This window comes from Dama dama, chromosome 1 (assembly GCF_033118175.1).
Source record: "Dama dama isolate Ldn47 chromosome 1, ASM3311817v1, whole genome shotgun sequence".
Taxonomy (NCBI): Eukaryota; Metazoa; Chordata; class Mammalia; order Artiodactyla; family Cervidae; genus Dama; species Dama dama.
In genome coordinates, this window is record NC_083681.1 from 2109441 (window position 1) to 2180556 (window position 71116).

Consider the following 71116-nt stretch of genomic DNA (forward strand, 5'->3'; position numbering starts at 1 on the left):
GTATTCCTCTTGAGTCGAAGCCAGGGACTAAGCTCTCATCTCAAGTTGATTTGGCATCCACGGAGCCCTTTCTTGTTGCTACAGTGACCTCAGGATCCCTCTAGACTTGAGACAGTGATCAGTTTTCTCTGGAGTGCCATCAAGGAAATCAAGGCTCCTTTCACGTTTGATGTGGAACACGGAATTGCTCTGCACACAGGGCAGGGGAATCGGGCCTCATCTCGTGGCGAGGGGGAAGTCTCATGGTTTTTCTCGAGTTGCGGCCGGAACCTGGGGTATATTCTCGAGTTACGACGGGGAGGGCAATTCCAGATATTTATTTGTTCAGCAACGTCAGGACTCCTGCCTAGGTGCGAGGGACACCTCGGGATTCTCCTCGAGTCTTGTCATGGAAATTGGGACACGTCTCCACGTGAGGCGGGAGACCCAGTGTCCCTTTCCACGTGCCACAGGGATCCTGGGACTCCTATCCATTTTCAAGAGGAGTCAGGCATCGACTCCTTTGGAAGCACTGATCTCCGCGATCCTCTCGAGTTTTCAAAGGATGTGAGGCCTCCGGTCGCAATGAGGCGGAAAATTAGGTCTTTCTCTGTGGTCTCCACAGGGCATTCAGACATCCCTTGTCTTGGGAGATGCAAGACGAGCCTGCATTCAATTCACGGCAGGGATATCCGGCCTTACTTCGAGTCACAGCATCTCGGTGTCCATTCCACTTGAGGCCACAAACTCAGGGTCCCTCTCACATACCTGTAGCTGACAGAAGCCTCCTCTTGAGGTGCTTGTGGAAAGTTGGTATTGCTCTTGAGTCGAAGCCAGGGACTAAGCTCTCATCTCGAGTTGATTTGGGGTCCACGGAGACCTTTCCTGTTGCTCCAGTGACCTCAGGATCCCTCTAGACTTGAGACAGTGATTTTGGGTTTACTCTGGAGTGCCATCAAGGAAATCAAGGCTCCTTTCACGTTTGATGTGGAACACGGAATTGCTCTGCACGCAGTGCAGGTGAATCGGGCCTCATCTTGCGGCGAGGGGGAAGTCTCATGGTTTTTCTCGAGTTGCGGCCGGAACCTGGGGTATATTCTCGAGTTACGACGGGGAGGGCCCTTCCAGACACGTGTTTGTTCAGCGACGTCAGGACTCCTGCCTAGGTTCGAGGGACACCTCGGGATTCTCCTCGAGTCTTGGCATGGCAATTGGGACGCGTCTCCACGTGAGGCGGGAGACCCATGGTCCCTTTCCACGTGCCACAGGGATCCTGGGACTCCTATGCATTTTCAAGAGCAGTCAGGCATCGTCTCCTTTGGAAGCATTGATCTCCGCGGACCTCTCGAGTTTTCAAAGGATGTGAGGCCTCCGATCGCGATGAGGCGGAGAACTAGGTCTTTCTCTGTGGTCTCCACAGGGGAATCAGACATCTCTTCGTCTTGGGAGATGCAAGACGAGCCTGCATTCAATTCACTGCAGGGATATCCGGCCTTACTTTGAGTCAGAGCATCTCGGTGTCCATTCCACTTGAAGCCACAAACTCAGGGTCCCTCTCACATACCTGGAGCTGAGAGAAGCCTCCTCTTGAGGTGCTTGTGGAATGTTGGTATTCCTCTTGAGTCGAAGCCAGGGACGAAGCTCTCATCTCGAGTTGATTTGGGGTCCACGTAGACCTTTCGTGTTGCTCCAGTGACCTCAGGATCCCTCTAGACTTGAGACAGTGATCTTGGGTTTTCTCTGGAGTGCCATCAAGGAAATCAAGGCTCCTTTCACGTTTGATGTGGAACACGGAATTGCTCTGCACGCAGTGCAAGGGAATCGGGACTCATCTCGCGGCGAAGGGGAAGTCTCATGGTTTTTCTCGAGTTGCGGCTGGAACCTGGGGTATTGTTTCGAGTTTCGACGGAGAGGGCCCTTCCAGACACGTGTTTGTTCAGCGAAGTCAAGACTCCTGCCTAGGTGCGAGGGACACCTCGGGATTCTCCTCGAGTCTTGGCATGGCAATTGGGACGCGTCTCCACGTGAGGCAGGAGACCCAGGGTCCCTTTCCACGTGCCACAGGGATCCTGGGACTCCTATCCATTTTCAAGAGGAGTCAGGCATCGTCTCCTTTGGAAGCATTGATCTCCGCGGACCTCTCGAGTTTTCAAAGGACGTGAGGCCTCCGGTCGCGATGAGGCGGAGATCTAGGTCTTTCTCTGTGGTCTCCACAGGGGATTCAGACATCCCTTTGTCTTGGGAGATGCAAGACGTGCCTGCATTCAATTCACTGCAGGGATATCCGGCCGAACTTCGAGTCAGAGCATATCGGTGTCCATTCCACTTGAGGCCACAAACTCAGGGTCCCTCTCACATACCTGTAGCTGAGAGAAGCCTCCTCTTGAGGTGCTTGTGGAAAGTTGGTATTCCTCTTGAGGTGAAGCCGGGGACTAAGCTCTCATCTCGAGTTGATTTGGGGTCCACGGAGCCCTTTCTTGTTGCTCCAGTGACCTCAGGATCCCTCTAGACTTCAGACAGTTATCATGGGTTTTCTCTGGAGTGCCATCAAGGAAATCAAGGCTCCTTTCACGTTTGATGTGGAACACGGAATTGCTCTGCACGCAGTGCAGGGGAATCAGGCCTCATCTCGCGGCGAGGGGGAAGTCTCATGCTTTTTCTCTAATTGCGGCCAGAACCTGGGGTATATTCTCGAGTTACGACGGGGAGGGCCCTTCCTGACACGTGTTTGTTCAGCGACGTCAGGACTCCTGCCTAGGTGCGAGGGACACCTCGGGATTCTCCTCGAGTCTTGGCATGGCAATTGGGACGCGTCTCCCCGTGAGGCGGGAGACCCAGGGTCCCTTTCCACGTGCCACAGGGATCCTGGGACTCCTATCCATTTTCAAGAGGAGTCAGGCATCGTCTCCTTTGGAAGCATTGATCTCCGCGGACCTCTCGAGTTTTCAAAGGATGTGAGGCCTCCGGTCGCGATGAAGCGGAGGACTAGGTCTTTCTCTGTGGTCTCCACAGGGGATTCAGACATCCCTTCGTCTTGGGAGATGCAAGATGAGCCTGCATTCAATTCACTGCAAGGATTTCCAGCCTTAGTTCGAGTCAGAGCATATCGGTGTCCATTCCACTTGAGGCCACACACTCAGGGTCCCTCTCACATACCGGTAGCTGAGAGAAGCCTCCTCTTGAGGTGCTTGTGGAAAGTTGGTATTCCTCTTGAGTCGAAGCCAAGGACTAAGCTCTCATCTCGAGTTGATTTGGGGTCCACATAGCCCTTTCGTGTTGCTCCAGTGACCTCAGGATCCCTCTAGACTAGAGCCAGTGATCTTGGGTTTTCTCTGGAGTGCCATCAAGGAAATCAAGGCTCCTTTCAGGTTTGAGGTGGAACACGGAATTGCTCTGCACGCAGTGCAGAGGAATCGGGCCTCATCTCGCTGCGAGGGGGAAGTCTCATGGCTTTTCTCGAGTTGCGGCCGGAACCTGGAATATATTCTCGAGTTACGACGGGGAGGGCCCTTCCAGACACGTGTTAGTTCAGCGACGTCAGGACTCGGGCCTAGGTGCGAGGGACACCTCGGGATTCTCCTCGAGTCTTGGCATGGCAATTGGGACGCCTCTCCACGTGAGGCGGGAGACCAAGGGTCCCTTTCTACGTGCCACAGGGATCCTGGGACTCCTATCCATTTTCAAGAGGTGTCAGGCATCATCTCCTTTGGAAGCATTGATCTCTGTGGACCTCTTGAATTTTCAAAGGATGTGAGGCCTCAGGTCGCGATGAGGGGGAGAACTAGGTCTTTCTCTGTGGTCTTCAATGTTGATTCAGACATCCCTTCATCTTGGGAGATGCAAGACGAGCCTGCATTCAATTCACTGCAGGGATATCCGGCCTAACTTCGAGTCAGAGCTTCTCGGTGTCCATTCCACTTGAGGCCACAAACTCAGGGTTCCTCTCACATACCTGTAGCTGAGAGAAGCCTCCTCTTGAGGTGCTTGTGGAAAGTTGGTATTCCTCTTGAGTCGAAGCCAGGGACTAAGCTCTCATCTCGAGTTGATTTGGGGTACACGGAGCTCTTTCGTGTTGCTACAGTGACCTCAGGATCCCTCTAGACTTGAGACTGTGATCTTGGCTTTTCTCTCGAGTGCCATCAAGGAAACAAGGCTTTTTTCTCGTTTGATGTGGAACACGGAATTGCTCTGCACACAGTGCAGGGGAATCGGGCCTCATCTCGCGGCGAGGGGGAAGTCTCATGGTTTTTCTCGAGTTGCGGCCGGAACCTGGGGTATATTCTCGAGTTACGAAGGGGAGGGACTTCCAGACACATGTTTGCTCAATGACGTCAGGACTTATGCCTACGTGCGAGGGACACTTCGGGATTCTCCTCGAGTCTTGGCATGGCAATTGGGATGCGTCTCCACGTGAAGCGGGAGACCCAGGGTCCCTTTCCACGTGCCACAGGGATCCTGGGACTCCTATCCATTTTCAAGAGGAGTCAGGCATCGTCTCCTTTGGAAGCATTGATCTCTGCGGACCTCTCGAATTTTCAAAGGATATGAGGCTTCCGGTCGCAATGAGGCGGAGAACTCGGTCTTTGTCTGTGGTCTCCACAGGGGATTCAGACATCCCTTCGTCTTGGGAGATGCAAGACGAGCCTGCATTCAATTCACTGCAGGGATATCCGGCCTAACTTCGAGTCAGAGCTTCTCCGTGTTCATTCCCCTGGAGGCCACAAACTCAGGGTCCCTCTCACATACATGTAGCTGAGAGAAGCCTCCTCTTGAGGTGCTTGTGGAAAGTTGGTATTCCTCTTGAGTCGAAGCCAGGGACTAAGCTCTCATCTCGAGTTGATTTGGGGTCCACGGAGCGCTTTCGTGTTGCTACAGTGACCTCAGGATCCCTCTAGACTTGAGACAGTGATCTTGGGTTTTCTCTGGAGTGCCATCAAGGAAATCAAGGCTTTTTTCTCGTTTGATGTGGAACACGGAATTGCTCTGCACACAGTGCAGGGGAATTGGGCCTCATCTCGCGGCGAGGGGGAAGTCTCATGGTTTTTCTCGAGTTGTGGCTGGAACCTGGGGTATATTCTCGAGTTACGACGGGGAGGGCCCTTCCAGACACGTGTTTGTTCAGCGACGTCAGGACTCCTGCCTATGTGCGAGGGACACCTCGGGATCCTCCTCGAGTCTTGGCATGGCTATTGGGACGCGTCTCCATGTGAGGCGGTAGACCCAGTGTCCCTTTCCACGTGCCACAGTGATCCTGGGACTCCTATCCATTTTCAAGAGGAGTCAGGCATCGTCTCCGTTGGAAGCATTGATCTCCGCAGACCTCTCGAGTTTTCAAAGGATGTGAGGCCTCCGGTCGCGATGAGGCGGAGATCTAGGTCTTTCTCTTTGGTCTCCACAGGGGATTCAGACATCCCTTCGTCTTGGGAGATGCAAGTCGAGCCTGCATTCAATTCACTGCAGGGATTTCCGGCCTTACTTCGAGTCAGAGCATCTCGGTGTCCATTCCACCTGAGGCCACAAACTCAGGGTCCCACTCACATACCTGTAGCTGAGAGAAGCCTCCTCTTGAGGTGCTTGTGGAAAGTTGCTATTCCTCTTGAATCGAATCCAGGGCCTAAGCTCTCATCTCCAGTTGATTTGGGGTCCACGGAGCCCTTTCGTGTTGCTCCAGTGACCTCAGGATCCCTCTAGACTTGAGACAGTGATCTTGGGTTTTCTCTGGAGTGCCATCAAGGAAATCAAGGCTCCTTTCACGTTTGATGTTGAACACGGAATTGCTCTGCACGCAGTGCAGGGGAATCGCGCCTCTTCTCTCGGCGAGTGGGAAGTGTCACGGTTTTTCTCGAGTTGCGGCCGGAACCTGGGGTATATTCTCGTGTTACGACGGGGAGTCCCCTTCCAGACTCGTGTTTGTTCAGCGACGTCAGGACTCCTGCCTAGGTGCGAGGGACACCTCGGGATTCTCCTCGAGTCTTGGCATGGCAATTGGGACGCGTCTCCACCTGAGGCGGAAGACCCAGGGTCCCTTGCCACGTGCCACAGGGATCCTGGGACTCCTATCCATTTTCAAGAGGAGTCAGGCATCGTCTCCTTTGGAAGCATTGATCTCCGCGGACCTCTCGAGTTTTCACAGGATGTGAGGCTTCCGGTCCCGATGAGGCGGAGAACTAGGTCTTTCTCTGTGGTCTCCACAGCGGATTCAGACATCCCTTCGTCTTGGGAGATGCAAGACGAGCCTGCATTAAATTCACTGCAGGGATATCCGGCCTTCCTTCGAGTTAGAGTATCTCGGTGTCCATTCCACTTGAGGCCACAAACTCAGGGTCCCTCTCCCATACCTGTAGCTGAGAGAAGCCTCGTCTTGAGGTGCTTGTGGAAAGTTGGTATTCCTCTTGAGTCGATGCCAGGGACTAAGCTCTCATCTCGAGTTAATTTGGCGTCCACTGAGCCCATTCGTGTTGCTCCAGTGACCTCAGGATCCCTCTAGACTTGAGACAGTGATCTTGGGTTTTCTCTGGAGTACCATCAAGGAAATCAAGGTTCCGTTCACATTTGATGTGGAACACGGAATTCCTCTGCAAGCAGTGGAGGGGAATCGGGCCTCATCTCGCAGCGAGGGGGCAGTCTCATGGTTTTACTCGAGTTGCGGCCGGAACCTGGGGTATATTCTCGAGTTACGACGGGGAGGGCCCTTCCAGACACGTGTTTTTTTCAGCGACGTCAGGACTCCTGCCTAGGTGCGAGGGACACCTCAGGATTCTCTTCGAGTTTTGGCCTGGCAATTAGGACGCGTCTCCACGTGAGGCCGGAGACCCAGTGTCCCTTTCCACGTGCCACAGGGATCCTGGAACTCCTTTCCATTTTCAAGTCATCGTCACCTTTGGAAGCATTGATCTCCGTGGACCTCTCGAATTTTCAAAGGACGTGAGGCCTCCGTTCGCGGTGAGGCGGAGGACTAGGTCTTTCTCTGTGGACTCCAAAGGGGATTCAGACATCCCTTCGTCTTGGGAGATGCAAGACGAGCCTGGATTCAATTCACTGCAGGGATATCCGGCGTTACTTCGAGTCAGAGCATCTCGGTGTCCATTCCACTTGAGGCCACAAACTCAGGGTCCCACTCACATACGTGTCGCTGAGAGAAGCCTCCTCTTGAGGTGCTTGTGGAAAGGTGGTGTTCCTCTTGAGTCGAAGCCAAGGACTATGCTCTCATCTCGAGTTGATTTGGGGTCCACGGAGCCCTTTCGTGTTGCTCCATGACCTCAGGATCCCTCTAGACTTGAGACAGTGATCTTGGGTTTTCTCTGGAGTGCCATTAAGGAAATCAGGCTCCTTTACGTTTGATGTGGAACACGGAATTGCTCTGCACGCAGTGCAGGGGAATCGGGCCTCATCTCGCGGGGAGGGGGAAGTCTCATGGTTTTTCTCCAGTTGCGGCCGGAACCTGGGGTATATTCTCGAGTTACGACGGGGAGGGCCCTTCCAGACACGTGTTTGTTCAGCGACGTCAGGACTCCTGCCTAGGTGCGAGGGACACCTCGGGATTCTCCTCGAGTCTTGGCATGGCAATTGGGACGCGTCTCCACGTGAGGCGGGAGACCCAGGGTCCCTTTCCACGTGCCACAGGGATCCTGGGACTCCTATCCACTTTCAAGAGGAGTCAGGCATCGTTTCCTTGGGAAGCATTCATCTCCTCGGACCTCTCGAGTTTTCAAAGAATGTGAGGTCTCTGGTCAAGTTGCGGCGGAGGACTAGGTCTTTCTCTGTGGTCTCCACAGGGGATTCAGACAACCCTTCGTCTTGGGAGATGCAAGACGAGCCTGCGTTCAATTCACTGCAGGGATATCCGGCCTTACTTCGAGTCAGAGCATCTCGGTGTCCATTCCACTTGAGGCCACAAACTCAGGGTCCCTCTCACATACCTGTTGCTTAGAGAAGCCTCCTCTTGAGGTGCTTGTGGAAAGCTGGTATTCCTCTTGAGTCGAAGCCAGGGACTAAGCTCTCATCTCGTGTTGATTTGGGTTCAACGGAGCCCTTTTGTGTTGCTACAGTGACCTCAGGATCCCTCTAGACTTGAGACAGTGATTTTGGGTTTTCTCTGGAGTGCCATCAAGGAAATCAAGGCTCCTTTCACGTTTGATGTGGAACCCGGAATTGCTCTGCACGCAGTGCAGGGGAATCGGGCCTCATCTCGCGGCGACGGGATAGGCTCATGGTTTTTCTCGAGTTGCGGCCGAAACCTGCGGTATATTCTCGAGTTACGACGGGGAGGGCCCTTCCAGACTCGTGTTTGTTCAGCGACGTCAGGATTCCTGCCTAGGTGCGAGGGACAGCTCGGGGTTCCCTTCGATTCTTGGCGTGGTAATTGGGACGCGTCTCTACGTGAGGCGGGACACCCAGGGTCCAATTCCACGTGCCACAGGGATCCTGGGACTCCTATCCATTTTCAAGTCATCGTCTCCTTTGGAAGCATTGATCTCCGCGGACCTCTCGAATTTTCAAAGGACGTGAGGCCTCCGTTCGCGGTGAGGCGGAGGACTAGGTCTTTCTCTGTGGACTCCAAAGGGGATTCAGACAACCCTTCGTCTTGGGAGATGCAAGACGAGCCTGCATTAAATTCACTGCAGGGATATCCGGCCTTACTTCGAGTCAGAGCATCTCGGTGTCCATTCCACTTGAGGCCACAAACTCAGGGTCCCTCTCACATACCTGTAGCTGAGGGAAGCCTCCTCTTGAGTTGCTTGTGGAAAGTTGGTATTCCTCTTGAGTCGAGGCCAGGGACTAAGCTCTCATTTCGAGTTGATTTGGGTTACACGGAGCCCTTTCGTGTTGCTCCAGTGACCTCAGGATCCCTCTAGACTTGAGCCAGTGATCTTGGGTTTTCTCTGCAGTGCCATCAAGGAAATCAAGGCTCCTTTCACGTTTGATGTGGAACAGGGTATTGCTCTGCACGCAATGCAGGGGAATCGGGCCTCATCTCGCGGCGAGGAGGAAGTCTCATGGTTTTTCTCGAGTTGCGGCCGGAACCTGGGGTATATTCGCGAGTTACGACGGGGAGGGCCCTTCCAGACACGTGTTTGTTCAGCGACGTCAGGACTCCTGCCAAGGTGCGAGGGACACCTCGGGATTCTCCTCGAGTCTTGGCATGGCAATTGGGACGCGTCTCCACGTGAGGCGGGAGACCTAGGTTACCTTTCCACGTGCCACAGGGATCCTGGGACTCCTATCCATTTTCAAGAGGAGTCAGGCATCGTCTCCTTTGGAAGCATTGATCTCCGCAGACCTCTCGAGTTTTCAAAGGATGTGAGGCCTCCGGTCGTGATGAGGCGGAGGACTAGCTCTTTCTCTGTGGTCTCCACAGGGGATTCAGACATCCCTTCGTCTTGGGAGATGCAAGACGAGCCTGCATTCAATTCACTTCAGGGATATCCGGTCTTACTTCGAGTCAGAGCATCTCGGTGTCCATTCCACTTGAATCCACAAACTCAGGGGCCCTCTCACATACCTGTAGCTGAGAGAAGCCTCCTCTTGAGGTGCTTGTGGAAAGTTGGTATTCCTCTTGAGGCGAAGCCAGGGACTAAGCTCTCATCTCGAGTTGATTTGGGGTCCACGGAGCCCTTTCTTGTTGCTCCAGTGACCTCAGGATCCCTCTAGACTTGAGACAGTGATCTTGGGTTTTCTCTGGAGTGCCATCAAGGAAATCAAGGCTCCTTTCACGTTTGATGTGGAACACGGAATTGCTCTGCACGCAGTGCAGGGGAATCGGGCCTCATCTCGCGGCGAGGGGATAGTCTCATGGTTTTTCTCGAGTTGCGGCCGGAACCTGGGGTATATTCTCGAGTTACGACGGGGAGGGCCCTTCCAGACTTGTGTTTGTTCAGCGACGTCATGATTCCTGCCTAGGTGCGAGGGACAGCTCGGGATTCCCTTCGATTCTTGGCGTGGTAATTGGGACGCGCCTCTATGTGAGGCGGGAGACCCAGGGTCGCTTTCCACGTGCCACAGGGATCCTGGGACTCCTATCCATTTTCAAGTCATCGTCTCCTTTGGAAGCATTGATCTCCGTGGACCTCTCGAATTTTCAAAGGACGTGAGGCCTCCGTTCGCGGTGAGGCGGAGGACTAGGTCTTTCTCTGTGGACTCCAAATGGGATTCAGACAACCCTTCGTCTTGGGAGATGCAAGACGAGCCTGCATTCAATTCACTGCAGGGATATCCGGCCTTACTTCGAGTCAGAGCATCTCGGTGTCCATTCCACTTGAGGCCACAAACTCAGGGTCCCTCTCACATACCTGTAGCTGAGAGAAGCCTCCTCTTGAGGTGCTTGTGGAAAGTTGGTATTCCTCTTGAGTCGAAGCCAGGGACTAAGCTCTCATCTCGAGTTGATTTGGGTTCCACGGAGCCCTTTCGTGTTGCTCCAGTGACCTCAGGATCCCTCTAGACTTGAGACAGTGATCTTGGGTTTTCTCTGGAGTGCCATCAAGGATATCAAGGCTCCTTTCACCTTTGATGTGGAACACGGAATTGCTCTGCACGCAGTGCAGGGGAATCAGGCCTCATCTCGGGGCGAGGGGGAAGTCTCATGGTTTTTCTCGAGTTGCGGCCGGAACCTGGGGTATATTCTCGAGTTACGACTGGGAGGGCCCTTCCAGACACGTGTTTGTTCAGCGACGTCAGGACTCCTGCCTAGGTGCGAGGGACACCTCGGGATTCACCTCGAGTCTTAGCATGGCAATGGGACACGTCTCCACGTGAGGCGGGAGACCCAGTGTCCCTTCCCACGTGCCACAGGGATCCTGGGACTCCTATCCATTTTCAAGAGGAGTCAGGCATCGTCTCCTTTGGAAGCATTGAACTCCGCGGACCTCTCGAGTTTTCAGAGGATGTGAGGCCTCCGGTCGCGATGAGGTGGAGGACTAGGTCTTTCTCTGTGGTCTCCACAGGGGATTCAGACATCCCTTCATCTTGGGAGATGCAAGACGAGCCTGCATTCAATTCACTGCAGGGATATCCAGCCTTCCTTCGAGTCAGAGCATCTCGGTGTCCATTCCACTTGAGGCCACAAACTCAGGGTCCCTCTCACATACCTGTAGCTGAGAGAAGCCTCCTCTTGAGGTGCTTGTGGAAAGGTGGTGTTCCTCTTGAGTCGAAGCCAAGGACTAAGCTCTCATCTCGAGTTGACTTGGGGACCAGAGAGCCCTTTCGTGTTGCTCCAGTGACCTCAGGATCCCTCTAGACTTGAGACAGTGATCTTGGGTTTTCTCTGGAGTGCCATCAAGGAAATCAAGGCTCCTTTCACGTTTGATGTGGAACACGGTATTGCTCTGCACGCAATGCAGGGGAATCGGGCCTCATCTCGCGGCGAGGAGGAAGTCTCATGGTTTTTCTCGAGTTGTGGCCGGAACCTGGGGTATATTCGCGAGTTACGACGGGGAGGGCCCTTCCAGACACGTGTTTGTTCAGCGACGTCAGGACTCCGGCCAAGGTGCGAGGGACACCTCGGGATTCTCCTCGAGTCTTGGCATTGCAATTGGGACGCGTCTCCACATGAGGCGGGAGACCTAGGTTACCTTTCCACGTGCCACAGGGATCCTGGGACTCCTATCCATTTTCAAGAGGAGTCAGGCATCGTCTCCTTTGGAAGCATTGATCTCCGCAGACCTCTCGAGTTTTCAAAGGATGTGAGGCCTCCGGTCGTGATGAGGCGGAGGACTAGGTCTTTCTCTGTGGTCTCCACAGGGGATTCAGACATCCCTTCGTCTTGGGAGATGCAAGACGAGCCTGCATTCAATTCACTTCAGGGACATCCGGTCTTACTTCGAGTCAGAGCATCTCGGTGTCCATTCCACTTGAATCCACAAACTCAGGGGCCCTCTCACATACCTGTAGCTGAGAGAAGCCTCCTCTTGAGGTGCTTGTGGAAAGTTGGTATTCCTCTTGAGGCGAAGCCAGGGACTAAGCTCTCATCTCGAGTTGATTTGGGGTCCACGGAGCCCTTTCGTGTTGCTCCAGTGACCTCAGGATCCCTCTAGACTTGAGACAGTGATCTTGGGTTTTCTCTGGAGTGCCATCAAGGAAATCAAGGCTCCTTTCACGTTTGATGTGGAACACGGAATTGCTCTGCACGCAGTGCAGGGGAATCGGGCCTCATCTCGCGGCGAGGGGATAGTCTCATGGTTTTTCTCGAGTTGCGGCCGGAACCTGGGGTATATTCTCGAGTTACGACGGGGAGGGCCCTTCCAGACTTGTGTTTGTTCAGCGACGTCAGGATTCCTGCCTAGGTGCGAGGGACAGCTCGGGATTCCCTTCGATTCTTGGCGTGGTAATTGGGACGCGCCTCTATGTGAGGCGGGAGACCCAGGGTCCCTTTCCACGTGCCACAGGGATCCTGGGACTCCTATCCATTTTCAAGTCATCGTCTCCTTTGGAAGCATTGATCTCCGCGGACCTCTCGAATTTTCAAAGGACGTGAGGCCTCCGTTCGCGGTGAGGCGGAGGACTAGGTCTTTCTCTGTGGACTCCAAAGGGGATTCAGACAACCCTTCGTCTTGGGAGATGCAAGACGAGCCTGCATTCAATTCACTGCAGGGATATCCGGCCTTACTTCGAGTCAGAGCATCTCGGTGTCCATTCCACTTGAGGCCACAAACTCAGGGTCCCTCTCACATACCTGTAGCTGAGAGAAGCCTCCTCTTGAGGTGCTTGTGGAAAGGTGGTGTTCCTCTTGAGTAGAAGCCAAGGACTAAGCTCTCATCTCGAGTTGACTTGGGGTCCACGGAGCCCTTTCGTGTTGCTCCAGTGACCTCAGGATCCCTCTAGACTTGAGACAGTGATCTTGGGTTTTCTCTGGAGTGCCATCAAGGAAATCAAGGCTCCTTTCACGTTTGATGTGGAACACGGAATTGCTCTGCACGCAGTGCAGGGGAATCGGGCCTCATCTCGCGGCGAGGGGGAAGTCTCATGGTTTTTCTCGAGTTGCGGGCGGAACCTGGGGTATATTCCCGAGTTACGACGGGGAGGGCCATTCCAAACACCTGTTTGTTCATCGACGTCAGGACTCCTGCCTAGGTGCGAGGGACACCTCGGGATTCTCCTCGAGTCTTGGCATGGTAATCGGGACGCGTCTCCACGTGAGGCGGGAGACCCAGGGTCCCTTTCCACGTGCCACAGGGATCCTGGGACTCCTATCCATTTTCAAGAGGAGTCAGGCTTCATCTCCTTTGGAAGCATTGATCTCCGCGGACCTCTTGAGTTTTCAAAGGATGTGAGGCCTCCGGTCGCGATGAGGCGGAGGACTAGGTCTTTCTCAGTGGTCTCCACAGGGGATTCAGACATCCCTTCGTCTTGGGAGATGCAAGACGAGCCTGCATTCAATTCACTGCAGGGATATCCGGCCTTACTTCGAGTCACAGCATCTCGGTGTCCATTTCACTTGAGGCCACAAACTCAGGGTCCCTCTCACATACATGTAGCTGAGAGAAGCCTCCTCTTGAGGTGCTTGTGGAAACTTGGTATTCCTCTTGAGTCGAAGCCAGGGACTAAGCTCTCATCTCGAGTTGATTTGGGGTCCACGGAGCCCTTTCGTGTTGCTCCAGTGACCTCAGGATCCCTCTAGAATTGAGACAGTGATCTTGGGTTTTCTCTGGAGTGGCATCAAGGAAATCAAGGCTCCTTTCACGTTTGATGTGGAACACGGAATTGCTCTGCACGCAGTGCAGGGGAATCGGGCCTCATCTCGTGGCGAGGGGGAAGTCTCATGGTTTTTCTCGAGTTGCGGCCGGAACCTGTGGTATATTCTCGAGTTACGATGGGGAGGGCCCTTCCAGACACGTGTTTGTTCAACGATGTCATTACTCCTGCCTAGGTGCGAGGGACACCTCGGGATTCTCCTCGAGTCTTGGCATGGCAATTGGGACGCGTCTCCACGTGAGGCGGGAGACCCAGGGTCCCTTTCCACGTGCCCCAGGGATCCTGGGACTCCTATCCATTTGCAAGAGGAGTCAGGCATCGTTGCCTTTGGAAGCATTGATCTCCGCGGACCTCTCGAGTTTTCAAAGGATGTGAGGCCTCCGGTCGCGATGAGGCAGAGGACTAGGTCTTTCTCTGTGGTCTCCACAGGGGATTCAGACATCCCTTCATCTTGGGAGATGCAAGACGAGCCTGCATTCAATTCACTGCAGGGATATCCGGCCGTACTTCGAGTCAGAGCATCTCGGTGTCCATTTCACTTGAGGCCACAAACTCAGGGTCCCTCTCACATACCTGTAGCTGAGAGAAGCCTCCTCTTGAGGTGGTTGTGGAAAGTTGGTATTCCTCTTGAGTCGAAGCCAGGGACTAAGCTCTCATCTCGAGTTGATTTGGGGTCCACGGAGCCTTTTCGTGTTGCTCCAGTGACCTCAGGATCCCTCTAGAATTGAGACAGTGATCTTGGGTTTTCTCTGGAGTGCCATCAAGGAAATCAAGGCTCCTTTCACGTTTGATGTGGATCACGGAATTGCTCTGCACGCAGTGCAGGGGAATCGGGCCTCATCTCGCGGCGAGGGGGAAGTCTCATGGTTTTTCTTGAGTTGCGGACCGAACCTGGGGTATATTCTCGAGTTACGACGGGGAGGGCCCTTCCAGACACGTGTTTGTTCAGCGACATGAGGACTCCTGCCTAGGTGCTAGGGACAACTCAGGATTCTCGTCCAGTCTTGGCATGGCAATTGGGACGCGTCTCCACGTGAGGCGGGAGACCCAGGGTTGCTTTCCACGTGCCACAGGGATCCTGGGACTCCTATCCATTTTCAAGAGGAGTCAGGCGTCGTCTCCTTTGGAAGCATTGATCTCTGGGGAACTCTCGAGTTTTCAAAGGATGTGAGGCCTCCGGTCGCGATGATGCAGAGAACTGGGTCTTCTCTGTTGTCTCCACAGGGGATTCAGACATCCCTTCGTCTTGGGAGATGCAAGACGAGCCTGCATTCATTTCACTTTTGGGATATCCAGCCTTACTTCGAGTCAGAGCATCTCGGTGTCCATACCACTTGAGGCCACAAATTCAGGGTCCCTCTTACATACCTGTAGCTGAGAGAAGCCTCCTCTTGAGGTGCTTGTGGAAAGTTGATATTCCTCTTGAGTCAAAGCGAGGGACTAAGCTCTCATCTCGAGTTGATTTTGGGTCCACGGATCCCTTTCGTTTTGCTCCAGTGACCTCAGGATCCCTCTAGACTTGAGACTGTGATCTTGGGTTTTCCCTGGAGTGCCATCACGGAAATCCAGTCTCCTTTCACGTTTGATGTGGAACACGGAATTGCTCTGCACGCAGTGGAGGGGAATCGGGCCTCCTCTCGCGGCGAGGGGGAAGTCTCATGGTTTTTCTCGAGTTGCGGCCAGAACCTGGGGTATATTCTCGAGTTTCGACGGGGAGGGCCCTTCCAGACACGTGTTTGTTCAGCGAAGTCAGGACTCCTGCCTAGGTGCAAGGGACTCTCGGGATTCTCCTCGTGTCTTGGCATGGCAATTGGGACGCGTCTCCACGTGAGGCGGGAGACCCAGTGTCCCTTTCCACGTGCCACAGGGATCCTGGGACTCCTATCCATTTTCAAGAGGAGTCAGGCGTCGTCTCCTTTGGAAGCATTGATCTCCGCGGACCTCCCCAGTTTTCAAATGATATGAGGCCTCCGGTCGCGATGAGGCGGAGAACTAGGTCTTTCTCTGTGGTCTCCACAGGGGATTCAGACATCCCTTCGTCTTGTGAGAGGCAAGACGAGCCTGCATTCAATTCACTGTTCGGATATCCGGCCTTACTTCGAGTCAGAGCATCTCGGTGTCCTTTCCACTTGAGGCCACAAATTCAGGGTCCCACTCACATACCTGTAGCTGAGAGAAGCCTCCTCTTGAGGTGCTTGTGGAAAGTTGGTATTCCTCTTGAGCCGATGCCAGGGGCTAAGCTCTCATCTCGAGGTGATTTGGGGTCCACGGAGCCCTTTTGTGATGCTACAGTGACCTCAGGATCCCTCGAGACTTGTGACAGTGATCTTGGGTTTTCTCTGGAGTGCCATCAAGGAAATCAAGGCTCCTTTCACGTTTGATGTGGAACACAGAATTGCTCTGCACGCAGTGCAGTGGAATTGGGCCTCATCTCGCGGCGAGGGGGAAGTCTCATGGTTTTTCTCGAGTTTTGGCCGGAACCTGGTGTGTATTCTCGACTTATGACGGGGAGGGCCCTTCCAGACTAGTGTTTGTTCAGCGACGTCAGGACTCCTGCCTAGGTGCGAGGGACACTTCTGGATTCTCCTCGAGTCTTGACATGGCAATTGGGACGTGTCTCCACGTGAGGCGGGAGACCCAGGGTCCCTTTCCACGTTCCACAGGGATGCTGGGACTCCTATCCATTTTCAAGAGGAGTCAGGCATCGTCTCCTTTGGAAGCATTGATCTCCACGGACCTCTCGAGTTTTCAAAGGATGTGAGGCCTCAGGTCGCGATGAGGCAGAGAACTAGGTCTTTCTCTGTGGTCTCCACAGGGATTCAGACATCCCTTCGTCTTGGTAGATTCAAGACGAGCCGGCATTCAATTCACTGAAGGGATATCCGGCCTTATTTCGAGTCAGAGCATCTCGGTGTCCATTCCACTTGAGGCCACACATTCAGGGTCCCTCTCACATACATGTAGCTGAGAGAAGCCTCCTCTTGAGGTGCTTGTGGAAACTTGGTATTCCTCTTGAGTCGAAGCCAGGACTAAGCTCTCATCTCGAGTTGATTTGGGGTCCACGGAGCCCTTTCGTGTTGCTCCAGTGACCTCATGATCCCTCTAGACTTGAGACAGTGATCTTGGGTTTTCTCTGCAGTGCCATCAAGGAAATCAAGGCTCCTTTCACGTTTGATGTGGAACACGGAGTTGCTCTGCATGCAGTGCAGGGGAATCGGGCCTCATCTCGCGGCGAGGGGGAAGTCTCATGGTTTTTCTCCAGTTGCGGCCGGAACCTGGGGTGTATTCTCGAGTTATGATGGGGAGGGCCATTCCAAACACCTGTTTGTTCATCGACGTCAGGACTCGTGCCTAGCTGTGAGGGACAACTCTGGATTCTCCTCGAGTCTTGACATGGCAATTGGGACGCGTCTCCACGTGAGGCGGGAGACCCAGGGTCCCTTTCCACGTGCCACAGGGATCCTGGGACTCCTATCCATTTTCAAGAGGAGTCAGGCATCGTCTCCTTTGGAAGCATTGATCTCCGCGGCCTCTCGAGTTTTCAAAGTATGTGAGGCTTCCGGTCGCGATGAGGCGGAAAACTAGGTCTTTCTCTGTGGTCTGCACAGGGGATTCAGACATCCCTTCGTCTTGGGAGATGCAAGACGAGCCTGCATTCAATTCAATGCAGGGATATCCGGCCTAACTTCGAGTCAGTGCTTCTCGGTGTCCATTCCACTTGAGGCCACAAACTCAGGGTCCCTCTCACATACCTGTAGCTGAGAGAAGCCTCCTCTTGAGGTGCTTGTGGAAAGTTGGTATTCCTCTTGAGTCGAAGCCAGGGACTAAGCTCTCATCTCGAGTTGATTTGGGGTATCGGAGCCCTTTCGTGTTGCTCCAGTGACCTCAGGATCCCTCTAGACTTGAGACTGTGATCTTGGCTTTTCTCTCAAGTGCCATCAAGGAAATCAAGGATTTTTTCTCGTTTGATGTGGAACACGGAATTGCTCTGCACGCAGTGCAGGGGAATCGGGCCTCATCTCGCGGCGAGGGGGAAGTCTCATGGTTTTTCTCGAGTTGCGGCCAGAACCTGAGGTATATTCTCGAGTTACGAAGGGGAGGGACTTCCAGACACGTGTTTGTTCAGCGACGTCAGGACTTCTGCCTAGGTGCGAGGGACACTTCGGGATTCTCCTCGAGTCTTGGCATGGCAATTGGGACGCGTCTCCACGTGAGGAGGGAGACCCAGGGTCTCTTTCAACGTGCCACAGTTATCCTGGGACTCCTATCCATTTTCAAGAGGAGTCAGGCATCGTCTCCTTTGGAAGCATTGATCTCTGCGGACCTCTCGACTTTTCAAAGGATGTGAGGCTTCCGGTCGCAATGAGGCGGAGAATTCGGTCTTTGTCTGTGGTCTCCACAGGGGATTCAGACATCCCTTCGTCTTGGGAGATGCAAGACGAGCCTACATTCAATTCACTGCAGGGATATCCGGCCTAACTTCGAGTCAGAGCTTCTCGGTGTCCATTCCACTTGAGGCCACAAACTCAGGGTCCCTCTCACATACCTGTAGCTGAGAGAAGCCTCCTTTTGAGGTGCTTGTGGAAAGTTGCTATTCCTCTTGAATCGAAGCCAGGGCCTAAGCTCTCATCTCCAGTTGATTTGGGGTCCACGGAGCCCTTTCGTGTTGCTCCAGTGACCTCAGGATCCCTCTAGACTTGAGACAGTGATCTTGGGTTTTCTCTGGAGTGCCATCAAGGAAATCAAGGCTCCTTTCACGTTTGATGTTGAACACGGAATTGCTCTGCACGCAGTGCAGGGGAATCGCGACTCTTCTCTCGGCGAGTGGGAAGTGTTACGGTTTTTCTCGAATTGCGGCCAGAACCTGGGGTATATTCTCGAGTTACGACGGGGAGTCCCCTTCCAGACTCGTGTTTGTTCAGCGACGTCAGGACTCCTGCCTAGGTGCGAGAGACACCTCGGGATTCTCCTCGAGTCTTGGCATGGCAATTGGGACGCGTCTCCACGTGAGGCGGGAGACCCAGGTTCCCTTGCCACGTGCCACAGGGATCCTGGGACTCCTATCCATTTTCAAGAGTAGTCAGGCATCGTCTCCTTTGGAAGCATTGATCTCCGCGGACCTCTCGAATTTTCAAAGGACGTGAGGCCTCCGTTCGCGGTGAGGCGGAGGACTAGGTCTTTCTCTGTGGACTCCAAAGGGGATTCAGACAACCCTTCGTCTTGGGAGATGCAAGACGAGCCTGCATTCAATTCACTGCAGGGATATCCGGCCTTACTTCGAGTCAGAGCATCTCGGTGTCCATTCCACTTGAGGCCACAAACTCAGGGTCCCTCTCACATACCTGTAGCTGAGAGAAGCCTCCTCTTGAGGTGCTTGTGGAAAGGTGGTGTTCCTCTTGAGTAGAAGCCAAGGACTAAGCTCTCATCTCGAGTTGACTTGGGGTCCACGGAGCCCTTTCGTGTTGCTCCAGTGACCTCAGGATCCCTCTAGACTTGAGACAGTGATCTTGGGTTTTCTCTGGAGTGCCATCAAGGAAATCAAGGCTCCTTTCACGTTTGATGTGGAACACGGAATTGCTCTGCACGCAGTGCAGGGGAATCGGGCCTCATCTCGCGGCGAGGGGGAAGTCTCATGGTTTTTCTCGAGTTGCGGGCGGAACCTGGGGTATATTCCCGAGTTACGACGGGGAGGGCCATTCCAAACACCTGTTTGTTCATCGACGTCAGGACTCCTGCCTAGGTGCGAGGGACACCTCGGGATTCTCCTCGAGTCTTGGCATGGTAATCGGGACGCGTCTCCACGTGAGGCGGGAGACCCAGGGTCCCTTTCCACGTGCCACAGGGATCCTGGGACTCCTATCCATTTTCAAGAGGAGTCAGGCTTCATCTCCTTTGGAAGCATTGATCTCCGCGGACCTCTTGAGTTTTCAAAGGATGTGAGGCCTCCGGTCGCGATGAGGCGGAGGACTAGGTCTTTCTCTGTGGTCTCCACAGGGGATTCAGACATCCCTTCGTCTTGGGAGATGCAAGACGAGCCTGCATTCAATTCACTGCAGGGATATCCGGCCTTACTTCGAGTCACAGCATCTCGGTGTCCATTTCACTTGAGGCCACAAACTCAGGGTCCCTCTCACATACATGTAGCTGAGAGAAGCCTCCTCTTGAGGTGCTTGTGGAAACTTGGTATTCCTCTTGAGTCGAAGCCAGGGACTAAGCTCTCATCTCGAGTTGATTTGGGGTCCACGGAGCCCTTTCGTGTTGCTCCAGTGACCTCAGGATCCCTCTAGAATTGAGACAGTGATCTTGGGTTTTCTCTGGAGTGGCATCAAGGAAATCAAGGCTCCTTTCACGTTTGATGTGGAACACGGAATTGCTCTGCACGCAGTGCAGGGGAATCGGGCCTCATCTCGTGGCGAGGGGGAAGTCTCATGGTTTTTCTCGAGTTGCGGCCGGAACCTGTGGTATATTCTCGAGTTACGATGGGGAGGGCCCTTCCAGACACGTGTTTGTTCAACGATGTCATTACTCCTGCCTAGGTGCGAGGGACACCTCGGGATTCTCCTCGAGTCTTGGCATGGCAATTGGGACGCGTCTCCACGTGAGGCGGGAGACCCAGGGTCCCTTTCCACGTGCCCCAGGGATCCTGGGACTCCTATCCATTTGCAAGAGGAGTCAGGCATCGTTGCCTTTGGAAGCATTGATCTCCGCGGACCTCTCGAGTTTTCAAAGGATGTGAGGCCTCCGGTCGCGATGAGGCAGAGGACTAGGTCTTTCTCTGTGGTCTCCACAGGGGATTCAGACATCCCTTCATCTTGGGAGATGCAAGACGAGCCTGCATTCAATTCACTGCAGGGATATCCGGCCGTACTTCGAGTCAGAGCATCTCGGTGTCCATTTCACTTGAGGCCACAAACTCAGGGTCCCTCTCACATACCTGTAGCTGAGAGAAGCCTCCTCTTGAGGTGGTTGTGGAAAGTTGGTATTCCTCTTGAGTCGAAGCCAGGGACTAAGCTCTCATCTCGAGTTGATTTGGGGTCCACGGAGCCTTTTCGTGTTGCTCCAGTGACCTCAGGATCCCTCTAGAATTGAGACAGTGATCTTGGGTTTTCTCTGGAGTGCCATCAAGGAAATCAAGGCTCCTTTCACGTTTGATGTGGATCACGGAATTGCTCTGCACGCAGTGCAGGGGAATCGGGCCTCATCTCGCGGCGAGGGGGAAGTCTCATGGTTTTTCTTGAGTTGCGGACCGAACCTGGGGTATATTCTCGAGTTACGACGGGGAGGGCCCTTCCAGACACGTGTTTGTTCAGCGACATGAGGACTCCTGCCTAGGTGCTAGGGACAACTCAGGATTCTCGTCCAGTCTTGGCATGGCAATTGGGACGCGTCTCCACGTGAGGCGGGAGACCCAGGGTTGCTTTCCACGTGCCACAGGGATCCTGGGACTCCTATCCATTTTCAAGAGGAGTCAGGCGTCGTCTCCTTTGGAAGCATTGATCTCTGGGGAACTCTCGAGTTTTCAAAGGATGTGAGGCCTCCGGTCGCGATGATGCAGAGAACTGGGTCTTCTCTGTTGTCTCCACAGGGGATTCAGACATCCCTTCGTCTTGGGAGATGCAAGACGAGCCTGCATTCATTTCACTTTTGGGATATCCAGCCTTACTTCGAGTCAGAGCATCTCGGTGTCCATACCACTTGAGGCCACAAATTCAGGGTCCCTCTTACATACCTGTAGCTGAGAGAAGCCTCCTCTTGAGGTGCTTGTGGAAAGTTGATATTCCTCTTGAGTCAAAGCGAGGGACTAAGCTCTCATCTCGAGTTGATTTTGGGTCCACGGATCCCTTTCGTTTTGCTCCAGTGACCTCAGGATCCCTCTAGACTTGAGACTGTGATCTTGGGTTTTCCCTGGAGTGCCATCACGGAAATCCAGTCTCCTTTCACGTTTGATGTGGAACACGGAATTGCTCTGCACGCAGTGGAGGGGAATCGGGCCTCCTCTCGCGGCGAGGGGGAAGTCTCATGGTTTTTCTCGAGTTGCGGCCAGAACCTGGGGTATATTCTCGAGTTTCGACGGGGAGGGCCCTTCCAGACACGTGTTTGTTCAGCGAAGTCAGGACTCCTGCCTAGGTGCAAGGGACAACTCGGGATTCTCCTCGTGTCTTGGCATGCCAATTGGGACGCGTCTCCACGTGAGGCGGGAGACCCAGTGTCCCTTTCCACGTGCCACAGGGATCCTGGGACTCCTATCCATTTTCAAGAGGAGTCAGGCGTCGTCTCCTTTGGAAGCATTGATCTCCGCGGACCTCCCCAGTTTTCAAATGATATGAGGCCTCCGGTCGCGATGAGGCGGAGAACTAGGTCTTTCTCTGTGGTCTCCACAGGGGATTCAGACATCCCTTCGTCTTGTGAGAGGCAAGACGAGCCTGCATTCAATTCACTGTTCGGATATCCGGCCTTACTTCGAGTCAGAGCATCTCGGTGTCCTTTCCACTTGAGGCCACAAATTCAGGGTCCCACTCACATACCTGTAGCTGAGAGAAGCCTCCTCTTGAGGTGCTTGTGGAAAGTTGGTATTCCTCTTGAGCCGATGCCAGGGGCTAAGCTCTCATCTCGAGGTGATTTGGGGTCCACGGAGCCCTTTTGTGATGCTACAGTGACCTCAGGATCCCTCGAGACTTGTGACAGTGATCTTGGGTTTTCTCTGGAGTGCCATCAAGGAAATCAAGGCTCCTTTCACGTTTGATGTGGAACACAGAATTGCTCTGCACGCAGTGCAGTGGAATTGGGCCTCATCTCGCGGCGAGGGGGAAGTCTCATGGTTTTTCTCGAGTTTTGGCCGGAACCTGGTGTGTATTCTCGACTTATGACGGGGAGGGCCCTTCCAGACTAGTGTTTGTTCAGCGACGTCAGGACTCCTGCCTAGGTGCGAGGGACACTTCTGGATTCTCCTCGAGTCTTGACATGGCAATTGGGACATGTCTCCACGTGAGGCGGGAGACCCAGGGTCCCTTTCCACGTTCCACAGGGATGCTGGGACTCCTATCCATTTTCAAGAGGAGTCAGGCATCGTCTCCTTTGGAAGCATTGATCTCCACGGACCTCTCGAGTTTTCAAAGGATGTGAGGCCTCAGGTCGCGATGAGGCAGAGAACTAGGTCTTTCTCTGTGGTCTCCACAGGGATTCAGACATCCCTTCGTCTTGGTAGATTCAAGACGAGCCGGCATTCAATTCACTGAAGGGATATCCGGCCTTATTTCGAGTCAGAGCATCTCGGTGTCCATTCCACTTGAGGCCACACATTCAGGGTCCCTCTCACATACATGTAGCTGAGAGAAGCCTCCTCTTGAGGTGCTTGTGGAAACTTGGTATTCCTCTTGAGTCGAAGCCAGGACTAAGCTCTCATCTCGAGTTGATTTGGGGTCCACGGAGCCCTTTCGTGTTGCTCCAGTGACCTCATGATCCCTCTAGACTTGAGACAGTGATCTTGGGTTTTCTCTGCAGTGCCATCAAGGAAATCAAGGCTCCTTTCACGTTTGATGTGGAACACGGAGTTGCTCTGCATGCAGTGCAGGGGAATCGGGCCTCATCTCGCGGCGAGGGGGAAGTCTCATGGTTTTTCTCCAGTTGCGGCCGGAACCTGGGGTGTATTCTCGAGTTATGATGGGGAGGGCCATTCCAAACACCTGTTTGTTCATCGACGTCAGGACTCGTGCCTAGCTGTGAGGGACAACTCTGGATTCTCCTCGAGTCTTGACATGGCAATTGGGACGCGTCTCCACGTGAGGCGGGAGACCCAGGGTCCCTTTCCACGTGCCACAGGGATCCTGGGACTCCTATCCATTTTCAAGAGGAGTCAGGCATCGTCTCCTTTGGAAGCATTGATCTCCGCGGCCTCTCGAGTTTTCAAAGTATGTGAGGCTTCCGGTCGCGATGAGGCGGAAAACTAGGTCTTTCTCTGTGGTCTGCACAGGGGATTCAGACATCCCTTCGTCTTGGGAGATGCAAGACGAGCCTGCATTCAATTCAATGCAGGGATATCCGGCCTAACTTCGAGTCAGTGCTTCTCGGTGTCCATTCCACTTGAGGCCACAAACTCAGGGTCCCTCTCACATACCTGTAGCTGAGAGAAGCCTCCTCTTGAGGTGCTTGTGGAAAGTTGGTATTCCTCTTGAGTCGAAGCCAGGGACTAAGCTCTCATCTCGAGTTGATTTGGGGTATCGGAGCCCTTTCGTGTTGCTCCAGTGACCTCAGGATCCCTCTAGACTTGAGACTGTGATCTTGGCTTTTCTCTCAAGTGCCATCAAGGAAATCAAGGATTTTTTCTCGTTTGATGTGGAACACGGAATTGCTCTGCACGCAGTGCAGGGGAATCGGGCCTCATCTCGCGGCGAGGGGGAAGTCTCATGGTTTTTCTCGAGTTGCGGCCAGAACCTGAGGTATATTCTCGAGTTACGAAGGGGAGGGACTTCCAGACACGTGTTTGTTCAGCGACGTCAGGACTTCTGCCTAGGTGCGAGGGACACTTCGGGATTCTCCTCGAGTCTTGGCATGGCAATTGGGACGCGTCTCCACGTGAGGAGGGAGACCCAGGGTCTCTTTCAACGTGCCACAGTTATCCTGGGACTCCTATCCATTTTCAAGAGGAGTCAGGCATCGTCTCCTTTGGAAGCATTGATCTCTGCGGACCTCTCGACTTTTCAAAGGATGTGAGGCTTCCGGTCGCAATGAGGCGGAGAATTCGGTCTTTGTCTGTGGTCTCCACAGGGGATTCAGACATCCCTTCGTCTTGGGAGATGCAAGACGAGCCTACATTCAATTCACTGCAGGGATATCCGGCCTAACTTCGAGTCAGAGCTTCTCGGTGTCCATTCCACTTGAGGCCACAAACTCAGGGTCCCTCTCACATACCTGTAGCTGAGAGAAGCCTCCTTTTGAGGTGCTTGTGGAAAGTTGCTATTCCTCTTGAATCGAAGCCAGGGCCTAAGCTCTCATCTCCAGTTGATTTGGGGTCCACGGAGCCCTTTCGTGTTGCTCCAGTGACCTCAGGATCCCTCTAGACTTGAGACAGTGATCTTGGGTTTTCTCTGGAGTGCCATCAAGGAAATCAAGGCTCCTTTCACGTTTGATGTTGAACACGGAATTGCTCTGCACGCAGTGCAGGGGAATCGCGACTCTTCTCTCGGCGAGTGGGAAGTGTTACGGTTTTTCTCGAATTGCGGCCAGAACCTGGGGTATATTCTCGAGTTACGACGGGGAGTCCCCTTCCAGACTCGTGTTTGTTCAGCGACGTCAGGACTCCTGCCTAGGTGCGAGAGACACCTCGGGATTCTCCTCGAGTCTTGGCATGGCAATTGGGACGCGTCTCCACGTGAGGCGGGAGACCCAGGTTCCCTTGCCACGTGCCACAGGGATCCTGGGACTCCTATCCATTTTCAAGAGTAGTCAGGCATCGTCTCCTTTGGAAGCATTGATCTCCGCGGACCTCTCGAGTTTTCACAGGATGTGAGGCTTCCGGGCCCGATGAGTCGGAGAACTAGGTCTTTCTCTGTGGTCTCCACAGGGGATTCAGACAACGCTTCGTCTTGGGAGATGCAAGACGAGCCTGCATTCATTTCACTGTTGGGATATCCGGCCTTACTTCGAGTCAGAGCATCTCAGTGTCCATTCCACTTGAGGGCACAAACTAAGGGTCCCTCTCACATACCTGTAGCTGAGAGAAGCCTCCTCTTGAGGTGCTTGTGGAAAGTTGGTATTCCTCTTGAGTCGATGCCAGGGACTAAGCTCTCATCTCGAGTTGATTTGGGGTCCACGGAGCCCTTTCGTGTTGCTCCAGTGACCTCAGGATCCCTCTAGACTTGAGACAGTGATCTTGTGTTTTCTCTAGAGTGCCATCAAGGAAATCAAGGATCCTTTCACGTTTGATGTGGAACACGGAATGGCTCTGCACGCAGTGCAGGGGAATCGGGCCTCATCTCGCGGCGAAGGGGAAGTCTCATGGTTTTTCTCGAGTTGAGGCCGGAACCTGGGGTATATTCTGGAGTTAAGACGGGGAGGGCCCTTCCAGACACGTGTTTGTTCAGCGACGTCAGGACTCCTGCCTAGGTGCGAGGGACACCTAGGGATTCTCCTCGAGTCTTGGCATGGCAATTGGGACGCGTCTCCACGTGAGGCGGGAGACCCAGGGTCCCTTTCCACGTTCCACAGGCCTACTGGGACTCCTATCCATTTTCAAGAGAAGTCAGGCATCGTCTTCTTTGGAAGCATTGATATCTGCGGACCTCTCGAGTTTTCAAAGGATGTGAGGCCTCCGGTCGCGATGAGGCGGAGAACTAGGTCTTTCTCTGTGGTCTCCACAGGGGATTCAGACATCCCTTTGTCTTGGGAGATGCAGAACGAGCCTGCATTCAATTCACTGCAGGGATATCCGGCCTTACTTCGAGTCAGAGCATCTCGGTGTCCATTCCACTTGAGGCCACAAACTCAGGGTCCCTCTCACATAACTGTAGCTGAGAGAAGCCTCCTTTTGTGGTGCTTGTGGAAAGTTGGTATTCTTCCTTGGTTGAAGCCAGGGACTAAGCTCTCATCTCGAGTTGATTTAGGGTCCACGGAGCATTTTCGTACTGCTCCAGTTACCTCAGGATCGCTCTAGACTTGAGACAGTGATCTTGGGTTTTCTCTGGAGTGCCATCAAGGAAATCAAGGCTCCGTTCACATTTGATGTGGAACATGGTATTGCTCTGCACCCAGTGCTAGGGAATCGGGCCTCATCTCGGGGCGAATGGGAAGTCTCATGGTTTTTCTTGAGTTGCGGACGGACCCTGGGGTATATACTCGAGTTAGAAGGGAAGGGCCCTTCCAGACACGTGTTTGTTCAGCGACGCCAGGACTCCTGCCTAGGTGCTAGGGGCACATCGGTATTCTCTTCGAGGCTTGGCATGGCAATTGGGACGCGTCTCCACGTGAGGCGGGAGACCCAGGGTCCCTTCCCACGTGCCACAGGGATCCTGGGACTCCTATCCATTTTCAAGAGGAGTCAGTCATCGTCTCCTTTGGAAGCATTGATCTCCGTGGATCTCTCGAGTTTTCAAAGGATGTGAGGACTCCGGTCGCGATGAGGCGGAGAACTAGGTCTTTCTCTGTGGTCTCCAAAGGGGATTCAGACACCCTTCGTCTTGGGAGATGCAAGACGAGCCTGCATTCAATTCACTGTTGGGATATCCGGCCTTACTTCGAGTCAGAGCATCTCAGTGTCCATTCCACTTGAGGCCACAAATTCAGGGTCCCTCTCAGATACCTGTAGCTGAGAGAAGCCTCCTATTGAGGTGCTGGTGGAAAGTTGGTATTCCTCTTTAGTTGAAGCCAGGGACTAAGCTCTCATCTCGAGTTGATTTGGGGTCCACGGAGCCTTTTCGTATTTCTACAGTGACTTCAGGATCCCTCTAGACTTGAGACAGTGATCTTGGGTTTTCTCTGGAGTGCCATCAAGGAAATCAAGGCTCCGTTCACATTTGATGTGGAACACGGAATTCCTCTGCACGCAGTGTAGGGGAATCGGGCCTCGTCTCGCAGCGAGGGGGCAGTCTCATGGTTTTTCTCGAGTTGCGGACGGACCCTGGGGTATATTCTCGAGTTACGACGGGGAGGGCCCTTCCAGACACGTGTTTGTTCAGCGACGCCAGGACTGGGGCCTAGGTGCGAGGGACACCTCGGCATTCTCCTCGAGTCTTGGCATGGCAATTTGGACGCGTCTCCATGTGAGGCGGGAGACCCAGTGTCCCTTTCCACGTGCCACAGGGAACCTGGGACTCCTATCCATTTTCAAGAGGAGTCAGGCATCGTCTCCTTTGGAAGCATTGATCTCCGCGGACCTCTCGAGTTTTCAAAGGATGTGAGTACTCCGGTCCCAATGTGGCGAGAACTAGGTCTTTCTCTGTGGTCTCCACAGGGGATTCAGACATCCCTTCGTCTTGGGAGATGGAAGACGAGCCTGCATCCAATTCACTGCAGGGATATCTGTCCTTACTTCGAGTCAGAGCATCTCGGTGTCCATTCCACTTGAGGCCAGAAACTCATGGTCCCTCTCACATACCTGTAGCTGAGAGAAGCCTCCTCTTGACGTGCTTGTTGAAAGTTGGTATTCCCCTTGAGTTGAAGCCAGGGACTAAGCTCTCATCTCGAGTTGATTTGGGGTCCACGGAGCCCTTTCGTGTTGCTCCAGTGACCTCAGGATCCCTCTAGACTTGAGACAGTGATCTTGGGTTTTCTCTGGAGTGCCATCAAGGAAATCAAGGCTCCTTTCACGTTTGATGTGGAACACGGAATTGCTCTGCACGCAGTGCAGGGCAATCGGTCCTCATCTCACGGCGAGGGGGGAGTCTTATATTTTTTCTCGAGTTGCGTCCGGAACCTGGGGTATATTCTCGAGTTACGACGGGGCGTGCCCTTCCAGACACGTGTTTGTTCAGCGACGTCAGAACCAATGCCTACGTTCGATGGACACCTCGGTATCTCCCGAGGCTTGACATGGCATTGGGACGCGTCTCCACGTGAGGCGGGAGACCCAGTGTCCCTTTCCACGTGCCACACGGATCCTGGGACTCCTATCCATTTTCAAGAGGAGTCAGGCATCGTCTCCTTTGGAAGCATTGATCTCCGCGAACCTCTCGAGTTTTCAAAGGATGTGAGGCCTCCGGTCGCGATGAGGCGGAGAATTAGGTCTTTCTTTGTGGTCTCCACAGGGGATTCAGACATCCCTTCGTCTTGGGAGATGCAAGACGAGCCTGCATTCAATTCACTGCAGGGATATCCAGCCTTAATTCGAGTCAGAGCATCTCGGTGTCCACTCCACTTGAGGCCACAAACTCAGGGTCCCTCTCACCTACCTGTAGCTGAGAGAAGCCTCCTCTTGAGGTGCTTGTGGAAACTTGGTATCCCTCTTGAGTCGAAGCCAGGGACTAAGCTCTCATCTCGAGTAGATTTGGGGTCCACGGAGCCCTTTGGTGTTGCTCCAGTGACCTCTGGATCCCTCTAGACTTGAGACAGTGATCTTGGGTTTTCTCTGGAGTGCCATTAAGGAAATCAAGGCTCCTTTCACGTTTGATGTGGAACACGGAATTGCTCTGCACGCAGTGCAGGGGAATCGGGCATCATCTCGCGGCGAGGGGGAAGTCTCATGGTTTTTCTCGAGTTGTGGCCGGAACTTGGGGTATATTCTCGAGTTACGACGGGGAGGGCCTTTCCAGACATGTGTTTGTTCAGCGACTTCAGGACTCCTCCCTAGGTGCGAGGGACAACTCGGGATTCTCCTCGAGTCTTGGCATGGCAGTTGGGATGCGTCTAAACGTGAGGCGGGAGACCCAGTATCCCTTTCCACGTGCCACAGGGATCCTGAGACTCCTATCCATTTTCAAGAGGAGTCAGGCATCGTCTCCTTTGGAAGCATTGATCCCCGTGGACCTCTCGAGTTTTCTAAGGATGTGAGGCCTCCGGTCGCGATGAGGCAGAGAACTAGGTCTATCTCTGTGGTCTCCACAGGGGATTCAGACATCCCTTAGTCTTGGGAGATGCAAGACGAGCCTGCATTAAATTCACTGCAGGGATATCCGGCCTTACTTCGAGTCAGAGCATCTCAGTGTCCATTCCACTTGAGGCCACAAACTCAGGGTCCCTCTCACATACCTGTAGCTGAGAGAAGCCTCCTCTTGAGGTGCTTGTGGAAAGTTGGTATTCCTCTTGAGTCGAAGCCAGGGACTAAGCTCTCATCTCGAGTTGATTTGGGGTCCACGGAGCCCTTTTATGTTGCTCCAGTGACCTCAGGATCCCTCTAGACTTGAGACAGTGATCTTTGGTTTTCTCTAGAGTGCCATCAAGGAAATCAAGGCTCCTTTCACGTTTGATGTGGAACACGTAATTGCTCTGCACGCAGTGCAGGGGAATCGGGCCTCATCTTGCAGCGAGGGGGAAGTCTCATGGTTTTTCTCGAGTTGCGGCCGGAACCTGGGGTATATTCTCGAGTTACGACGGCGAGGGCCCTTCCAGACACGTGTTTGTTCAGCGACGTCAGGACTCCTGCCTAGGTGCCAGGGACACCTCTGGATTCTCCTCGTGTCTTGACATGGCAATTGGGACGCGTCTCCACGTGAGGCGGGAGACCCAGGGTCCCTTTCCACGTGCCACAGGGATCCTGGGACTCCTATCCATTTTCAAGAGGAGTCAGGCATCGTCTCCTTTGGAAGCATTGATCTCCGCGGACCTCTCGAGTTTTCAAAGGATGTGAGGCTTCTGGTCGCGATGAGGCGGAGAACTAGGTCTTTCTCTATGGTCTCCACAGGGGATTCAGACATCCCTTCGTCTTGGGAGATGCAAGACGAGCCTGCATTCAATTCACTGCAGGGATATCCGGCCTTATTTCGAGTCAGAGCTTCTCAGTGTCCATTCCACTTGAGGTCACAAACTCAGGGTCCCTCTCACATACCTGTAGCTGAGAGAAGCCTCCTCTTGAGGTGCTTGTGGAAAGTTGGTATTCCTCTTGAGTCGAAGCCAGGGACTAAGCTCTCATCTCGAGTTGATTTTGAGTCCACGGAGCCCTTTCGTGTTGCTCCAGTGACCTCAGGATCCCTCTAGTCTAGAGACAGTGACTTTGGGTTTTCTCTGGAGTGCCATCAAGGAAATCAAGGCTCCTTTCACCTTTGATGTGGAACACGGAATTGCTCTGCACGCATTGCAGGGGAATCGGGCCTCTTCTCGCGGCGAGGGGGAAGTCTCATGGTTTTTCTCGAGTTGTGGCCGGAACCTGGGGTATATTCTCGAGTTACGACGGGGAGGGCCCTTCCAGACGCGTGTTTTTTCAGCAACTTCAGGACTCCTGCCTAGGTGCGAGGGACACCTCGGGATTCTCCTCGAGTCTTGGCATGGCAATTGGGACGCGTCTCCACGAGAGGCGGGAGACCCAGTGTCCCTTTCCACGTGCCACAGGGATCCTGGGACTCCTATCCATTTTCAAGAGGAGTCAGGCATCGTCTCCTTTGGAAGCATTGATCTCCGCGGACCTCTCGAGTTTTCAAAGGATGTGAGGCCTCCGGTCGCGTTGTGGCGACGGACTAGGTCTCTCTGTGGCCTCCACAGGGGATTCAGACATCCCTTCTTCTTGGGAGATGCAAGACGAGCCTGCATTCAATTCACTGCAGGGATATCCAGCCTTACTTCGAGTCAGAGCATCTCGGTGTCCTTTCCACTTCAGGCCACAAACTCAGGGTCCCTCTCACATACCTGCTGCCGAGAGAAGCCTCCTCTTGAGGTGCTTGTGGAAACTTGGTATCCCTCTTGAGTCGAAGCCAGGGACTAAGCTCTCATCTCGAGTAGATTTGGGGTCCACGGAGCCCTTTGGTGTTGCTCCAGTGACCTCTGGATCCCTCTAGACTTGAGACAGTGATCTTGGGTTTTCTCTGGAGTGCCATTAAGGAAATCAAGGCTCCTTTCACGTTTGATGTGGAACACGGAATTGCTCTGCACGCAGTGCAGGGGAATCGGGCATCATCTCGCGGCGAGGGGGAAGTCTCATGGTTTTTCTCGAGTTGTGGCCGGAACTTGGGTTATATTCTCGAGTTACGACGGGGAGGGCCTTTCCAGACATGTGTTTGTTCAGCGACTTCAGGACTCCTGCCTAGGTGCGAGGGACAACTCGGGATTCTCCTCGAGCCTTGGCATGGCAATTGGGATGCGTCTAAACGTGAGGCGGGAGACCCAGTGTCCCTTTCCACGTGCCACAGGGATCCTGAGACTCCTATCCATTTTCAAGAGGAGTCAGTCATCATCTCCTTTGGAAGCATTGATCCCCGTGGACCTCTCGAGTTTTCTAAGGATGTGAGGCCTCCGGTCGCGATGAGGCGGAGAACTAGGTCTATATCTGTGGTCTCCACAGGGGATTCAGACATCCCTTCGTCTTGGGAGATGCAAGACGAGCCTGCATTAAATTCACTGCAGGGATATCCGGCCTTACTTCGAGTCAGAGCATCTCAGTGTCCAATCCACTTGAGGCCACAAACTCAGGGTCCCTCTCACATACCTGTAGCTGAGAGAAGCCTCCTCTTGAGGTGCTTGTGGAAAGTTGGTATTCCTCTTGAGTCGAAGCCAGGGACTAAGCTCTCATCTCGAGTTGATTTGGGGTCCACGGAGTCCTTTCGTGTTGCTAAAGTGACCTCAGGATCCCTCTAGACTTGAGACACTGATCTTTGGTTTTCTCTAGAGTGCCATCAAGGAAATCAAGGCTCCTTTCACGTTTGATGTGGAACAAGGAATTGCTCTGCACGCAGTGCAGGGGAATCGGGCATCATCTCGCGGCGAGGGGGAAGTCTCATGGTTTCTCTCGAGTTGTGCCCGGAATTTGGGGTATATTCTCGAGTTACGACGGGGAGGGCCTTTCCAGACATGTGTTTGTTCAGCGACTTCAGGACTCCTCCCTAGGTGCGAGGGACAACTCGGGATTCTCCTCGAGTCTTGGCATGGCAGTTGGGATGCGTCTAAACGTGAGGCGGGAGACCCAGTATCCCTTTCCACGTGCCACAGGGATCCTGAGACTCCTATCCATTTTCAAGAGGAGTCAGGCATCGTCTCCTTTGGAAGCATTGATCCCCGTGGACCTCTCGAGTTTTCTAAGGATGTGAGGCCTCCGGTCGCGATGAGGCAGAGAACTAGGTCTATCTCTGTGGTCTCCACAGGGGATTCAGACATCCCTTAGTCTTGGGAGATGCAAGACGAGCCTGCATTAAATTCACTGCAGGGATATCCGGCCTTACTTCGAGTCAGAGCATCTCAGTGTCCATTCCACTTGAGGCCACAAACTCAGGGTCCCTCTCACATACCTGTAGCTGAGAGAAGCCTCCTCTTGAGGTGCTTGTGGAAAGTTGGTATTCCTCTTGAGTCGAAGCCAGGGACTAAGCTCTCATCTCGAGTTGATTTGGGGTCCACGGAGCCCTTTCGTGTTGGTAAAGTGACCTCAGGATCCCTCTAGACTTGAGACAGTGATCTTTGGTTTTCTCTAGAGTGCCATCAAGGAAATCAAGGCTCCTTTCACGTTTGATGTGGAACACGTAATTGCTCTGCACGCAGTGCAGGGGAATCGGGCCTCATCTTGCAGCGAGGGGGAAGTCTCATGGTTTTTCTCGAGTTGCGGCCGGAACCTGGGGTATATTCTCGAGTTACGACGGCGAGGGCCCTTCCAGACACGTGTTTGTTCAGCGACGTCAGGACTCCTGCCTAGGTGCCAGGGACACCTCTGGATTCTCCTCGTGTCTTGACATGGCAATTGGGACGCGTCTCCACGTGAGGCGGGAGACCCAGGGTCCCTTTCCACGTGCCACAGGGATCCTGGGACTCCTATCCATTTTCAAGAGGAGTCAGGCATCGTCTCCTTTGGAAGCATTGATCTCCGCGGACCTCTCGAGTTTTCAAAGGATGTGAGGCCTCCGGTCGCGATGAGGCGGAGAACTAGGTCTTTCTCTATGGTCTCCACAGGGGATTCAGACATCCCTTCGTCTTGGGAGATGCAAGACGAGCCTGCATTCAATTCACTGCAGGGATATCCGGCCTTATTTCGAGTCAGAGCTTCTCAGTGTCCATTCCACTTGAGGTCACAAACTCAGGGTCCCTCTCACATACCTGTAGCTGAGAGAAGCCTCCTCTTGAGGTGCTTGTGGAAAGTTGGTATTCCTCTTGAGTCGAAGCCAGGGACTAAGCTCTCATCTCGAGTTGATTTTGAGTCCACGGAGCCCTTTCGTGTTGCTCCAGTGACCTCAGGATCCCTCTAGTCTAGAGACAGTGACTTTGGGTTTTCTCTGGAGTGCCATCAAGGAAATCAAGGCTCCTTTCACCTTTGATGTGGAACACGGAATTGCTCTGCACGCATTGCAGGGGAATCGGGCCTCTTCTCGCGGCGAGGGGGAAGTCTCATGGTCTTTCTCGAGTTGTGGCCGGAACCTGGGGTATATTCTCGAGTTACGACGGGGAGGGCCCTTCCAGACGCGTGTTTTTTCAGCAACTTCAGGACTCCTGCCTAGGTGCGAGGGACACCTCGGGATTCTCCTCGAGTCTTGGCATGGCAATTGGGACGCGTCTCCACGAGAGGCGGGAGACCCAGTGTCCCTTTCCACGTGCCACAGGGATCCTGGGACTCCTATCCATTTTCAAGAGGAGTCAGGCATCGTCTCCTTTGGAAGCATTGATCTCCGCGGACCTCTCGAGTTTTCAAAGGATGTGAGGCCTCCGGTCGCGTTGAGGCGACGGACTAGGTCTCTCTGTGGCCTCCACAGGGCATTCAGACATCCCTTCTTCTTGGGAGATGCAAGACGAGCCTGCATTCAATTCACTGCAGGGATATCCAGCCTTACTTCGAGTCAGAGCATCTCGGTGTCCTTTCCACTTCAGGCCACAAACTCAGGGTCCCTCTCACATACCTGCTGCCGAGAGAAGCCTCCTCTTGAGGTGCTTGTGGAAACTTGGTATCCCTCTTGAGTCGAAGCCAGGGACTAAGCTCTCATCTCGAGTAGATTTGGGGTCCACGGAGCCCTTTGGTGTTGCTCCAGTGACCTCTGGATCCCTCTAGACTTGAGACAGTGATCTTGGGTTTTCTCTGGAGTGCCATTAAGGAAATCAAGGCTCCTTTCACGTTTGATGTGGAACACGGAATTGCTCTGCACGCAGTGCAGGGGAATCGGGCATCATCTCGCGGCGAGGGGGAAGTCTCATGGTTTTTCTCGAGTTGTGGCCGGAACTTGGGGTATATTCTCGAGTTACGACGGGGAGGGCCTTTCCAGACATGTGTTTGTTCAGCGACTTCAGGACTCCTGCCTAGGTGCGAGGGACAACTCGGGATTCTCCTCGAGTCTTGGCATGGCAATTGGGATGCGTCTAAACGTGAGGCGGGAGACCCAGTGTCCCTTTCCACGTGCCACAGGGATCCTGAGACTCCTATCCATTTTCAAGAGGAGTCAGTCATCATCTCCTTTGGAAGCATTGATCCCCGTGGACCTCTCGAGTTTTCTAAGGATGTGAGGCCTCCGGTCGCGATGAGGCGGAGAACTAGGTCTATATCTGTGGTCTCCACAGGGGATTCAGACATCCCTTCGTCTTGGGAGATGCAAGACGAGCCTGCATTAAATTCACTGCAGGGATATCCGGCCTTACTTCGAGTCAGAGCATCTCAGTGTCCATTCCACTTGAGGCCACAAACTCAGGGTCCCTCTCACATACCTGTAGCTGAGAGAAGCCTCCTCTTGAGGTGCTTGTGGAAAGTTGGTATTCCTCTTGAGTCGAAGCCAGGGACTAAGCTCTCATCTCGAGTTGATTTGGGGTCCACGGAGCCCTTTCGTGTTGCTAAAGTGACCTCAGGATCCCTCTAGACTTGAGACAGTGATCTTTGGTTTTCTCTAGAGTGCCATCAAGGAAATCAAGGCTCCTTTCACGTTTGATGTGGAACACGTAATTGCTCTGCACGCAGTGCAGGGGAATCGGGCCTCATCTTGCAGCGAGGGGGAAGTCTCATGGTTTTTCTCGAGTTGCGGCCGGAACCTGGGGTATATTCTCGAGTTACGACGGCGAGGGCCCTTCCAGACACGTGTTTGTTCAGCGACGTCAGGACTCCTGCCTAGGTGCCAGGGACACCTCTGGATTCTCCTCGAGTCTTGACATGGCAATTGGGACGTGTCTCCACGTGAGGCGGGAGACCCAGGGTCCCTTTCCACGTGCCACAGGGATCCTGGGACTCCTATCCATTTTCAAGAGGAGTCAGGCATCGTCTCCTTTGGAAGCATTGATCTCCGCGGACCTCTCGAGTTTTCAAAGGATGTGAGGCTTCCAGTCGCGATGAGGCGGAGAACTAGGTCTTTCTCTATGGTCTCCACAGGGGATTCAGACATCCCTTCGTCTTTGGAGATGCAAGACGAGCCTGCATTCAATTCACTGCAGGGATATCCGGCCTTATTTCGAGTCAGAGCTTCTCAGTGTCCATTCCACTTGAGGTCACAAACTCAGGGTCCCTCTCACATACCTGTAGCTGAGAGAAGCCTCCTCTTGAGGTGCTTGTGGAAAGTTGGTATTCCTCTTGAGTCGAAGCCAGGGACTAAGCTCTCATCTCGAGTTGATTTTGAGTCCACGGAGCCCTTTCCTGTTGCTCCAGTGACCTCAGGATCCCTCTAGTCTAGAGACAGTGACTTTGGGTTTTCTCTGGAGTGCCATCAAGGAAATCAAGGCTCCTTTCACCTTTGATGTGGAACACGGAATTGCTCTGCACGCAGTGCAGGGGAATCGGGCATCATCTCGCGGCGAGGGGGAAGTCTCATGGTTTTTCTCGAGTTGCGGCAGGAACCTGGGGTATATTCTCGAATTACGACGGCGAGGGCCCTTCCAGACACGTGTTTGTTCAGCGACATCAGGACTCCTGCCTAGGTGCCAGGGACAACTGTGGATTCTCCTCGAGTCTTGACATGGCAATTGGGGCGCGTCTCCACGTGAGGCGGGAGACCCAGGGTCCCTTTCCACGTGCCACAGGGATCCTGGGACTCCTATCCATTTTCAAGAGGAGTCAGGCATCGTCTCCTTTGGAAGCATTGATCTCCGCGGACCTCTCGAGTTTTCAAAGGATGTGAGGCTTCCGGTCGCGATGAGGCGGAGAACTAGGTCTTTCTCTATGGTCTCCACAGGGGATTCAGACATCCCTTCGTCTTGGGAGATGCAAGACGAGCCTGCATTCAATTCACTGCAGGGATATCCGGCCTTATTTCGAGTCAGAGCTTCTCAGTGTCCATTCCACTTGAGGTCACAAACTCAGGGTCCCTCTCACATACCTGTAGGTGAGAGAAGCCTCCTCTTGAGGTGCTTGTGGAAAGTTGGTATTCCTCTTGAGTTGAAGCCAGGGACTAAGCTCTCATCTCGAGTTGATTTTGAGTCCACGGAGCCCTTTCGTGTTGCTCCAGTGACCTCAGGATCCCTCTAGACTGGAGACAGTGACTTGGGTTTTCTCTGGAGTGCCATCAAGGAAATCAAGGCTCCTTTCACGTTTGATGTGGAACACGGAATTGCTCTGCACGCAGTGCAGGGGAATCGGGCCTCATCTCGCGGCGAGGGGGAAGTCTCATGATGTTTCTCGAATTGTGGCCGGAACCTGGGGTATATTCTCGAGTTACGACGGGGAGGGCCCTTCCAGACACGTGTTTGTTCAGCGTCGTCAGGACTCCTGCCTAGGTGCGAGGGACACCTCGGGATACTCCACGAGTCTTGGCATGGCAATTGGGACGCGTCTCCACATGAGGCGGGAGACCCAGGGTCCCTTTCCACGTGCCACAGGGATCCTGGGACTCCTATCCATTTTCAAAAGCAGTCAGGCATCGTCTCCTTTGGAAGCATTGGTCTCCGCAGACATCTCGAGTTTTCAAAGGATGTGAGGCCTCCGGTCGCGTTGAGGCGGAGGACTAGACTTTCTCTGTGGTCTCCACATGGGATTCAGACATCCCTTCGTCTTGGGAGATGCAAGACGAGTCTGCATTCAATTCACTGCAGGGATATCCGGCCTTACTTCGAGTCAGAGCATCTCAGTGTCCATTCCACTTGAGGCCACAAAATCAGGGTCCCTCTCACATACCTGTAGCTGAGAGAAGCCTCCTCTTGAGGTGCTTGTGGAAACTTGGTATTATTCTTGAGTCGAAGCCAGGGACTAAGCGCTCATCTCGAGTTGATTTGGGGTCCTCGGAGCCCTTTCGTGTTGCTCCAGTGACATCAGGATCCCTCTAGACTTGAGACAGTGATCTTGGGTTTTCTCTGGAGTGCCATCAAGGAAATCAAGGGTCCTATCATGTTTGATGTGGAACACGGAATTGCTCTGCACGCAGTGCAGTGGAATCGGGCCTCATCTCGCGGCGTGGGGGAAGTCTCATGGTTTTTCTCGAGTTGCGGCCGGAACCTGGGGTATATTCTCGAGTTACGACGGGGAGGGCCCTTCCAGACGCGTGTTTTTTCAGCAAATTCAGGACTCCTGCCTAGGTGCGAGGGACACCTCGGGATTCTCCTCGAGTCTTGGCATGGCAATTGGGACGCGTCTCCACGTGAGGCGGAAGACCAGTGTCCCTTTCCACGTGCCACAGGGATCCTGGGACTCCTATCCATTTTCAAGAGGAGTCAGGCATCGTCTCCTTTGGAAGCATTGATCTCCGCGGACCTCTCGAGTTTTCAAAGGATGTGAGGCCTCCGGTCGCGTTGAGGCGACGGACTAGGTCTCTCTGTGGTCTCCACAGGGGATTCAGACATCCCTTCGTCTTGGGAGATGCAAGACGAGCCTGCATTCAATTCACTGCAGGGATATCCAGCCTTACTTCGAGTCAGAGCATCTCGGTGTCCTTTCCACTTGAGGCCACAAACTCAGGGTCCCTCTCACATACCTGCTGCTGAGAGAAGCCTCCTCTTGAGGTGCTTGTGGAAACTTGGTATCCCTCTTGAGTCGAAGCCAGGAACTAAGCTCTCATCTCGAGTAGATTTGGGGTCCACGGAGCCGTTTGTTGTTGCTCCAGTGACCTCTGGATCCCTCTAGACTTGAGACAGTGATCTTGGGTTTTCTCTAGAGTGCCATTAAGGAAATCAAGGCTCCTTTCACGTTTGATGTGGAACACGGAATTGCTCTGCACGCAGTGCAGGGGAATCGGGCATCATCTCGTGGCGAGGGGGAAGTCTCATGGTTTTTCTCGAGTTGTGGCCGGAACTTGGGGTATATTCTCGAGTTACGACGGGGAGGGCCTTTCCAGACATGTGTTTGTTCAGCGACTTCAGGACTCCTGCCTAGGTGCGAGGGACAACTCGGGATTATCCTCGAGTCTTGGCATGGCAATTGGGATGCGTCTAAACGTGAGGCGGGAGACCCAGTGTCCCTTTCCACGTGCCACAGGGATCCTGAGACTCCTATCCATTTTCAAGAGGAGTCAGGCATCGTCTCCTTTGGAAGCATTGATCTCCGCGGACCTATCGAGTTTTCAAAGGATGTGAGGCCTCCGTTCGCGTTGAGGCGGAGGACTAGGTCTTTCTCTGTGGTCTCCACAGGGGATTCAGACAACCCTTCTTCTTGGGAGATGCAAGACGAGCCTGCATTCAGTTCACTGCAGGGATATCCGGCCTTACTTCGAGTCAGAGCATCTCGGTGTCCATTCCACTTGAGGCCACAAACGCAGGGTCCCTCTCACATACCTGTAGCTGAGAGAAGCCTCCTCTTGAGGTGCTTGTGGAAAGTTGGTATTCCTCTTGAGTCGAAGCCAGGGACTAAGCACTTATCTCGAGTTGATTTGGGGTCCATGGAGCCCTTTCGTGTTGCTCCAGTGACCTCAGAATCCCTCTAGACTTGAGACAGCGATCTTGGGTTTTCTCTGGAGTGCCATCAAGGAAATCAAGGCTCCTTTCACGTTTGATGTGGAACAGGCAATTGCTCTGCACGCAGTGCAGGGGAATCGGGCCTCATCTCGGGGCGAGGGGGAAGTCTCATGTTTTTTCTCGAGTTGCGGCCGGAACCTGGGGTATATTCTCGAGTTACGACGGGGAGGGCCCTTCCAGACACGTGTTTGTTCAGCGAAGTCAGGACTCCTGCCTAGGTGCGAGGGACACCTCGGGATTCTCCTCGAGTCTTGGCATGGCAATTGGGACGCGTCTCCACGTGAGGCGGGAGATCCAGGGTCCCTTTGACGTGCCACAGGGATCCTGGGACTCCTATCCATTTTCAAGAGGAGTCAGGCCTCGTCTCCTTTGGAAGCATTGATCTCCGCAGACCTCTCAAGTTCTCAAAGGATGTGAGGCCTCCGGTCGCGATGAGGCGGAGAACTAGGTCTTTCTCTGTGGTCTTCACAGGGGATTCAGACATCCCTTCGTCTTGGGAGATGCAAGACGAGCCTGCATTCAATTCACTGCAGGGATATCCAGCCTTACTTCGAGTCAGAGCATCTCAGTGTCCATTCCACTTGAGGCCACAAACTCAGGGTCCCTCTCACACACCTGTAGCTGAGAGAAGCCTCCACTTGAGGTGCTTGTGGAAAGTTGGTATTCCTCTTGAGTCGAAGCCAGGGACTAAGATATCATCTCGAGTTGATTTGGGGTACACGGAGCCTTTTCGTGTTGCTCCAGTGACCTCTGGATCCCTCTAGACTTGAGACAGTGATCTTGGGTTTTCTCTGGAGTGCCATCAAGGAAATCAAGGCTCCTTTCACGTTTGATGTGGAACACGGAATTGCTCTGCACGCAGTGCATGGGAATCGGGCTTCATCTCGCGGCCAGGGGGAAGTCTCATATTTTTTCTCGAGTTGCGGCCGGAACCTGGGGTATATTCTCGAGTTACGACGGCGAGGGCCCTTCCAGACACGTGTTTGTTCAGCGACTTCAGGACTCCTGCCTAGGTGCGAGGGACACCTCGGGATTCTCCTCGAGTCTTGTCATGGCAATTGGGACACGTCTCCACGTGAAGCGGGAGACCCAGTGTCCCTTTCCACGTGCCACAGGGATCCTGGGACTCCTATCCATTTTCAAGAGGAGTCAGGCGTCGTCTCCTTTGGAAGCATTGTTCTGCGCGGAACTCTCGAGTTTTCAAAGGATGTGAGGGCTCCAGTCTCGATGAGGCGGAGAACTAGGTCTTTCTCTGTGGTCTCCACAGGGGATTCAGACATCCCTTCGTCTTGGGAGATGCAAGACGAGCCTGCATTCAATTCACTGCAGGGATATCCGGCCTTACTTCGATTCAGAGCATCTCGGTGTCCATTTTACTTGAGGCCACAAACTCAGGGTCCCTCTCACATACCTGTAGCGGAGAGTAGCCTCCTCTTGAGGTGCTTGTGGAAAGATGGTATTCCTCTTGATTCGAAGCCAGGGACTAAGCTCTCATCTCGAGTTGATTTGGGGTCCACGGAGCGCTTTCGTGTTGCTCCAGTGACCTCAGGATCCCTCTAGACTTGAGACAGTGATCTTGGGTTTTCTCTGGAGTGCCATCAAGGAAATCAAGGCTCCTTTCACGTTTGATGTGGAACACGGAATTGCTCTGCACGCAGTGCAGGGGAATTGGGCCTCATCTCGCGGCGAGGGGGTAGTCTCAAGGTGTTTCTCGAGTTGCGGCCGGAACCTGCGTTATATTCTCGACTTACGACGGGGAGGGGCCTTCCAGACACGTGTTTGTTCAGCGACGTCAGGACTCCTACCTAGGTGTGAGGGACACCTCTCGATTCTCCTCGAGTCTTGACATGGCAATTGGGACTTGTCTCCACGTGAGGCGGGACACCAGGGTCCCTTTCCACGTGCCACACGGATTCTGGGACTCCTATCCATTTTCAAGAGGAGTTAGGCATCGTCTCCTTTGGAAGCATTGATCTCCGTGGACCTCTCGAATTTTCAAAGGATATGAGGCTTCCGGTCGCGATGAGGTGGAGAACTAGGTCTTTCTCTGTGGTCTCCACAGGGGATTCAGACATCCCTTTGTCTTGGTAGATGCAAGAAGAGCCTGCATTCAATTCACTGCAGGGATATCCGGCTTAACTTCGAGTCAGAGGTTCTCGGTGTCCATTCCACTTGAAGCCACAAACTCAGGGTCGCTCTCTCATACCTGTAGCTGAGAGAAGCCTCCTCTTGAGGTGCTTGTGGAAAGTTGGTATTCCTCTTGAGTCGAAGCCAGGGACTAAGCTCTAATCTCGAGTTGATTTGGGGTCCACGGAGCCCTTTCGTGTTGCTACAGTGACCTCAGGATCCCTCTAGACTTGAGACAGTGATCTTGGGTTTTCTCTGGAGTGTCATTAAGGAAATCGAGGCTCCTGTCAAGTTTGATGTGGAACACGGAATTGCTCTGCACCAAGTGCAGGGGAATCGGGCCTCATCTCGCAGCGAGGGGGAAGTCTCATGGTTTTTCTCGAGTTGCCGCCAGAACCTGGGGTATATTCTCGAGTTATGACGGGGAGGGCCCTTCAAGACACGTGTTTGTTCAGCGACGTCAGGACTCCTGCCTAGGTGCGAGGGACACCTCGGGATTCTCCTCGAGTCTTGGCATGGCAATTGGGACGCGTCTCCAAGTGAGGCGGGAGACCCAGGGTCCCTTTACACGTGCCACAGGGATCCTGGGACTCCTATCCATTTTCAAGAGGTGTCAGGCATCGTCTCCTTTGGAAGCATTGATCTCCGCGGACCTCTCGAGTTTTCAAAGGATGTGAGGTCTCCGTTCGCTTTGAGGCGGAGTACTAGGTCTTTCTCTGTGGTCTATACATGGGATTCAGGCATCCCTTCATCTTGGGAGATGCAAGACGAGCCTGCATTCAATTCACTTATGGGATATCCGGCCTTACTTCGAGTCAGAGCATCTCGGTGTCCATTCCACTTGAGGCCACAAACTCAGGGTCCCTCTCACATACCTGTAGCTGAGAGAAGCCTCCTCTTGAGGTGCTTGTGGAAAGTTGGTATTCCTCTTGAGTCGAAGCCAGGGACTAAGCTCTCATCTCGAGTTGATTTGGGGTCCACGGAGCCCTTTCGTGTTGCTCCAGTGACCTCAGGATCCCTCTAGGCTTGAGACAGTGATCTTGGGTTTTCTCTGGAGTGCCATCAAGGAAATCAAGGATCCTTTCACGTTTGATGTGGAACACGGTATTGCTCTGCACGCAGTGCAGGGGAATCGGGGCTCATCTCGTGGTGAAGGGGAAATCTCATGGTTTTTCTCGAGTTGCGGCAAGAACCTGGGGTATATTCTCGAGTTACGACGGGGAGGGCACTTCCAGACACGTGTTTTTTCAGCGACTTCAGGACTCCTGCCTAGGTTCGTGGGACACCTCGGGATTCTCCTCGAGTCTTGGCATGGCAATTGGGACGCGTCTCCACGTGAGGCGGGAGACCCAGGGTCCCTTTGACGTGCCACAGGGATCCTGGGACTCCTATCCATTTTCAAGAGGAGTCAGGCCTCGTCTCCTTTGGAAGCATTGATCTCCGCAGACCTCTCAAGTTCTCAAAGGATGTGAGGCCTCCGGTCGCGATGAGGCGGAGAACTAGGTCTTTCTCTGTGGTCTCCACAGGGGATTCAGACATCCCTTCGTCTTGGGAGATGCAAGACGAGCCTGCATTCAATTCACTGCAGGGATATCCAGCCTTACTTCGAGTCAGAGCATCTCAGTGTCCATTCCACTTGAGGTCACAAACTCAGGGTCCCTCTCACACACCTGTAGCTGAGAGAATCCTCCTCTTGAGGTTGTTTGTGGAAAGTTGGTATTCCTCTTGAGTCGAAGCCAGGGACTAAGATATCATCTCGAGTTGATTTGGGGTACACGGAGCCTTTTCGTGTTGCTCCAGTGACCTCAGGATCCCTCTAGACTTGAGACAGTGATCTTGGGTTTTCTCTGGAGTGCCATTAAGGAAATCAAGGCCTCTTTCACGTTTGATGTGGAACACGGAATTGCTCTGCACGCAGTGCAGGGGAATCGGGGCTCATCTCGTGGTGAAGGGGAAATCTCATGGTTTTTCTCGAGTTGCGGCCGGAACCTGGGGTATATTCTCGAGTTACGACGGGGAGGGCCCTTCCAGACACGTGTTTGTTCAGCGAAGTCAGGACTCCTGCCTAGGTGCGAGGGACAACTCGGGATTCTCCTCGAGTCTTGGCATGGCAATTGGGACGCGTCTCCACGTGAGGTGGGAGACCCAGGGTCCCTTTCCACGTGCCACAGGGATCCTGGGACTCCTATCCATTTTCAAGAGGAGTCAGGCATCGTCTCCTTTGGAAGCATTGATCTCCGAAGACCTCTCAAGTTCTCATAGGATGTGAGGCCTCCGGTCGCGATGAGACGGAGGACTAGTTCTTTCTCTGTCGTCTCCACAGGGGATTCAGACATCCCTTCGTCTTGGGAGATGCAAGACAAGCCTGCATTCAATTCACTGCAGGGATATCCAGGCTTACATCGAGTCAGAGCATCTCGGTGTCCATTCCACTTGAGGCCACAAACACAGGGTCCCTCTTACATACCTGTAGCTGAGAGAAGCCTCCTCTTGAGGTGCTTGTGGAAAGTTGGTATTCCTCTTGAGTCGAAGCCAGGGACTAAGCTCTCATCTCGAGTTGATTTGGGGTGCACGGAGCCCTTTCGTGTTGCTAAAGTGACCTCAGGATCCCTCTAGACCTGAGACAGTGATCTTGGGTTTTCTCTAGAGTGCCATTAAGGAAATCAAGGCTCCTTTCACGTTTGATGTGGAACACGGAACTGCTCTGCACGCAGTCCAGGGGAATCGGGCCTCATCTTGCAGCGAGGGGGAAATCTCATGGTTTTTCTCGAGTTGCGGCCGGAACCTGGGGTATATGCTCGAGTTATGACGGGGAGGGCCCTTCGAGACACGTGTTTGTTCAGCAACGTCAGGACTCCTGAATAGGTGCGAGGGACACCTCGGGATTTTCCTCGACTCTTGGCATGGCAATTGGGACGCGGCTCCACCTGAGGCGGGACCCAGGGTCCCTTCCCACGTGCCACAGGGATCCTGGGACTCCTATCCATTTTCAATAGGAGTCAGGCATCGTCTCCTTTGGAAGCATTGATCTCCGCGGACCTCTCGAGTTTTCAAAGGATGTGAGGCCTCCGGTCGCGATGAGGCAGAGAATTAGGTCTTTCTCTGTCGTCTCCTCAGGGGATTCAAACATCCCTTCGTCTTGGGAGATGCAAGACGAGCCTGCATTCAATTCACTGCAGGGATATCCGGCCTTACTTCGAGTCAGAGCATCTCGGTTTCCGTTCCACTTGAGGCCACAAACTCAGGGGCCCTCTCACATACCTGTAGATGAGAGAAGCCTCCTCTTGAGGTGCTTGTGGAAACTTGGTATTCCTCTTGAGTCGAAGCCCGGGACTAAGCTCTCATCAGAAGTTGATTTGGGGTCCACGGAGCCCTTTGGTGTTGCTCCAGTGACCTCAGGATCCCTCTAGACTTGAGACAGTGATCTTGGGTTTCCTCTGGAGTGCCATTAAAGAAATCAAGGCTCCTTTCAGGTTTAATGTGGAACACGGAATTGCTCTGCACGCAGTGCAGGGGAATCGGGCCTCATCTCGCGGCGAGGTGTAAGTCTCATGATGTTTCTCGAGTTGTGGCCGGAACCTGGGGTATATTCTCGAGTTACGACGGGGAGGGCCCTTCCAGACACGTGTTTGTTCAGCGACGTCAGGACTCCTGCCTAGGTGCGAGGGACACCTCGGGATACTCCTCGAGTCTTGGCATGGTAATTGGGACGCGTCTCCACGTGAGGTGGGAGACCCAGGGTCCCTTTCCACGTGCCACAGGGATGCTGGGACTCCTATCCATTTTCAAGAGCAGTCAGGCATCGTCTCCTTTGGAAGCATTGATCTCCGCAGACATCTCGAGTTTTCAAAGGATGTGAGGCCTGCGGTCGCGTTGAGGCGGAGGACTAGACTTTCTCTGTGGTCTCCACAGGGGATTCAGACATCCCTTCGTCTTGGGAGATGCAAGACGAGCCTGCATTCAATTAACTGCAGGGATATCAGGCCTTACTTTGAGTCAGAGCATCTCGGTGTCCACTCCACTTCAGGCCACAAACTCAGGGTCCCTCTCACATACCTGTAGCTGAGAGAAGCCTCCTCTTGAGGTGCTTGTGGAAACTTGGTATTATTCTTGAGTCGAAGCCAGGGACTAAGCGCTCATCTCGAGTTGATTTGGGGTCCTCGGAGCCCTTTCGTGTTGCTCCAGTGACATCAGGATCCCTCTAGACGTGAGACAGTGATCTTGGGTTTTCTCTGGAGTGCCATCAAGGAAATCAAGGGTCCTATCATGTTTGACGTGGAACACGGAATTGCTCTGCACGCAGTGCAGTGGAATCGGGCCTCATCTCGCGGCGAGGGGGAAGTCTCATGGTTTTTCTCGAGTTGCGGCCGGAACCTGGGGTATATTCTCGAGTTACGACGGCGAGGGCCCTTCCAGACACGTGTTTGTTCAGCGACATCAGGATTCCTGCCTAGGTGCGAGGGACACCTCGGGATTCTCCTCGAGTCTTGGCATGGCAATTGGGACGCGTCTCCACGTGAGGCGGGAGACCAGGGTCCCTTCCCACGTGCCACAGGGTTCCTGGGACTCCTATCCATTTTCAAGAGGAGTCAGGCATCGTCTCCTTTGGAAGCATTGATCTCCGCCCACCTCTCGAGTTTTCAAAGGATGTGAGGCCTCCGGTCGCGATGAGGCGGAGAACTAGGACTTTCTCGGTGTTCTCCACAGGGGATTCAGACATCCCTTCGTCTTGGGAGATGCAAGACGAGCCTGCATTCAATTCACTGCAGGCATATCAGGCCTTACTTTGAGTCAGAGCATCTCGGTGTCCTTTCCACTTCAGGCCACAAACTCATGGTCCCTCTCACATACTTGTAGCTGAGAGAAGCCTCCTCTTGAGGTGCTTGTGGAAAGTTGGTATTCCTCTTGAGTCGAAGCCAGGGACTAAGCTCTCATCTGGAGTTGATTTGGGGTCCACGGAGCCCATTTGTGTTGCTCCAGTGACCTCAGGATCCCTCTAGTCTAGAGACAGTGACTTTGGGTTTTCTCTGGAGTGCCATCAAGGAAATCAAGGCTCCTTTCAACTTTGATGTGGAACACGGAATTGCTCTGCACGCATTGCAGGGGAATCGGGCCTCATCTCGCGGCGAGGGGGAAGTCTCATGGTTTTTCTCGAGTTGTGGCCGGAACCTGGGGTATATTCTCGAGTTACGACGGGTAGGGCCCTTCCAGACGCGTTTTTTTTCAGCAACTTCAGGACTCCTGCCTAGGTGCGAGGGACACCTCGGGATTCTCCTCGAGTCTTGGCATGGCAATTGGGACGCGTCTCCACGTGAGGCGGGAGACCCAGTGTCCCTTTCCACGTGCCACAGGGATCCTGGGACTCCTATCCATTTTCAAGAGGAGTCAGGCATCGTCTCCTTTGGAAGCATTGATCTCTGCGGACCTCTCGAGTTTTCAAAGGATGTGAGGCCTCCGGTCGCGTTGAGGCGACGGACTAGGTCTCTCTGTGGTCTCCACAGGGGATTCAGACATCCCTTCGTCTTGGGAGATGCAAGACGAGCCTGCATTCAATTCACTGCAGGGATATCCAGCCTTACTTCGAGTCAGAGCATCTCGGTGTCCTTTCCACTTCAGGCCACAAACTCAGGGTCCCTCTCACATACCTGCTGCTGAGAGAAGCCTCCTCTTGAGGTGCTTGTGGAAACTTGGTATCCCTCTTGAGTCGAAGCCAGGGACTAAGCTCTCATCTCGAGTAGATTTGGGGTCCACGGAGCCCTTTGTTGTTGCTCCAGTGACCTCTGTATCCCTCTAGACTTGAGACAGTGATCTTGGGTTTTCTCTGGAGTGCCATTAAGGAAATCAAGGCTCCTTTCACGTTTGATGTGGAACACGGAATTGCTCTGCACGCAGTGCAGGGGAATCGGGCCTCATCTCGCGGCGAGGGGGAAGTCTCATGGTTTATCTCGAGTTGCGGCCGGAACCTGGGGTATATTCTCGAGTTACGACGGGGAGGGCCCTTCCAGACACGTGTTTGTTCAGCGACGTCAGGACTCCTGCCTAGGTGCGAGGGACACCTCGGGATTCTACTCGAGTCTTGGCATGGCAATTGGGACGCGTCTCCACCTTGAGGCGGGAGACCCAGGGTACCTTTCCACGTGCCACACGGATCCTGGGACTCCTATCCATTTTCAAGAGGAGTCAGGCATCGTCTCCTTTGGAAGCATTGATCTCCGGGGACCTCTCGAGTTTTCAAAGGATGTGAGGCCTCCGGTCGCTTTGAGGCAGAGGACTAGGTCTTTCTCTGTGGTCTCCACAGGGGATTCAGACAACCCTTCGTCTTGGGAGATGCAAGACGAGCCTGCATTCAATTCACTGCAGGGATATCCGGCCTTACTTCGAGTCAGAGCATCTCGGTGTCCATTCCACTTGAGGCCACAAACTCAGCGGCCCTCTCACATACCTGTAGCTGAGAGAAGCCTCCTCCTGAGGTGCTTGGGGAAAGTTGGTATTCCTCTTGAGTCGAAGCAAGGGACTAAACTCTCATCTCGAGTTGATTTGTGGTCCATGGAGCCCTTTCGTGTTGCTCCAGTGACCTCAGGATCCCTCTAGACTTGAGACAGTGATCTTGGGTTTTCTCTGGAGTGCCATCAAGGAAATCAAGGCTCCTTTCACGTTTGATGTGGAACACGGAATTGCTCTGCACGCAGTGCAGGGGAATTGGGCCTCATCTCGCGGCGAGGGGGAAGTCTCATGGTTTTTCTCGAGTTGCCGCCGGAACCTGGGGTATATTCTCGAGTTATGACGGGGAGGGCCCTTCCAGACACTGTTTGTTCAGCGACGTCAGGACTCCTGCCTAGGTGTGAGGGACACCTCAGGATTCTCCTCGAGCCTTGGCATGGCAATTGGGACGCGTCTCCACGTGAGGCGGGAGACTCAGAGTCCCTTTCCACGTGCCACAGGGATCCTGGGACTCCTATCCATTTTCAAGAGGAGTCAGGCATCGTCTCCTTTGGAAGCATTGATCTCCGCGGACCTCTCGAGTCTTCAAAGGATGTGAGGCCTCCGTTCGCGTTGAGACGGAGAACTAGGTCTTTCTCTGTGGTCTCCACAGGGGATTCAGACATCCCTTCGTCTTGGGGGATGCAAGACGAGCCTGCATTCAATTCACTGCAGGTATATCCGGCCTTACTTCGAGTCAGCATCTCGGTGTCCATTCCACTTGAGGCTAAAAACTAAGGGTCCCTCTCACATACCTGTAGCTGAGAGAAGCCTCCTCTTGAGGTGCTTGTGGAAAGTTGGTATTCCTCTTGAGTCGAAGCCAGGGACTAAGCTCTCATCTCGAGTTGATTTGGGGTCCACGGAGCCCTTTCGTGTTGCTAAAGTGACCTCAGGATCCCTCTAGACTTGAGACAGTGACCTTTGATTTTCTCTAGAGTGCCATCAAGGAAATCAAGGTTCCTTTCACGTTTGATGTGGAACACGGAATTGCTCTGCACGCAGTGCAGGTCAATCGAGCCTCATCTTGCAGCGAGGGGGAAGTCTCATGGGTTTTCTCGAGTTGCGGCCAGAACCTGGGGTATATTCTCGAGTTACGACGGCGAGGGCCCTTCCAGACACGTGTTTGTTCAGCGACGTCAGGACTCCTGCCTAGGTGCCAGGGACACCTCTGGATTCTCCTCGAGTCTTGACATGGCAATTGGGACTTGTTTCCACGTGAGGCGGGAGACCAGGGTCCCTTTCCACGTGCCACACGGATCCTGGGACTCCTATCCATTTTCAAGAGGAGTCAGGCATCGTCTCCTTTGGAAGCATTGATCTCCGTGGACCTCTCGACTTTTCAAAGGATATGAGGCTTCCGGTCGCGATGAGGTGGAGAACTAGGTCTTTCTCTGTGGTCTCCACAGGGGATTCAGACATCCCTTCCTCTTGGTAGATGCAAGACGAGCCTGCATTCAATTCACTGCAGGGATATCCGGCTTAACTTCGAGTCAGAGGTTCTCGGTGTCCATTCCACTTGAAGCCACAAACTCAGGGTCCCTCTCTCATACCTGTAGCTGAGAGAAGCCTCCTCTTGAGGTGCTTGTGGAAAGTTGGTATTCCTCTTGAGTCGAAGCCAGGGACTAAGCTCTCATCTCGAGTTGATTTGGGGTCCATGGAGCACTTTCGTGTTGCTCCAGTGACCTCAGGATCCCTCTAGACTTGAGACAGTGATCTTGGGTTTTCTCTGGAGTGCCATCAAGGAAATCAAGACTCCTTTCACGTTTGATGTGGAACACGCAATTGCTCTGCACGCAGTGCAGGAGAATCGGGCCTCATCTCGGGGCGAGGGGGAAGTCTCATGGTTTTTCTCGAGTTGCGGCCGGATCCTGGGGTATATTCTCGAGTTACGACGGGGAGAGCCCTTCCAGACACGTGTTTTTTCAGCGACTTCAGGACTCCTGCCTAGGTGCGAGGGACACCTCGGGATTCTCCTCGAGTCTTGGCATGGCAATTGGGACGCGTATCCACGTGAGGCGGGAGACCCAGGGTCCCTTTCCACGTGCCACAGGGATCCTGGGACTCCTATCCATTTTCAAGAGGAGTCAGTCCTCGTCTCCTTTGGAAGCATTGATCTCCGCAGACCTCTCAAGTTCTCAAAGGATGTGAGGCCTCCGGTCGCGATGAGGTGGAGAACTAGGTCTTTCTCTGTGGTCTCCACAGGGGATTCAGACATCCCTTCGTCTTGGGAGATGCAAGACGAGCCTGCATTCAATTCTCTGCAGGGATATCCAGCCTTACTTCGAGTCAGAGCATCTCAGTGTCCATTCCACTTGAGGCCACAAACTCAGAGTCCCTCTCACACACCTGTAGCTGAGAGAAGCCTCCTCTTGAGGTGCTTGTGGAAAGTTGGTATTCCTCTTGAGTCGAAGCCAGGGACTAAGATATCATCTCGAGTTGATTTGGGGTACACGGAGCCTTTTCGTGTTGCTCCAGTGACCTCAGGATCCCTCTAGACTTGAGACAGTGATCTTGGGTTTTCTTTGGAGTGCCATCAAGGAAATCAAGGCTCCTTTCACGTTTGATGTGGAACACGGAATTGCTCTGCACGCAGTGCAGGGGAATCGGGGCTCATCTCGTGGTGAAGGGGAAATCTCATTGTTTTTCTCGAGTTGCGGCCGGATTCTGGGGTATATTCTCGAGTTACGACGGGGAGGGCCCTTCCAGACACTTGTTTGTTCAGCGATGTCAGGACTCCTGCCTAGGTGCGAGGGACACCTCGGGATTCTCCTCGAGTCTTGGCATGGCAATTGGGACGCGTCTCCACATGAGGCGGGAGACCCAGTGTCCCTTTCCACGTGCCACAGGGATCCTGGGACTCCTATCCATTTTCAAGAGGAGTCAGGCATCGTCTCCTTTGGAAGCATTGATCTCCGAAGACCTCTCAAATTCTCATAGGATATGAGGCCTCCGGTCGCGATGAGACGGAGGACTAGGTCTTTCTCTGTCGTCTCCTCAGGGGATTCAGACATCCCTTCGTCTTGGGAGATGCAAGACGAGCCTGCATTCAATTCACTGCAGGGATATCCAGGCTCACATCGAGTCAGAGCATCTCGGTGTCCATTCCACTTGAGGCCACAAACACAGGGTCCCTCTTACATACCTGTAGCTGAGAGAAGCCTCCTCTTGAGGTGCTTGTGGAAAGTTGGTATTCCTCTTGAGTCGAAGCCAGGGACTAAGCTCTCATCTCGAGTTGATTTGGGGTGCACGGAGCCCTTTCGTGTTGATAAAGTGACCTCAGGATCCCTCTAGACTTGAGACAGTGATCTTGGGTTTTCTCTAGAGTGCCATTAAGGAAATCAAGGCTCCTTTCACGTTTGATGTGGAACACGGAACTGCTCTGCACGCAGTCCAGGGGAATCGGGCCTCATCTTGCAGCGAGGGGGAAGTCTCATGGTTTTTCTCGAGTTGCGGCCGGAACCTGGGGTATATGCTCGAGTTATGACAGGGAGGGCCCTTCGAGACACGTGTTTGTTCAGCAACGTCAGGACTCCTGAATAGGTGCGAGGGACACCTCGGGATTTTCCTCGACTCTTGGCATGGCAATTGGGACGCGGCTCCACGTGAGGCGGGACCCAGGGTCCCTTCCCACGTGCCACAGGGATCCTGGGACTCCTATCCATTTTCAAGAGGAGTCAGGCATCGTCTCCGTTGGAAGCATTGATCTCCGCGGACCTCTCGAGTTTTCAAAGGATGTGAGGCCTCTGGTCGCGATGAGGCAGAGAATTAGGTCTTTCTCTGTCGTCTCCACAGGGGATTCAGACATCCCTTCGTCTTGGGAGATGCAAGACGAGCCTGCATTCAATTCACTGCAGGGATATCCGGCCTTACTTCGAGTCAGAGCATCTCGGTGTCCGTTCCACTTGAGGCCACAAAATCAGGGGCCCTCTCACATACCTGTAGCTGAGAGAAGCCTCCTCTTGAGGTGCTTGTGGAAACTTGGTATTCCTCTTGAGTCGAAGCCCGGGACTAAGCTCTCATCAGAAGTTGATTTGGGGTCCACGAATCCCTTTGGTGTTGCTCCAGTGACCTCAGGATCCCTCTAGACTTGAGACAGTGATCTTGGGTTTCCTCTGGAGTGCCATCAAAGAAATCAAGGCTCCTTTCAGGTTTAATGTGGAACACGGAATTGCTCTGCACGCAGTGCAGTGCAGGGGACTCGGGCCTCATCTCGCGGCGAGGTGGAAGTCTCATGATGTTTCTCGAGTTGTGGCCGGAACCTGGGGTATATTCTCGAGTTACGACGGGGAGGGCCCTTCCAGACACGTGTTTGTTCAGCGACGTCAGGACTCCTGCCTAGGTGCGAGAGACACCTCGGGATACTCCTCGAGTCTTGGCATGGCAATTGGGACGCGTCTCCACGTGAGGCGGGAGACCCAGGGTCCCTTTCCATGTGCCACAGGGATCCTGAGACTCCTATCCATTTTCAAGAGCAGTCAGGCATCGTCTCCTTTGGAAGCATTGATCTCCGCAGACATCTCGAGTTTTCAAAGGATGTGAGGCCTCCGGTCGCGTTGAGGCGGAGGACTAGACTTTCTCTTTGGTCTCCACAGGGGATTCAGACATCCCTTCGTCTTGGGAGATGCAAGACGAGCCTGCATTCAATTCACTGCAGGGATATCCGGCCTTACTTCGAGTCAGAGCATCTCAGTGTCCATTCCACTTGAGGCCACAAACTCAGGGTCCCTCTCACATACCTGTAGCTGAGAGAAGCCTCCTCTTGAGGTGCTTGTGGAAACTTGGTATTATTCTTGAGTCGAAGCCAGGGACTAAGCGCTCATCTCGAGTTGATTTGGGGTCCTCGGAGCCCTTTCGTGTTGCTCCAGTGACATCAGGATCCCTCTAGACTTGAGACAGTGATCTTGGGTTTTCTCTGGAGTGCCATCAAGTAAATCAAGGGTCCTATCATGTTTGATGTGGAACACGGAATTGCTCTGCACGCATTGCAGGGGTATCGGGCCTCTTCTCGCGGCGAGGGGGAAGTCTCATGGTTTTTCTCGAGTTGTGGCCGGAACCTGGGGTATATTCTCGAGTTACGACTGGGAGGGCCCTTCCAGACGCGTGTTTTTTCAGCAACTTCAGGACTCCTGCCTAGGTGCGAGGGACACCTCGGGATTCTCCTCGAGTCTTGTCATGGCAATTGGGACGCGTCTCCACGTGAGGCGGGAGACCCAGTGTCCCTTTCCACGTGCCACAGGGTTCCTGGGACTCCTATCCATTTTCAAGAGGAGTCAGGCATCGTCTCCTTTGGAAGCATTGATCTCCGCGGACCTCTCGAGTTTTCAAAGGATGTGAGGCCTCCGGTCGCGTTGAGGCGACGGACTAGGTCTCTCTGTGGTCTCCACAGGGGATTCAGACATCCCTTCGTCTTGGGAGATGCAAGACGAGCCTGCATTCAATTCACTGCAGGGATATCCAGCCTTACTTCGAGTCAGAGCATCTCGGTGTCCTTTCCACTTCAGGCCACAAACTCAGGGTCCCTCTCACATACCTGCTGCCGAGAGAAGCCTCCTCTTGAGGTGCTTGTGGATACTTGGTATCCCTCTTGAGTCGAAGCCAGGGACTAAGCTCTCATCTCGAGTAGATTTGGGGTCCACGGAGCCTTTTGGTGTTGCTCCAGTGACCTCTGGATCCCTCTAGACTTGAGACAGTGATCTTGGGTTTTCTCTGGAGTGCCATTAAGGAAATCAAGGCTCCTTTCACGTTTGATGTGGAACACGGAATTGCTCTGCACGCAGTGCAGGGGAATCGGGCATCATCTCGCGGCGAGGGGGAAGTCTCATGGTTTTTCTCGAGTTGTGGCCGGAACTTCGGGTATATTCTCGAGTTACGACGGGGAGGGCCTTTCCAGACATGTGTTTGTTCAGCGACTTCAGGACTCCTGCCTAGGTGCGAGGGACAACTCGGGATTCTCCTCGAGTCTTGGCATGGCAATTGGGATGCGTCTAAACGTGAGGCGGGAGACCCAGTTTCCCTTTCCACGTGCCACAGGGATCCTGAGACTCCTATCCATTTTCAAGAGGAGTCAGGCATCGTCTCCTTTGGAAGCATTGATCCCCGTGGACCTCTCGAGTTTTCTAAGGATGTGAGGCCTCCGGTCGCGATGAGGCGGAGAACTAGGTCTATCTCTGTGGTCTCCACAGGGGATTCAGACATCCCTTCGTCTTGGGAGATGCAAGGCGATCCTGCATTAAATTCACTGCAGGGATATCCGGCCTTACTTCGAGTCAGAGCATCTCAGTGTCCATTCCACTTGAGGCCACAAACTCAGGGTCCCTCTCACATACCTGTAGCTGAGAGAAGCCTCCTCTTGAGGTGCTTGTGGAAAGTTGGTATTCCTCTTGAGTCGAAGCCAGGGACTAAGCTCTCATCTCGAGTTGATTTGGGGTCCACGGAGCCCTTTCGTGTTGCTAAAGTGACCTCAGGATCCCTCTAGACTTGAGACAGTGATCTTTGGTTTTCTCTAGAGTGCCATCAAGGAAATCAAGGCTCCTTTCACGTTTGATGTGGAACACGTAATTGCTCTGCACGCAGTGCAGGGGAATCGGGCCTCATCTTGCAGGGAGGGGGAAGTTTCATGGTTTTTCTCGAGTTGCGGCCGGAACCTGGGGTATATTCTCGAGTTACGACGGCGAGGGCCCTTCCAGACACGTGTTTGTTCAGCGACGTCAGGACTCCTGCCTAGGTGCCAGGGACACCTCTGGATTCTCCTCGAGTCTTGACATGGCAATTGGGACGTGTCTCCACGTGAGGCGGTAGACCCAGGGTCCCTTTCCACGTGCCACAGGGATCCTGGGACTCCTATCCATTTTCAAGAGGAGTCAGGCATTGTCTCCTTTGGAAGCATTGATCTCCGCGGACCTCTCGAGTTTTCAAAGGATGTGAGGCTTCCGGTCGCGATGAGGCGGAAAACTAGGTCTTTCTCTATGGTCTCCACAGGGGATTCAGACATCCCTTCGTCTTGGTAGATGCAAGACGAGCCTGCATTCAATTCACTGCAGGGATATCCGGCTTAACTTCGAGTCAGAGGTTCTCGGTGTCCATTCCACTTGAAGCCACAAACTCAGGGTCCCTCTCTCATACCTGTAGCTGAGAGAAGCCTCCTCTTGAGGTGCTTGTGGAAAGTTGGTATTCCTCTTGAGTCGAAGCCAGGGACTAAGCTCTCATCTCGAGTTGATTTGGGGTCCACGGAGCCCTTTCGTGTTGCTACAGTGACCTCAGGATCCCTCTAGACTTGAGACAGTGATCTTGGGTTTTCTCTGGAGTGTCATTAAGGAAATCGAGGCTCCTTTCAAGTTTGATGTGGAACACGGAATTGCTCTGCACCAAGTGCAGGGGAATCGGGCCTCATCTCGCAGCGAGGGGGAAGTCTCATGGTTTTTCTCGAGTTGCCGCCAGTACCTGGGGTATATTCTCGAGTTATGACGGGGAGGGCCCTTCCAGACATGTGTTTGTTCAGCGACGTCAGGACTCCTGCCTAGGTGCGAGGGACACCTCGGGATTCTCCTCGAGTCTTGGCATGGCAATTGGGACGCGTCTCCAAGTGAGGCGGGAGACCCAGGGTCCCTTTACACGTGCCACAGGGATCCTGGGATTCCTATCCATTTTCAAGAGGTGTCAGGCATCGTCTCCTTTGGAAGCATTGATCTCCGCGGACCTCTCGAGTTTTCAAAGGATGTGAGGTCTTCGTTCGCTTTGAGGCGGAGTACTAGGTCTTTCTCTGTGGTCTATACATGGGATTCAGGCATCCCTTCATCTTGGGAGATGCAAGACGAGCCTGCATTCAATTCACTTATGGGATATCCGGCCTTACTTCGAGTCAGAGCATCTCGGTGTCCATTCCACTTGAGGCCACAAACTCAGGGTCCCTCTCACATACCTGTAGCTGAGAGAAGCCTCCTCCTGAGGTGCTTGTGGAAAGTTGGTATTCCTTTTGAGTCGAAGCCAGGGACTAAGCTCTCATCTCGAGTTGATTTGGGGTCCACGGAGCCCTTTCATGTTGCTCCAGTGACCTCAGCATCCCTCTAGGCTTGAGACAGTGATCTTGGGTTTTCTCTGGAGTGCCATCAAGGAAATCAAGGCTCCTTTCACGTTTGATGTGGAACACGGAATTGCTCTGCACCAAGTGCAGGGGAATCGGGCCTCATCTCGCAGCGAGGGGGAAGTCTCATGGTTTTTCTCGAGTTGCCGCCAGAACCTGGGGTATATTCTCGAGTTATGACGGGGAGGGCCCTTCCAGACACGTGTTTGTTCAGCGACGTCAGGACTCCTGCCTAGGTGCGAGGGACACCTCGGGATTCTCCTCGAGTCTTGGCATGGCAATTGGGACGCGTCTCCATGTGAGGCGGGAGACCCAGGGTCCCTTTGACGTGCGACAGGGATCCTGGGACTCCTATCCATTTTGAAGAGGAGTCAGGCCTCGTCTCCTTTGGAAGCATTGATCTCCGCAGACCTCTCAAGTTCCCAAAGGATATGAGGCCTCCGGTCGCGATGAGGCGGAGAACTAGGTCTTTCTCTGTGGTCTCCACAGGGGATTCAGACATCCCTTCGTCTTGGGAGATGCAAGACGAGCCTGCATTCAATTCACTGCAGGGATATCCAGCCTTACTTCGAGTCAGAGCATCTCAGTGTCCATTCCACTTGAGGCCACAAACTCAGGGTCCCTCTCACACACCTGTAGCTGAGAGAAGCCTCCTCTTGAGGTGCTTGTGGAAAGTTGGTATTCCTCTTGAGTCGAAGCCAGGGACTAAGATATCATCTCGAGTTGATTTGGGGTACACAGAGCCTTTTCGTGTTGCTCCAGTGACCTCTGGATCCCTCTAGACTTGAGACAGTGATCTTGGGTTTTCTCTGGAGTGCCATCAAGGAAATCAAGGCTCCTTTCACGTTTGATGTGGAACACGGAATTGCTCTGCACGCAGTGCAGGGGAATCGGGCCTCATCTTGCAGTGAGGGGGAAGTCTCATGGTTTTTCTCGAGTTGCGGCCGGAACCTGGGGTATATTCTCGAGTTACGACGGCGAGGGCCCTTCCAGACACGTGTTTGTTCAGCGACGTCAGGACTCCTGCCTAGGTGCGAGGGACAACTCGGGATTCTCCTCGAGTCTTGGCATGGCAATTGGGACGCGTCTCCACGTGAGGCCGGAGACCCAGGGTCCCTTTCCACGTGCCACAGGGATTCTGGGACTCCTATCCATTTTCAAGAGGAGTCAGGCATCGTCTCCTTTGGAAGCATTGATCTCCGAAGACCTCTCAAGTTCTCATAGGATGTGAGGCCTCCGGTCGCGATGAGACGGAGGACTAGGTCTTTCTCTGTCGTCTCCACAGGGGATTCAGACATCCCTTCGTCTTGGGAGATGCAAGACAAGCCTGCATTCAATTCACTGCAGGGATATCCAGGCTTACATCGAGTCAGAGCATCTCGGTGTCCATTCCACTTGAGGCCACAAACACAGGGTCCCTCTTACATACCTGTAGCTGAGAGAAGCCTCCTCTTGAGGTGCTTGTGGAAAGTTGGTATTCCTCTTGAGTCGAAGCCAGGGACTAAGCTCTCATCTCGAGTTGATTTGGGGTGCACGGAGCCCTTTCGTGTTGCTAAAGTGACCTCAGGATCCCTCTAGACTTGAGACAGTGATCTTGGGTTTTCTCTAGAGTGCCATTAAGGAAATCAAGGCTCCTTTCACGTTTGATGTGGAACACGGAACTGCTCTGCACGCAGTCCAGGGGAATCGGGCCTCATCTTGCAGCGAGGGGGAAGTCTCATGGTTTTTCTCGAGTTGCGGCCGGAACCTGGGGTATATGCTCGAGTTATGACGGGGAGGGCCCTTCGAGACACGTGTTTGTTCAGCAACGTCAGGACTCCTGAATAGGTGCGAGGGACACCTCGGGATTTTCCTCGACTCTTGGCATGGCAATTGGGACGCGGCTCCACGTGAGGCGGGACCCAGGGTCCCTTCCCACGTGCCACAGGGATCCTGGGACTCCTATCCATTTTCAAATGGAGTCAGGCATCGTCTCCGTTGGAAGCATTGATCTCCGCGGACCTCTCGAGTTTTCAAAGGATGTGAGGCCTCCGGTCGCGATGAGGCAGAGAATTAGGTCTTTCTCTGTCGTCTCCACAGGGGATTCAGACATCCCTTCGTCTTGGGAGATGCAAGACGAGCCTGCATTCAATTCACTGCAGGCATATCCGGCTTACTTTGAGTCAGAGCATCTAGGTGTCCGTTCCACTTGAGGCCACAAACTCAGGGGCCCTCTCACATACCTGTAGCTGAGAGAAGCCTCCTCTTGAGGTGCTTGTGGAAACTTGGTATTCCTCTTGAGTCGAAGCCCGGGACTAAGCTCTCATCAGAAGTTGATTTGGGGTCCACGGAGCCCTTTGGTGTTGCTCCAGTGACCTCAGGATCCCTCTAGACTTGAGACAGTGATCTTGGGTTTCCTCTGGAGTGCCATCAAAGAAATCAAGGCTCCTTTCAGGTTTAATGTGGAACACGGAATTGCTCTGCACGCAGTGCAGGGGAATCGGGCCTCATCTCGCGGCGAGGTGGAAGTCTCATGATGTTTCTCGAGTTGTGGCCGGAACCTGGGGTATATTCTCGAGTTACGACGGGGAGGGCCCTTCCAGACACGTGTGTGTTCAGCGACGTCAGGACTCCTGCCTAGGTGCGAGGGACACCTCGGGATACTCCTCGAGTCTTGGCATGGCAATTGGGACGCGTCTCCACGTGAGGGGGGAGACCCAGGGTCCCTTTCCACGTGCCACAGGGATCCTGGGACTCCTATCCATTTTCAAGAGCAGTCAGGCATCGTCTCCTTTGGAAGCATTGATCTCCGCAGACATCTCGAGTTTTCAAAGGATGTGAGGCCTCCGGTCGCGTTGAGGCGGAGGACTAGACTTTCTCTGTGGTCTCCACAGGGGATTCAGACATCCCTTCGTCTTGGGAGATGCAAGACGAGCCTGCATTCAATTCACTGCAGGGATATCCGGCCTTACTTCGAGTCAGAGCATCTCAGTGTCCATTCCACTTGAGGCCACAAACTCAGGGGCCCTCTCACATACCTGTAGCTGAGAGAAGCCTCCTCCTGAGGTGCTTGTGGAAAGTTGGTATTCCTCTTGAGTCGAAGCAAGGGACTAAGCTCTCATCTCGAGTTGATTTGTGGTCCATGGAGCCCTTTCGTGTTGCTCCAGTGACCTCAGGATCCCTCTAGACTTGAGACAGTGATCTTGGGTTTTCGCTGGAGTGCCATAAAGGAAATCAAGGCTCCTTTCACGTTTGATGTGGAACACGGAATTGCTCTGCACGCAGTGCAGGGGAATTGGGCCTCATCTCGCGGCGAGGGGGAAGTCTCATGGTTTTTCTCGAGTTGCCGCCGGAACCTGGGGTATATTCTCGAGTTATGACGGGGAGGGCCCTTCCAGACACGTGTTTGTTCAGCGACGTCAGGACTCCTGCCTAGGTGTGAGGGACACCTCGGGATTCTCCTCGAGCCTTGGCATGGCAATTGGGACGCGTCTCCACGTGAGGCGGGAGACTCAGAGTCCCTTTCCACGTGCCACAGGGATCCTGGGACTCCTATCCATTTTCAAGAGGAGTCAGGCATCGTCTCCTTTGGAAGCATTGATCTCCGCGGACCTCTCGAGTCTTCAAAGGATGTGAGGCCTCCGTTCGCGTTGAGGCGGAGAACTAGGTCTTTCTCTGTGTTTTCCACAGGGGATTCAGACATCCCTTCGTCTTGGGGGATGCAAGACGAGCCTGCATTCAATTCACAGCAGGTATATCCGGCCTTACTTCGAGTCAGCATCTCGGTGACCATTCCACTTGAGGCTAAAAACTAAGGGTCCCTCTCACATACCTGTAGCTGAGAGAAGCCTCCTCTTGAGGTGCTTGTGGAAAGTTGGTATTCCTCTTGAGTCGAAGCCAGGGACTAAGCTCTCATCTCGAGTTGATTTGGGGTCCACGGAGCCCTTTCGTGTTGCTAAAGTGACCTCAGGATCCCTCTAGACTTGAGACAGTGACCTTTGATTTTCTCTAGAGTGCCATCAAGGAAATCAAGGTTCCTTTCACGTTTGATGTGGAACACGGAATTGCTCTGCACGCAGTGCAGGGGAATCGAGCCTCATCTTGCAGCGAGGGGGAAGTCTCATGGTTTTTCTCGAGTTGCGGCCAGAACCTGGGGTATATTCTCGAGTTACGACGGCGAGGGCCCTTCCAGACACGTGTTTGTTCAGCGACGTCAGGACTCCTGCATAGGTGCCAGGGACACCTCTGGATTCTCCTCGAGTCTTGACATGGCAATTGGGACTTGTTTCCACGTGAGGCGGGAGACCAGGGTCCCTTTCCACGTGCCACACGGATCCTGGGACTCCTATCCATTTTCAAGAGGAGTCAGGCATCGTCTCCTTTGGAAGCATTGATCTCCGTGGACCTCTCGACTTTTCAAAGGATATGAGGCTTCCGGTCGCGATGAGGTGGAGAACTAGGTCTTTCTCTGTGGTCTCCACAGGGGATTCAGACATCCCTTCGTCTTGGTAGATGCAAGTCGAGCCTGCATTCAATTCACTGCAGGGATATCCGGCTTAACTTCGAGTCAGAGGTTCTCGGTGTCCATTCCACTTGAAGCCACAAACTCAGGGTCCCTCTCTCATACCTGTAGCTGAGAGAAGCCTCCTCTTGAGGTGCTTGTGGAAAGTTGGTATTCCTCTTGAGTCGAAGCCAGGGACTAAGCTCTCATCTCGAGTTGATTTGGGGTCCATGGAGCACTTTCGTGTTGCTCCAGTGACCTCAGGATCCCTCTAGACTTGAGACAGTGATCTTGGGTTTTCTCTGGAGTGCCATCAAGGAAATCAAGGCTCCTTTCACGTTTGATGTGGAACACGCAATTGCTCTGCACGCAGTGCAGGGGAATCGGGCCTCATCTCGCGGCGAGGGGGAAGTCTCATGGTTTTTCTCGAGTTGCGGCCGGATCCTGGGGTATATTCTCGAGTTACGACGGGGAGAGCCCTTCCAGACACGTGTTTTTTCAGCGACTTCAGGACTCCTGCCTAGGTGCGAGGGACACCTCGGGATTCTCCTCGAGTCTTGGCATGGCAATTGGGACGCGTATCCACGTGAGGCGGGAGACCCAGGGTCCCTTTCCACGTGCCACAGGGATCCTGGGACTCCTATCCATTTTCAAGAGGAGTCAGGCCTCGTCTCCTTTGGAAGCATTGATCTCCGCAGACCTCTCAAGTTCTCAAAGGATGTGAGGCCTCCGGTCGCGATGAGGTGGAGAACTAGGTCTTTCTCTGTGGTCTCCACAGGGGATTCATACATCCCTTCGTCTTGGGAGATGCAAGACGAGCCTGCATTCAATTCTCTGCAGGGATATCCAGCCTTACTTCGAGTCAGAGCATCTCAGTGTATATTCCACTTGAGGCCACAAACTCAGAGTCCCTCTCACACACCTGTAGCTGAGAGAAGCCTCCTCTTGAGGTGCTTGTGGAAAGTTGGTATTCCTCTTGAGTCGAAGCCAGGGACTAAGATATCATCTCGAGTTGATTTGGGGTACACGGAGCCTTTTCGTGTTGCTCCAGTGACCTCAGGATCCCTCTAGACTTGAGACAGTGATCTTGGGTTTTCTCTGGAGTGCCATCAAGGAAATCAAGGCTCCTTTCACGTTTGATGTGGAACACGGAATTGCTCTGCACGCAGTGCAGGGGAATCGGGGCTCATCTCGTGGTGAAGGGGAAATCTCATTGTTTTTCTCGAGTTGCGGCCGGATCCTGGGGTATATTCTCGAGTTACGACGGGGAGGGCCCTTCCAGACACTTGTTTGTTCAGCGATGTCAGGACTCCTGCCTAGGTGCGAGGGACACCTCGGGATTCTCCTCGAGTCTTGGCATGGCAATTGGGACGCGTCTCCACATGAGGCGGGAGACCCAGTGTCCCTTTCCACGTGCCACAGGGATCCTGGGACTCCTATCCATTTTCAAGAGGAGTCAGGCATCGTCTCCTTTGGAAGCATTGATCTCCGAAGACCTCTCAAGTTCTCATAGGATGTGAGGCCTCCGGTCGCGATGAGACGGAGGACTAGGTCTTTCTCTGTCGTCTCCTCAGGGGATTCAGACATCCCTTCGTCTTGGGAGATGCAAGACGAGCCTGCATTCAATTCACTGCAGGGATATCCAGGCTTACATCGAGTCAGAGCATCTCGGTGTCCATTCCACTTGAGGCCACAAACACAGGGTCCCTCTTACATACCTGTAGCTGAGAGAAGCCTCCTCTTGAGGTGCTTGTGGAAAGTTGGTATTCCTCTTGAGTCGAAGCCAGGGACTAAGCTCTCATCTCGAGTTGATTTGGGGTGCACGGAGCCCTTTCGTGTTGAAAAAGTGTCCTCAGGATCCCTCTAGACTTGAGACAGTGATCTTGGGTTTTCTCTAGAGTGCCATTAAGGAAATCAAGGCTCCTTTCACGTTTGATGTGGAACACGGAACTGCTCTGCACCCAGTCCAGGGGAATCGGGCCTCATCTTGCAGCGAGGGGGAAGTCTCATGGTTTTTCTCGAGTTGCGGCCGGAACCTGGGGTATATGCTCGAGTTATGACGGGGAGGGCCCTTCGAGACACGTGTTTGTTCAGCAACGTCAGGACTCCTGAATAGGTGCGAGGGACACCTCGGGATTTTCCTCGACTCTTGGCATGGCAATTGGGACGCGGCTCCACGTGAGGCGGGACCCAGGGTCCCTTCCCACGTGCCACAGGGATCCTGGGACTCCTATCCATTTTCAAATGGAGTCAGGCATCGTCTCCGTTGGAAGCATTGATCTCCGCGGACCTCTCGAGTTTTCAAAGGATGTGAGGCCTCCGTTCGCGATGAGGCAGAGAATTAGGTCTTTCTCTGTCGTCTCCACAGGGGATTCAGACATCCCTTCGTCTTGGGAGATGCAAGACGAGCCTGCATTCAATTCACTGCAGGGATATCCGGCCTTACTTCGAGTCAGAGCATCTCGGTGTCCGTTCCACTTGAGGCCACAAACTCAGGGGCCCTCTCACATACCTGTAGCTGAGAGAAGCCTCCTCTTGAAGTGCTTGTGGAAACTTGGTATTCCTCTTGAGTCGAAGCCCGGGACTAAGCTCTCATCAGAAGTTGATTTGGGGTCCACGAATCCCTTTGGTGTTGCTCCAGTGACCTCAGGATCCCTCTAGACTTGAGACAGTGATCTTGGGTTTCCTCTGGAGTGCCATCAAAGAAATCAAGGCTCCTTTCAGGTTTAATGTGGAACACGGAATTGCTCTGCACGCAGTGCAGGGGAATCGGGCCTCATCTCGCGGCGAGGTGGAAGTCTCATGATGTTTCTCGAGTTGTGGCCGGAACCTGGGGTATATTCTCGAGTTACGACGGGGAGGGCCCTTCGAGACACGTGTTTGTTCAGCGACGTCAGGACTCCTGCCTAGGTGCGAGGGACACCTCGGGATACTCCTCGAGTCTTGGCATGGCAATTGGGACGCGTCTCCACGTGAGGCGGGAGACCCAGGGTCCCTTTCCACGTGCCACAGGGATCCTGAGACTCCTATCCATTTTCAAGAGCAGTCAGGCATCGTCTCCTTTGGAAGCATTGATCTCCGCAGACATCTCGAGTTTTCAAAGGATGTGAGGCCTCCGGTCGCGTTGAGGCGGAGGACTAGACTTTCTCTGTGGTCTCCACAGGGGATTCAGACATCCCTTCGTCTTGGGAGATGCAAGACGAGCCTGCATTCAATTCACTGCAGGGATATCCGGCCTTACTTCGAGTCAGAGCATCTCAGTGTCCATTCCACTTGAGGCCACAAACTCAGGGTCCCTCTCACATACCTGTAGCTGAGAGAAGCCTCCTCTTGAGGTGCTTGTGGAAACTTGGTATTATTCTTGAGTCGAAGCCAGGGACTAAGCGCTCATCTCGAGTTGATTTGGGGTCCTCGGAGCCCTTTCGTGTTGCTCCAGTGACATCAGGATCCCTCTAGACTTGAGACAGTGATCTTGGGTTTTCTCTGGAGTGCCATCAAGGAAATCAAGGGTCCTATCATGTTTGATGTGGAACACAGAATTGCTCTGCACGCATTGCAGGGGTATCGGGCCTCTTCTCGCGGCGAGGGGGAAGTCTCATGGTTTTTCTCGAGTTGTGGCCGGAACCTGGGGTATATTCTCGAGTTACGACGGGGAGGGCCCTTCCAGACGCGTGTTTTTTCAGCAACTTCAGGACTCCTGCCTAGGTGCGAGGGACACCTCGGGATTCTCCTCGAGTCTTGGCAAGGCAATTGGGACGCGTCTCCACGTGAGGCGGGAGACCCAGGGTCCCTTTCCACGTGCCACAGGGTTCCTGGGACTCCTATCCATTTTCAAGAGGAGTCAGGCATCGTCTCCTTTGGAAGCATTGATCTCCGCCCACCTCTCGAGTTTTCAAAGGATGTGAGGCCTCCGGTCGCGATGAGGCGGAGAACTAGGACTTTCTCGGTGTTCTCCACAGGGGATTCAGACATCCCTTCGTCTTGGGAGATGCAAGACGAGCCTGCATTCAATTCACTGCAGGCATATCCGGCTTACTTTGAGTCAGAGCATCTCGGTGTCCATTCCACTTGAGGCCACAAACTCAGGGTCCCTCTCACATACTTGTAGCTGAGAGAAGCCTCCTCTTGAGGTGCTTGTGGAAAGTTGGTATTCCTCTTGAGTCGAAGCCAGGGACTAAGCTCTCATCTCGAGTTGATTTGGGGTCCACGGAGCCCATTTGTGTTGCTCCAGTGACCTCAGGATCCCTCTAGTCTAGAGACAGTGACTTTGGGTTTTCTCTGGAGTGCCATCAAGGAAATCAAGGCTCCTTTCAACTTTGATGTGGAACACGGAATTGCTCTGCACGCATTGCAGGGGAATCGGGCCTCATCTCGCGGCGAGGGGGAAGTCTCATGGTTTTTCTCGAGTTGTGTCCGGAACCTGTGGTATATTCTCGAGTTACGACGGGGAGGGCCCTTCCAGACGCGTGTTTTTTCAGCAACTTCAGGACTCCTGCCTAGGAGCGAGGGACACCTCGGGATTCTCCTCGAGTCTTGGCATGGCAATTGGGACGCGTCTCCACGTGAGGCGGGAGACCCAGTGTCCCTTTCCACGTGCCACAGGGATCCTGGGACTCCTATCCATTTTCAAGAGGAGTCAGGCATCGTCTCCTTTGGAAGCATTGATCTCTGCCGACCTCTCGAGTTTTCAAAGGATGTGAGGCCTCCGGTCGCGTTGAGGCGACGGACTAGGTCTCTCTGTGGTCTCCACAGGGGATTCAGACATCCCTTCGTCTTGGGAGATGCAAGACGAGCCTGCATTCAATTCACTGCAGGGATATCCAGCCTTACTTCGAGTCAGAGCATCTCGGTGTCCTTTCCACTTCAGGCCACAAACTCAGGGTCCCTCTCACATACCTGCTGCTGAGAGAAGCCTCCTCTTGAGGTGCTTGTGGAAACTTGGTATCCCTCTTGAGTCGAACCAGGGACTAAGCTCTCATCTCGAGTAGATTTGGGGTCCACGGAGCCCTTTGGTGTTGCTCCAGTGACCTCTGGATCCCTCTAGACTTGAGACAGTGATCTTGGGTTTTCTCTGTAGTGCCATTAAGGAAATCAAGGCTCCTTTCACGTTTGATGTGGAACACGGAATTGCTCTGCACGCAGTGCAGGGGAATCGGGCATCATCTCGCGGCGAGGGGGAAGTCTCATGGTTTTTCTCGAGTTGTGGCCGGAAGTTGGGGTATATTCTCGAGTTACGACGGGGAGGGCCTTTCCAGACATGTGTTTGTTGAGCGACTTCAGGACTCCTGCCTAGGTGCGAGGGACAACTCGGGATTCTCCTCGAGTCTTGGCATGGCAATTGGGATGCGTCTCCAAGTGAGGCGGGAGACCCAGGGTCCCTTTCCACGTGCCACAGGGATCCTGAGACTCCTATCCATTTTCAAGAGGAGTCAGGCATCGTCTCCTTTGGAAGCATTGATCTCCGCGGACCTCTCGAGTTTTCAAAGGATGTGAGGCCTCCGGTCGCGTTGAGGCGGAGAACTAGGTCTTTCTCTGTGGTCCACAGGGGATTAAGACATCCCTTCTTCTTGGGAGAGGCAAGACAAGCCTTCATTCAATTCACTGCACGGATATCCGGCCTTACTTCAAGTCAGAGCATCTCGGTGTCCATTCCACTTGAGGCCACAAACTCAGGGTCCCTCTCACATACCTGTAGCTGAGAGAAGCCTCCTCTTGAGGTGCTTGTGGAAACTTGGTATTATTCTTGAGTCGAAGCCAGGGACTAAGCGCTCATCTCGAGTTGATTTGGGGTCCTCGGAGCCCTTTCGTGTTGCTCCAGTGACATCAGGATCCCTCTAGACTTGAGACAGTGATCTTGGGTTTTCTCTGGAGTGCCATCAAGGAAATCAAGTGTCCTATCATGTTTGATGTGGAACACGGAATTGCTCTGCACGCACTGCTGTGGAATCGGGCCTCATCTCGCGGCGAGGGGGAAGTCTCATGGTTTTTCTCGAGTTGCGGCCGGAACCTGGGGTATATTCTCGAGTTACGACGGGGAGGGCCCTTCCAGACACGTGTTTGTTCAGCGACATCAGGACTCCTGCCTAGGTGCGAGGGACACCTCGGGATTCTCCTCGAGTCTTGGCATGGCAATTGGGACGCGTCTCCACGTGAGGCGGGAGACCCAGGGTCCCTTTCCACGTGCCACAGGGTTCCTGGGACTCCTATCCATTTTCAAGAGGAGTCAGGCATCGTCTCCTTTGGAAGCATTGATCTCCGCCCACCACTCGAGTTTTCAAAGGATGTGAGGCCTCCGGTCGGGATGAGGCGGAGAACTAGGACTTTCTCGGTGTTCTCCACAGGGGATTCAGACATCCCTTCGTCTTGGGAGATGCAAGACGAGCCTGCATTCAATTCACTGCCGGCATATCCGGCCATACTTTGAGTCAGAGCATCTCGGTGTCCATTCCACTTGAGGCCACAAACTCAGGGTCCCTCTCACATACCTGTAGCTGAGAGAAGCCTCCTCTTGAGGTGCTTGTGGAAAGTTGGTATTCCTCTTGAGTCGAAGCCAGGGACTAAGCTCTCATCTCGAGATGATTTGGGGTCCACGGAGCCCATTCGTGTTGCTCCAGTGACCTCAGGATCCCTCTAGTCTAGAGACAGTGACTTTGGGTTTTCTCTGGAGTGCCATCAAGGAAATCAAGGCTCCTTTCACCTTTGATGTGGAACACGGAATTGCTCTGCACGCATTGCAGGGGAATCGGGCCTCATCTCGCGGCGAGGGGGAAGGCTCATGGTTTTTCTCGAGTTGTGGCCGGAACCTGGGGTATATTCTCGAGTTACGACGGGGAGGGCCCTTCCAGACGCGTGTTTTTTCAGCAAATTCAGGACTCCTGCCTAGGTGCGAGGGACACCTCGGGATTCTCCTCGAGTCTTGGCATGGCAATTGGGACGCGTCTCCACGTGAGGCGGAAGACCAGTGTCCCTTTCCACGTGCCACAGGGATCCTGGGACTCCTATCCATTTTCAAGAGGAGTTAGGCATCGTCTCCTTTGGAAGCATTGATCTCCGTGGACCTCTCGACTTTTCAAAGGATATGAGGCTTCCGGTCGCGATGAGGTGGAGAACTAGGTCTTTCTCTGTGGTCTCCACAGGGGATTCAGACATCCCTTCGTCTTGGTAGATGCAAGACGAGCCTGCATTCAATTCACTGCAGGGATATCCGGCTTAACTTCGAGTCAGAGGTTCTCGGTGTCCATTCCACTTGAAGCCACAAACTCAGGGTCCCTCTCTCATACCTGTAGCTGAGAGAAGCCTCCTCTTGAGGTGCTTGTGGAAAGTTGGTATTCCTCTTGAGTCGAAACCAGGGACTAAGCTCTCATCTCGAGTTGATTTGGGGTCCACGGAGCCCTTTCGTGTTGCTACAGTGACCTCAGGATCCCTCTAGACTTGAGACAGTGATCTTGGGTTTTCTCTGGAGTGTCATTAAGGAAATCGAGGCTCCTTTCAAGTTTGATGTGGAACACGGAATTGCTCTGCACCAAGTGCAGGGGAATCGGGCCTCATCTCGCAGCGAGGGGGAAGTCTCATGGTTTTTCTCGAGTTGCCGCCAGAACCTGGGGTATATTCTCGAGTTATGACGGGGAGGGCCCTTCCAGACACGTGTTTGTTCAGCGACGTCAGGACTCCTGCCTAGGTGCGAGGGACACCTCGGGATTCTCCTCGAGTCTTGGCATGGCAATTGGGATGCGTCTCCAAGTGAGGCGGGAGACCCAGGGTCCCTTTCCACGTGCCACAGGGATCCTGAGACTCCTATCCATTTTCAAGAGGAGTCAGGCATCGTCTCCTTTGGAAGCATTGATCCCCGTGGACCTCTCGAGTTTTCTAAGGATGTGAGGCCTCCGGTCGCGATGAGGCGGAGAACTAGGTCTATCTCTGTGGTCTCCACAGGGGATTCAGACATCCCTTCGTCTTGGGAGATGCAAGACGAGCCTGCATTAAATTCACTGCAGGGATATCCGGCCTTACTTCGAGTCAGAGCATCACAGTGTCCATTCCACTTGAGGCCACAAACTCAGGGTCCCTCTCACATACCTGTAGCTGAGAGAAGCCTCCTCTTGAGTTGCTTGTGGAAACTTGGTATCCCTCTTGAGTCGAAGCCAGGGACTAAGCTCTCATCTCGAGTAGATTTGGGGTCCACGGAGCCCTTTGGTGTTGCTCCAGTGACCTCTGGATCCCTCTAGACTTGAGACAGTGATCTTGGGTTTTCTCTGGAGTGCCATTAAGGAAATCAAGGCTCCTTTCACGTTTGATGTGGAACACGGAATTGCTCTGCACGCAGTGCAGGGGAATCGGGCATCATCTCGCGGCGAGGGGGAAGTCTCATGGTTTTTCCCGAGTTGTGGCCGGAACTTGGGGTATATTCTCGAGTTACGACGGAGAGGGCCCTTCCAGACACGTGTTTGTTCAGCGACATCAGGACTCCTGCCTAGGTGCGAGGGACAACTCGGGATTCTCCTCGAGTCTTGGCATGGCAATTGGGACGCGTCTCCACGTGAGGCGGGAGACCCAGGGACCCTTTCCACGTGCCACAGTGATCCTGGGACTCCTATCCATTTTCAAGAGGAGTCAGGAAAGTCTCCTTTTGAAGCATTGATCTCTGTGGACCTCTAGAGTTTTCAAAGGATATGAGGCATCCGGTCGCCATGAGGCGGAGAACTAGGTCTTTCTCTGTGGTCTCCACAGGGGATTCAGACATCCCTTTATCTTGGGAGATGCAAGACGAGCCTGCATTCAATTCACTGCAGGGATATCCGGCATTACTTCGAGTCAGAGCCTCTCAGTGTCCATTCCACTTGAGGCCACAAACTCAGGGTCCCTCTCACATACCTGTAGCTGAGAGAAGCCTCCCCTTGAGGTGCTTGTGGAAAGTTGGTATTACTCTTGACTCGAAGCCAGCGACTAAGCTCTCATCTCGAGTTGATTTTGGGTCCACGGAGCCATTTCGTGTTGCTACAGGGACCTCAGGAACCCTCTGGACTTGAGAAAGTGATCTTCGGTTTTCTCTGGAGTGCCATCAAGTAAATCAAGGCTCCTTTCACGTTTGATGTGGAACAAGGAATTGCTCTGCAGGCAGTGCAGGGGAATCGGTCCTCATCTCAGGGCGAGGGGTATGTCTCATGGTTTTTCTCGAGTTGCGGCCGGAACCTGGGGTATATTCTCAAGTTACGACGGGGAGGGCCCTTCCAGACACGTGTTTGTTCAGCGACGACAGGACTCCTGCCTAGGTGCGAGGGACACCTCGGGATTCTCCTCGAGTCTTGGCATGGCAATTGGGACGTGTCTCCACGTGAGGCGGGAGACCCAGGGTCCCTTTCCACGTGCCAAAGGTATCCTGGGACTCCTATCCATTTTCAAGAGGAGTCAGGCATCGTCTCCTTTGGAAGCATTGATCTCCGCGGACCTCTCGAGTTCTCAAAGGATGTGAGGCCTCCGGTCGCGTTGAGGCGGAGAACTAGGTCTTTCTCTGTGGTCTCCACAGGGGATTAAGACATCCCTTCTTCTTGGGAGAGGCAAGACAAGCCTTCATTCAATTCACTGAACGGATATCCGGCCTTACTTCAAGTCAGAGCATCTCGGTGTCCATTCCACTTGAGGCCACAAACTCAGGGTCCCTCTCACATACCTGTAGCTGAGAGAAGCCTCCTCTTGAGGTGCTTGTGGAAACTTGGTATTATTCTTGAGTCGAAGCCAGGGACTAAGCGCTCATCTCGAGTTGATTTGGGGTCCTCGGAGCCCTTTCGTGTTGCTCCAGTGACATCAGGATCCATCTAGACTTGAGACAGTGATCTTGGGTTTTCTCTGGAGTGCCATCAAGGAAATCAAGGGTCCTATCATGTTTGATGTGGAACACGGAATTGCTCTGCACGCAGTGCAGTGGAATCGGGCCTCATCTCGCGGCGAGGGGGAAGTCTCATGGTTTTTCTCGAGTTGCGGCCGGAACCTGGGGTATATTCTCGAGTTACGACGGGGAGGGCCCTTCCAGACACGTGTTTGTTCAGCGACATCAGGACTCCTGCCTAGGTGCGAGGGACACCTCGGGATTCTCCTCGAGTCTTGGCATGGCAATTGGGACGCGTCTCCACGTGAGGCGGGAGACCCAGGGTCCCTTTCCACGTGCCACAGGGTTCCTGGGACTCCTATCCATTTTCAAGAGGAGTCAGGCATCGTCTCCTTTGGAAGCATTTATCTCCGCCCACCACTCGAGTTTTCAAAGGATGTGAGGCCTCCGGTCGGGATGAGGCAGAGAACTAGGACTTTCTCGGTGTTCTCCACAGGGGATTCATACATCCCTTCGTCTTGGGAGATGCAAGACGAGCCTGCATTCAATTCACTGCAGGCATATCCGGCCTTACTTTGAGTCAGAGCATCTCGGTGTCCATTCCACTTGAGGCCACAAACTCAGGGGCCCTCTCACATACCTGTAGCTGAGAGAAGCCTCCTCTTGAGGTGCTTGTGGAAAGTTGGTATTCCTCTTGAGTCGAAGCCAGGGACTAAGCTCTCATCTCGAGATGATTTGGGGTCCACGGAGCCCATTCGTGTTGCTCCAGTGACCTCAGGATCCCTCTAGTTTAGAGACATTGACTTTGGGTTTTCTCTGGAGTGCCATCAAGGAAATCAAGGCTCCTTTCACCTTTGATGTGGAACACGGAATTGCTCTGCACGCATTGCAGGGGAATCGGGCCTCATCTCGCGGCGAGGGGGAAGGCTCATGGTTTTTCTCGAGTTGTGGCCGGAACCTGGGGTATATTCTCGAGTTACGACGGGGAGGGCCCTTCCAGACTCGTGTTTTTTCAGCAAATTCAGGACTCCTGCCTAGGTGCGAGGGACACCTCGGGATT